Raw genomic sequence first — 60948 nt, 5'->3', positions numbered from 1 at the left:
ATGATATCATCAAGAAGATTGTAGCATGCAAGATAAGATCCCTTGATTTATTTTGTATTTAATATTTAAGGAAAAAAGACAAAAAAGAAAAGGAAAAGTGACAGTAAGGTTTAGGTTTGCAGCGGGTATTTGAGCGCATGACATAATAGAGATGGGGTTTATTGGAATTTGGAAATAATTGGGGGGCCCAGATGCAATTAAACTAAAAAGACGGGAAAACAGAAAATAAAAATAAAAAGGAAAAGAGGAACATACACGCTCGCAGAATCGTCGCTCAACGAAGAGGCATAATCACAGACCGGCCATGGCAAAGAAAGCCCCCAAAGCTCGGAAATCAGCTTCAGCTTCAACTTCCAGTTCTACTGAAAACCCTGATGGGTAGAGAAAAAGCACCTTTTCCTCTCACCTTATTTGACTAGTTCTTGGTTTTCCTGGAAATGATTGGTGGTGTTTTCCAGGAAAGAGGTGCTGAGGCTAAAATCGGCAGCGGAGATTCATCTCCGGAGACCTAACTCCGCAAAAAAGTCTAAGGCCACGCTGAAGAAGAAGCCGGGGAAAGTAGATGCCAAGAAGCCCAAGAAGCCCCCCACTGCTTTCTTCTACTTCTTGTATGTTTCTGTGTATTTTATTGTGATGTCAATATAGTTTTTGCCATTTCCTCAAAGTTTTTATGCTAAAAATCTGTTGCAATTTGTTGGTGTTTGTGAATTGTTGAATCGTACAGACGAGTTGCATTGCACGCGGTTGTCTCCTTTTTAACGTGACCTTCGGATGGGTTTTAACTTTTTGATGGAATTAAATGCACCTTCGGTTATTGTGAAGTGCAGTTGAAATTACACTATCAAGCAAAAAAAAAAAAAAAAAGAAGAAGAAGATAAAATTATACCAAACTGTTATTCAGCGTGTGTTTCAGCTGCTCCAACCACTTGTGAGAAAAGTATTGTTCAAAGCTTCAAAGTCGATTTTGTACTTGCGTGTTGTTCATCTCCCCTTGTTTTCGTACCGCTGGTTCTGTAGGTTGTTGAACCTTCAGTGCACCGATTATTGAATTTTACAAAGGATTTTCAGTGATTGTTTTGATATCGAAAGGATTTGTTTTTGTTTGATTATTTTCTTTTATAAAAATAAGGTGAGCTTTGGCAGCATTGTGATTGAAATGTTATGAGTTCAAGTTCTGGGACCTACCTCTTTGCAAAGCAAGGGTGTGGTTGCGTATAAAAATAATGTTCGTTAAGTGGGGAGCTTCAAGCACATATCATTTTTAAATTTTGTTTTATAAAAAAACTGGTATTCTTTTGGTACCTTCTTTCAATATGTTTTCTCATTGGAAGAAAAGATGCCAAATCTAAATGTAGGAAGATATGTATCCGTGCCTGCAAATGCTCACGAATGACTTGACAATACACTCATTTTTAGTCATTGAAGATCAGCCAGTTGACTGTACATATATATATTTTTTTTCATTTGTTGCTGTTCGTTTTCTTTTAAGTTAGAGCTATATCATCTGTAAGAAGCACGTGGCATGCATGTGAGGTGAACAGAGAAGGCTTGTTCCTCACTGAACCTAAGTGGATATGACAGGCATATATTGTTGAGTTGGTGATTTCTTTTTGGTATCATTGTTCTAAAATTCCTGCATGAAGGTAATTTTAGTTGCTTTCCAGATGCTGTCTCTTTTTATTTGCTATACCATTACCATGTAATTGGTGTAACAAGGTTTAAAACAAGTAATTTCATGCACAAACTGGATATGTGGTCCCTTTTCAAATTTCCAATTACCTTTGTGTAAGGTTAATTTCTAGAGATTTACCCGAACCTTATGTTCTTGTGTTTTGTCTTCTCTTATGCAGTTTGTATCCGCACCCATATGCAAAACTAAGTTATTCACAAGTTTCAGTTTCTTAATTAATTATTGGTTTGGATTTTCTAGGGAGGATTTCAGGAAAGGATTCCAAGAACAGAACCCAGATGTCAAGTCAATGCGGGATGTATGTATTTGGGCTAGTCCATGCCTGGTTCATTTTCATTATAAAGCTAATTTGTTTAACTCTCTGCGCCCCCCCCCCCCCCCCCCCCCCCCCTCTCACTTTCTGTTGTTCATGAATGTTTCTAAATTTGATGCTTTAGATTGGCAAAGCTTGTGGTGAAAAGTGGAAGACCATGACATATGAGGTTTGTGCTTCAACTAAAATTCAATGTAATATTCAATTTCACCTGGCATAGCTCATTTATGTAATTACTGTTTAATCAACTTAGTTTTGGATGGTTTTACTGGTTTCTGTTTTCCAAATTGTTGTGGATTGAACAGTGAAAATTTCTTCCATGTAGGTATCTATGTATTTGGGGTTAAATAATTGTGAGAAGGCATAACATGGTTTGGATTTTCTTTGCACTTGGCATTTTCTGTCAGCTATGAATCTGACCTGCTTTTATCAATCATCTGATGCTTTACGATTTATATCAATGGGATTATGCAGGGGAGAAAAAAAATGGAATGAGCTTCTTTTCCATAAGATAGTCCTTTTTTTTTAATGGGTGCTAAAGTTGGAGGTTTGGTGGATGTGGGTTTCAAGTAATTGGAGTTGCTAGTATAGTGGTAGCAGTGGTGTGGTGTGGTTTTAGGCGTAGTGGACAAGTGATAGTGATGAAAAGGTAGGGAAGTGAATTTTTCACGCTTCTCTCAACTGCTCTGTGCACATGCTTCTGTTTTTCATTTTTTTCTTAAAGGAATTTCATATATTGGGGCAACATATGTATGAAACGATATTTTTTTATTTTTTCCTTTCCTTTTAACATAAAGATGAATCATAAGGAAAGTACCAAGGGTTACCGTCTATTTACAAAAGGATAAAACCCAAGCCATCTATTCAACTACTGAAACTCCTTTCTATTAGTTTGTATCTGGATGGAGGCATTTAGGCCCATCATTTGGAATTAGGCATTTCAAATTCTAAATTATTTGTTTGGATATATTTTTTGTAATGTATTTATACTTGTGATCAAATCTAAAATGGATTTCTTCCCCCCCCCCCCCCCCTTTCCAAGAAAAAAAGAAGAAGAAGAAGCTTTTGAAATGATTTCTGAGAGGGTGTTATTTGAAATGACATACATTGGGGTGCTTATATAATTTATAATTAAAAAGAAGATAAAAGTAATAGGAAATCTTTATTGTATATAACAATACCAAATGTTAATCTAATCCAAATTGAAAATGAGTTGTTAAAAAATTGGGAACACTGGCAGCCTTTAAACTCACCCAAGAAACCAATCAAACACCACTCACAATCACTCACAATTCATCGGCCAACACAAACATATAATAAAGAACATAAATTAATCAAGAACAAAACAAGAAATGAAACATGCAAATCACATGAGGAGATATAATTTTATCCTGGTTCATGCCACGTGAATGGCATTACATCCAACCTTGAAACCACCACCGAGCAGTCTTCTTTAGTACGGGACTTTCCCTCTTTCTCTCTCCCACGATACAAGCTTTCCCAAGAACGTATAAGACTATTCTAACTCACAGCCTTCTCACTCTCTTGGCTCTCGTGAAAACAGAAAGAGAACATGCTATTCTTAGACCCTTAGCCCCCCTGCCCTATTTATAGAAAATAGGGTGATATTTCCTAGGGATGGTTATGACATTATCAGATTTGCCCTTCACTAATAACTAATATTACAAGAGTGTCACCCACCTATCAACGACCCCATAACCACATACAAAACATTGCACATTATCCTATCATTAACTCAAGACAATCTTCAACATGATTGACTTTGAATATATTTAATTTCCTATAATTTATACAAACAATTGACTTTAGATGTAAGAATTTCAAATGAAAGAATTGAAGTAACTATTTCAAGTTACAAATTTCAAATGACATCATTAATTTTCCTATCCAAAGGCAACCAACTTTCAAAAACTCTGGAAACCAATCTTGTATGTATCTTGGTTGCAATCACCCCTAGATAGTCTGAATCAAGGCATTAGACACTATTACACCTTCCTAACCCAAGACTGGGTTGAAGACCCATTGAGGGAACATCAATGCCCCTAACTGGTTGAGAATAATATAATACACCTTGTTATGGGACGGCAAGTAGATCAGTTAGATTCAGTCAAGGTGGCATTTAGTGGCAGAGTCTGACTCTATAAACAGTTTACTCATGGAAATAAGAAGGCTTAGGGCAGGACTAAGTGATATTATGTTTTAAAATATTTTGCTATGTTCTGTTTTCTTTTGTCAGTTTATTTTCTATTTTTCTGTCAGTTATATCAATTGTTAGTATTTGAATTTTTCTAGAACCTAGATCTGCTATTCTCTAGGAAGCAGTTCCTATTTCTGAGATGGCAGTTATTTCTTCTAAGATAGCAGTTATTCCTCTACTTTCCTGTAAGACTTATATGCAGTTACAGAGGGGAATAAACATTTTTATGTAGTATTTTTCAGAAAAGTTTTGAGTGCTTTCTTACTCAAGGAGATTGATGGGTTCTCTCTTGATGAGTCCAAATTTTCTAGTCAAGATAGGTCAGAAAGGGAGAAGATCGCAGAAGCATTCAGCAACTTCTTTTTCTGATTATTCTGTTTCAGGACCTATAACCAGATCCAGGGCTAGGGAACATACCACACCTCTAGAATGGCAACAGGATGACTGGAGAAATGACCAATTGATTCATTATCCACTTTGCACATATCATACTCTGTATGTATGGATCCTCCTGAAAAGATGTTACCCATAAAATTAAGGCAAGATCGTTAAAATGGTTAAAACAATGTTGATGCTTTACTTTTCAACATTTGGTGCTATACAACAAAGCTGGTAACTGTCGTATAAATTTTTTCTTTTAGCTCTAATGAAACCTAATTGTCAAAAATCTAACCCATTGGCTCTATTTTTGGCCAAATCCCATCCTATCAAGCTGTCTAGAAGAAACTCCTAGTTACCATTGGTCTCATATTTTCTCAATGCCTAATTTGCAAATCAAGCCAGGTTGCCTGCAATGCAATCTGGAATCAAAATTGTCAGTAGTCTACGAGGACCAACCTATGATATACCTGCATCCTGCAATGCTATTCTGAGAGAACTCCACTTTTTAGAATTTGTTCTTCCAAATGAAGTCAAGAACTTTTAGTTAATTGTTTTTAAACTCCATCAAATGAATAATAGGACTAAAATTTGAACACCCTTGTCCCTCTCTTATAGCAATCAAGGCTAGCATTCAAGCTCCTTTCAAATGAACCCATGTTAGAGTTTGTACCATGACATTTTCATCGATTGTAGGCTGACAGCCTGGCACTGCCAGAAGAACGCTAGGGCCATACCATCAGGATTCAAGACCAAGAGCTTTATCATCATTTAGGGACTGCGCATAGAGAGGATGCTCCATCCAAGATCACTCCTCAAAAGAGAGTTGACTGAACTCCAACCTGTGCCAAGCTGGAGAATCATAAAACAACTTCCTATACCAACCAGGGATCCTAATTCTGATCTCCTCCTTTTTTTTGGTATCAACACATGTCAAAATTGATTTTCCCAATCAGATTAGACCTCTGATACCTATTTGTCATCTTACGTAAGTACGTATTGTCCTAGCCCCCACACTTAGGCTGAAACTCCTTGGATTTTGTCTGTAAGTAATCTGTTATAATTTTGAAATTCTTCAGAAGTGGTCTCTCTTGGCCAACCTGCCTTGCCATTTCATCATCGAACAAACTTCTCAAGCTTCATATCTGTCACAACCCTAGGGGTAAAGAGGGGATTTTCTGGGATAAATAACCACCTGTAGTAGTTAGCTGGGGGAAATAACTAACTACTTCTATTTGTTAGCTGGAAGTTGTTTAGTGGCTAGGCAGTTGGTTGGTTAAGTGGTTAGGGGACTGTTCAACAGCCTACTTCCTTGGCTGTTATGTTGTTAGAGGTTCTATAAGAGACCTGTGGGTATGGAAGGAGAGGGTATCGAGAATAATAAGAAAGTTCTTCTCTTTCAATCCTCTCTCTCTCCCTTAGTCCCTTTCCTCATTCTATTTGTTTCCTCCTAAATTCATATCTTCTTTCTCAGAATTCCACTTGAATTCCCAAAATTGCCCAGCCCTCAATCCAAGGGCATGTCAATATCCTCATTTTTTGGATTGATTTTGATAGATGTAGGACTTTTTACATAGACTGTAAGTCAATGTCAATAGAGTTTTATATACTCTCTTTGATACAGAAACGTATAGTAATTAACATTTTAGATATACTAATTAACATGACAACATTTTTGATACAGAAACATATAGTATATTTCAATATTCATGCACATGATGCAACGAACTACAAGAATAAAAGAATTTACCTTTAAGGCAAACTGATTCAATTGTAGTGATAAGGGCCTTTGAAGAGCAGATGAGCAAAGTTAAACCTTTCATTAATAAGTTTGTCTAAGAACCAATATCTGAATGACTGATCAAAGATTTATAATAATCCAAATGAAGAACATGAAAATTAAAAAGAAATTCTTGTAGTTTTGGGTTGAAGGCTGACAGATAAGAGGCAAACCTACAAAATGTGTACCGGAGAGCTGTAGATTATGGATGATACAAGTGCTGGTGGCTTGGGGAATTTGGTTCCATGGAACAAAAAGAGTGGATTAAAAATATGCCTGATGCACAAAGGCTGTTATGCTTACTGATGTAATGGTTTATGGATTTCTTTAGATTTGACTGCTAAAAGTTGGCTGTCAGGTTAGGCAATGGTGAACACAGCTGAGTAGTGACATCGTGTAACCATTCTGGCAGTTTTTTTTTCCCTTGAAATTCTGGTCCATTTTCTAAATCATAAAAATGGTGATTTTTGGGGATGAATACCTCTTACTGTTACCTCTTTCTTAGTTGGGGATTTTTGGGGATGGTTCCTTACAGGAATCATCAAGAGTTGGCAGAGTGTTGGTGTTGTATAATTTTCTGTTTGTCACCTACCAAAATGACACTTGAAAGAATATTTTGGGAAATAATATTATAGGCATAAAAGTAGAAATTAATATTATTTTATTAGTTTCGTAATAAGGTAGGAGTAGTGCCAATCGAGAAAAAGATGAGAGAGACTAAACTAAGATAGTTTGGTCATGTAAGAAGAAGACCAAGAGACGCTCTTATGAGAAGAGTTGATGAATTGAACAATTAGTCAAAAAAAGATGTAGAGACAGACCTAAGAAGACTTTGGGAGAAACATTAAAGTTTGATATGAAGTGTATGGGCCTAAATGAAGATACGACAAAAGATAGAAATACATGGAAGTTAAGAATTTATGTAGTTGACCCCACATAGTGGGATAAAGGTTGCATATGTTGTTCTCGTGTTGTTGTAGTTTCTTTATTTTAATTTGTTTCCTAAGTTTCTTTTAATTTCTTTTATCTTCTAAAATCCTAATTAAATTGGGATTACCTTTATAATTTTAATTAGATTATATCAAGGAATCTTAGTTAGAATAGGTTTTTATATCCATTAGTTGTCTATAAATAATCCTTTAGTGAAGTATTGAATGAGAGACTTTGATGAATAATATTGAATATGGCTATTGGTTTCAAGTAATTGGGATTACTCTTGTTTTTTTGGTTTGGGTTTTGCATCAGATTATTGGTAGGATAGGATTAATTTCTCTGCGTGTTCACCAGCATTGCACAACAGCTAGGGGTTGGCAGTTGTTTCCTACCATGAAATAGGATCCACTCAGTTCATCATGGGATAGATTATAGAATTCTTAAAATTAGTCCACCAGTTGGAAAATTTTCCATGCAAGAGGGTATTGAGGATAGTAATAACAAAGTTATGCTAGTATAGTTCTATTATGATTTGAACATATGACGCTTCAAAAGTATTAGTTGCAAGAGACCTCCAATTCAGCTTGTATGTCAAGATGCATCAGGTTGTAGAGGATAGTGGTTCTGGAACTTGTTCCTTAGTCATTTTCACCCAATTATGACACCATCTTATTAGGTTGAAGATGTTGAGATGCTACTTTTGATGATAATTTAATCCCGAAATGCACCCTGACTCCTAACTGCCATTTTCGGGGATAATTCAATCCCCATACATGCCTTAATCTTGAATAAGTATCTGCTATTTTTTTTTAATGATAATAAAGAAAATTGGCAGTTCTGTCTTCTCCAGCTGTTTCCAATTTATTCCATGGTCCATGGAGGGGAGTGATGAATTGATGAGAATGTTACTTCCCTTTCAGCCAAACGTCTCAAATTCATGCATTAACATGATTGTTCTGCAATTAGATTTTTGGGAATGCAATTCATTTGTCTAATGAAGAAGTACTATCTATTTATCTATCTAGTATGCAAAATAAAGCACTTCACTGTATTTGATCACACCAGAAGGTATGTGCTGGCACATAATTATTAAATTGATTACTGAATGGCTATATGCTTGTACTGTGTTTGGTAAATGCAAGAATAGGGAAGGATAGAAACATAAAAATCTAAGTTTTGTTTGGACTTGGAATATGTAATTTGTTCAAAGTTTGATTGTTTCATTCAACAGATCCTGAGTTCTATTAGCAAACTGTGTTGTCCAGTACAAATATCCTTGATTGAGTGAAAGAGGGGTTGGAGTAGTTGTTCATTTGATTGGTTGTTGTATGAGGGAGAATAGGGTTTGATCAACTACAGTTAGTTTTGGCCAAATTTAGATTGCTTTGGAGGCAATAAAGATTCTGCTCTTTTCTTACTAGATTTGACTGCGCTTCATATGTGAGAAATTGAGAGACTAGTGACATGTTATTGGATGGATTTTTAAAATCATCTTTAGGTATTTAAACTCTGAATATATCTAGGTCATATAATCAAATTATCATAAACCATGGCTGCAAATTCTCTCCCCTAATCCTCTTCTTGAGTATTGGATATGAAGTGCCAATAAACTGCTTGAGTCCCAATAATGCAATGGTTTTCATCCCCATATATATCCCAGGTGTTCTACTGTCTACATTTAAATTTGCAATATTGTGTTAAATATGGCTGTACTGTTACGCTTCCTCTTATGTCCAAAATATGTCCGTATTCCATGCTTATTGGATTGTGTTAATGCTGATCTTAAGTATATTCAAATGCTGATCTTATATCATATATATATATATATCTATATATGATATTTCTCATGTTATATCTGAAGTTCATCTACAACCATGCATACTGACACCTCCAACTTTCCAAGGCTTCTTTGGTGGACATCCATGTTTTACGGTTTGTGTACAAAATTACTATAGTTCCACTATTCTTGATACTGAAGTTGCCTGGTCAATTGAACAGTGATCCCCTCACCAGAAACTAATCTTCAGTAGGAAGAAAAGATTTACTGACAAGACTAAAAAAAATAAAGTGATTCAGAACAAGTCTTTTTCTTTTTGTGTGATGAAAATTCTTCTGGTGAATTTGAATAGCTATTGCTATTATTTCTTTCTCACTTTTACCATATGACTGCAAAGGGCTTCCTTTTCTATGCAAGAGAAGACCATACGGTCATAACCTTTTAACTCATATTTCCACTTCGCGTTTTATGCAAGATGATTAATCTTATTCTTAATTCTTTGAGGAGAAAAAACCTCCTCTGTTCTCTCTTTTTTACTCCTGTTTTGTAAGATTTCTTGTTTGCTCGTGTTCTTCTTCCTTTATAGGTAAGAGGTTTATTTGATCCCCTCTTAAGGGAGGGTTAGAAATCACCTTTTTAGTTCTCTGTTCTCATTTCAGCTTTGTTTTTCGATAAGGGATTGTTCATCCCTTCTTAAGGAAGGCCCCTCCTTTTGCAAGGTTGGTATGGGAGGAAGGAAACTATCCTTTCTTATGCAGCTATGCTGCTCTGTATATCATTTTACCAAACAAGGATAAAATATTTTCTTCTTTGAATATTGACAATTCATCCTTTATATAGTGCACCATACAGGTTACAACGAACCTGTGCTGTTGTATTAGGATACCATAGTCCTGCCCGCATTTTGTAGCCCTCAATTTGTCGATTCTACTTTCTCGGTATTACATGCTTTATGCTGCCACGCTCACATTAACTCAATAACATTGAGTTGGTTTTAAATTCCCCAACCTCAAGCCCCCTCTAGAATAAGAAAAACTTTGGGTTGGTTTCATATGCCATTTTCTTTATCACTATAATGAATGTCTTCACCATTCTATTAATATTTTAGGAATTCTCTCACATAATTGGTTTCAACTATTCTCTGGCAAATCAAATGGCAGAAGAAAAAGTATTCTCTTTCCGAAAATGTTCCTAATGTAGACTCTAGTATAACTGAGGTCAGTTGGGAGCAACAGGGCAAATAGCAGTTCCGGATTTTGAGGTAGAAAAATGCTTCATACTCTATTTTTCTTCTCAATTACAGACACCCTAAAGTTGCTTTTAAATGGATTCGTGGTTTTTTGCTCATTCCTTTCTGTTGTTGCTGATGTTATCATTGAAAAAAAGCTGTTCACACTATTTCCCGTGCAGCAACAATTGGCAAGTGACCGACATTGCAATCTAACTTGTTGATCTGCACGTAACAGGAAAAAGTTCAATACTATGATATAGCCACAGAGAAGCGGGCAGAGTTCGATAGGGCCATGTCAGAATATAACAAAAGGAAGGTAATATTCGGTTGTGTTCATGTAGCTTCTTGTGTGGAAATTTATACGGAATTTTTCATATAAAATGAAGTATCCATTAATGACCATCCATTTAAAAGGAATACATTCACCATAACGGCTTCTAAATATCATTTTCTTTTCTCGCATCATGGATGAACAAAACATATTGCAGGAGAGCGGCGAGGATAAAGAAAGCGAGGACTCGGAGTTTGACGGGTAGGAACGTCAAGGATGATCTGTTCCTGGAAGGTTTTCCATTAGGGAAATCTTGTACATAGTTTCATGGATCAGGCATGGTGACTCAGCCATTTGAACCCCACATTTGTATCATCATGTACATGTTCTTTCTGGAAACTGCATTTGATGTGATCGGTAGTGTGGGACATTGGGTGCCTAATGCCTTATGTTTTTGCTGAAAAATAGTGGATTTTTTCTTATCTCAGTCGTCTCAGCTCCATTTCTTGGCGGTACCTTAATTCCCTTATGGACGCTGCTATTGCGTCCGAATTGAGGGGGCGAAAAGTCCATTCGTCCACTGCATTAACAAACTCAGGGTTGTATTTGTTTGAAAGGGGAAAGGAGAAATTGGTTATTCAAAGTGATCGTATTTCGTTTTTTTGTATGGATTTGATATGATCTCTTGGAAATTTGTTCTTGAAAAAGTAGAAGGAGAAGAAACTATTTTCAAGTATTCAAAATGATTATTTTTAGATGAAAATATGATGTACATACGCTTTCAATAGCAAGGTGTAAGATATCAAACTTTCAACAGATAAGGCTTCAGTTGGATCATGAGTCACATACAACTGAAATATCCCATTTTACCTAAAAAAAGAAACAATTGAAATATCACAGTCTTACTATTATTTTTACTTAGAATTTAAGAATTAAGTTCATAGATCTCCATGTTCTTCCCATTCAGAACGTGATTGACCATATTTTGAATGTTTAATATATAATAATGCCTTGATCCTTTCTATTTGACCAACGCATGCTAATGTTGCTGTCCCATCCCATGATGATTTCCTTGACCATGTCAAACTTTCTATTTGCATGAGCCCATTGATACTTTCTTCCAATTGCTTGGTTGTATTAATTAGTGTTGATTCCTTCCTACATCACATGGGAAAATCATAGTCTCGCATGATCTTTTCATGTTCTTGAACCTTTTTGAAGGTGTCAAAGGCCCATCTTTATGTTCCTAGTTCTTCCTAATCACTCTTGTTTCATGTCCCACCTAAAACTTCCTTAATTATCATGCACTTTAACGGAACATTGAACAATATCTTCAGAATCCTCTGTTTTACAGCCTGCGTCGTTCTGGGAAAATGAATGTGGAAGAAGATTCGAGAAGAAAGCCATAATTTTTTTTTTGGGTTAGTTTGTGAATAAAATGGCAGAAAATTTGAAGGAAAATCCAAGACAGGAGGAGATAAATTTGGAAAGAATTTTCTGTGATGAAAAAGATTTTCCTTCTTGTTTTTCTCTTTCTCTCGTTTCTCCAGTTGGAAATCAAATAAAAGCCGAATCAAAAATCCATAATCTTCTCCTCAGGCCAATCTACACAAAACAAAATATAATCACTTTGAATAACCAATTTCTGCATTGAAGTAGAGAGAGAACTTGAAGAAGTTCGAATTTAATACTGATAGTTAGGTTTTATACAAGAAAATCAGATGAAATAAAGAGCGAACACAGACCAAAAAAAAACCCAGAAAGACCAAACCCAAACCCAAACCCAAATGAATCTCAAATTAGCTTTGCCCCAACTTTCCAAAGTCAGTCACATTCCAGAGACAGAAACAGAGTTCTTCAAGAACAGAGAGAGAGAGAGAGAGAGAGAGAGAGAGAGAGAGAGAAACAAAGAAACTTCCAAACCCAAATTCCCGATTTACACTCCTCTTCGATCTGTTCCGTCTCGGAAAAAGAGTCAGTAGACGTTAAAGAGCGACCATGGGGTCGTCATCAGATGTGGCAGCCGCAGCAGAGGTAGAAGAAGCAGAGAGTGGCCACCAGAGCAATGGCTTCTAAGACGGAGACAATCTTGAAGAGGAAGCCGTCGACGAACCAAAGCTGGAAGCTGAGTTTCTTCCACCGGAGGCCGGAGCTTCTGAACCACCACCGCGACGAGCCCTTCTTCCCCAGCCGCTTGAAGAAGAACGATCCCGGCTTCTTCTCCATTCTTCTCTCTCTCTCTCTCTCAGTGCTTAGGCTCTGCCACTGCAATGGCGAGAAATGAAGAGGGAGATCTGTGGGGTGGTTGGCTACAAGGAATTCGGTTCCTTCATTGACACGTATTTTGTAGAGCCTGGGCGGGGATGTAATTATTGGGATTCGTCCAGGGTGTTTTTGGGGATTACGGGATAACCGACGCGCTTTCGTGGGTGGGACGTGGGCTGTTAAAAGTAGCGGCTATTTCCAGGACCCCTTTTGCTGTTACGACTTCTGTTGTTGCCTTGATGGCGTCTTCCGGTGAATGCGGTGTCGTAAGCGGTATTGGAAGGAGTGGAGACGGGCGTGGAGAGAGAGGATTTTCGTCCTCGAGAGAATTGGACCGTTGGCGGGTGCTTCGGCCGCCCCCCACTGCCAGCCTGGCGTTGTTTATTTTTGCAGAGGAATAGAATGCTTCGTCCAAAGTGTTTATTCTTCCGACCTTCTGGTCAAAACACCACACGAAGACAGCTTGAGTTTCTAACGTTAGCTTCTGGAAGCTGGTCCATAACGTCCATTGTTATTATCCTAGTGTTGGCTCATCTAATTATATCTTATTTTTCTTAATAACATTGCAATAATATCTTATTTTTCTTAATGATATGGGACCAATTTTTAGACCAGCTAACACTTGGGGTGCTATAACAAGGTCTTAATAATTTATTTGATAATTAACTATTAAAATATAACATTTTGTTAATTTAAATTTCGTTTACATCAATTGAGTTTAAAAGACGGAGAATTCCAATTATGATATTATTGAATTCTAATAAAACTTTATCATAAGTGATACGTAAAAGATCAACGAAAATTAATTTAGACTTTAAAGTATAAGATTTACCAAAATTTAAGACTCGTTTTTAAATATTGGGCATAGTTTATTTTTTTTTTATCTTTTTGACAAATCTTATAAAGAAGAAGTATAGTCTAAAAATAACATTATTTTTATTATATTATAATATTATGATAAAAAAACATTTTAATAAATTAAAAATCTAATAAAACTTCCTAACACCCAATTTGATATTTATTTATTTATATAGTGATGCTTTAATTTGGTGTATAGATGCACTTTCAACTTTATTCTTCATAGAGGGTGGACTTGTGTTGTAAAGAGGCTTTGGAAACCAGGGGGGGGAATTTCTTGGATTTTCCAAACCGACCTCAAAGTATTCCCCATTATTGAAGGGATCCCTTACAAGAAAGCTAAAAAAACATATAAATTCAATTAAAAATGATGGAATATTTACCTTTTAAACCGACCCATATATTGATTCTTGAATTCTTTTTGTTTTTCAAAGGAGAAAAATATTTATATTACTAGTAACAACTATAAACACACAGAGAAAAAAATAATTTAATAATTTTAATAGATTTTTTTAATATATAAATATTAATTAAGGAAGTGATTCGTGTTATATACACATAAAAAAATTAAATAAAAATTTATTTGGTGATGTTTTATTTTTTAAATAAAATAATATTAAAGTGACAGTAAAGTTGTTTCAAAAAATTAATTTCCATTTAAGGGTTAGGAGTTAAGGTGTAATTAATTTTATTTATAAATAAAAATATAAAAAATTGAGAAATATTGTATTGGAAAACAATGAAAAGTCAAAACTAACCCTATAACATATTGGAGAATGCATTGGAGATGATGGACAGCTGTTAATTGCCCAAATCACGCCATCATTCAACAGAACAACAGTTCTCACTCACTCTCTCTCTCTCTGCATATATATTAAAAAAAATAAAAAAAATATTTAATTAATTAATAAAATTATTTAAAAACTAATTCAATTTATAAAAATTGTAAGTTATTTACAAAATTATTAGGATTGTAAACTTAGGTTTATATTAATCTTAATAAATATAGATGGTAAAATATCTTAAAATTATTAGCAACTTGTACACAGGAAGACAAAAGTTTCAATCTAAAAGGGGAATGAATGATCACTGAAATTACTGAAAGGAAAGCTTCAAATTCAAGGAAGTTTGTAAGCAAATGTTTCAATTTACACAAATTGCCCCTTTTTTTAATTCAATTTCTTGGTTGCGCCCCTTTTTTTAATTCAATTTCTTGGTTATAAAGAAGATTTCTCGTATATTATTCTAAACATGTGGAAGGAGTAAATCACGGTATACGATAACTCCTTAGATGAGATACATAATGTATGATGCTCACAAAAAATCATTCTTATAAGAGAGTAGAACTCTCACACTGCGATTGTTACGAGTCGAATCAGGTCTTATAGAAATTTTTTTTCCAACAACCAACTCTTTATACAATTTGTATGTTTGTCGTTGGACATTAAGGATTCGTACCCTTAAAATCGTAGTCCAATGGTAATTGATAAGTACCCAAGAGTTCTTATGAGGTGAGATTGATCGAGAATAAATAAATGAGAGATATGAGAAGTTGATGAGAGAATTGAGTTTTTAATTAGATTTCTCTCTATTTATACATATGAATTACTGTGATCTATCAGATTTGTCGCGACATGCACTCTTGAGCAAAGTCGGTCTCATAAAGAAATGGGCCCGGTCCCAAGACCAAGCCCACAAAGCCAAATTATATTGATACATTGTGTTATAACAAGCAAAGCCCTCTTTTTAGTGAGATCACATGTGAAATTTATGGACATTTTATTATACAAAATTTATCTATTGTGTTTGTATGGGTCTATATTTATAATTAACGATAATTTGACAAAGGGAGGGCAAGGTAGACAAATTCCATCCTTGTCCTTGAACAAAATCATTAAGAATTTCGTAATTGTCTCAAATATTAATTGGTCGACAATCATTAACTCCACCCTAATTCATTAACAACATTAATCAAATTCATTTAACATGAAATTTTATTTGAACATGGCATTACTAATTAAGAGTTTCAATTACATAAAAAAATTGTTCATAAAAGTTTTAATTACCAAAAAGTTTAAGTTAATTCACGTCTACGATTAGCTTCTAAAGAGAAATTAAGACAACCATAAAGAAAGAGATTTGAGAATGAATGTTTTAAGTGAGGGATTTGAGAAGCTTTGACAAGAATGTGGATATGTACTCATAAATATTACTTTTAGATGAATTAAAGCAGGTTTTAAATTTGTTGTTAGAATCATCATTTAATTCAAAATTAATGGGTTTGGATTTAGATTTGTTGAGATTTGCTTTTCCATCTCTGCGAGCACACTCAATTATGTAATAAAAAAAACTCTAATGTCCATCTGAAAGGCAAAATTATTGTTGGAAGATAATATTTAATTGAAAAGTAACAACAAGTCTGAAAGCAAGTATTACATGAATTGTATCAAATATTCAGCTCTGAATGTGTATAGACTGTGTTTGCATTCGAATTTACTTGGGTGGTATATTAAGGGTAAAAGTCACTCACATCTAGAGATTAGCCAGACGAATTTTGGACACATCAGGTGAATAAAAAAAAAAAAACTCCAATCTACAATATATAAGATATATTTTATACGTATATTAGTATATATCAAAATATACTATGTGAATTTTTAAAATGTAAATATTATTTATGTATACCTTAATATTTTCTTACGAGTAACGCCCTCGATATATTATTACATGTTTAGTCTAAGCTTTTGAAAATCGATTACATAATCAAAACCTCAAATTGATAATTAACAGAATTTAAATTTAAAAATTAGTTTTAATTTATGAGAATGATAGAATATTATTGTTTTTCAATTGAACAATTTTATTGTAAATTAAATTTGAATTTCTAAACCCTTTGAAATTTCATTTTGAATGGTGAAAGAGAGGTTGCAACTTGCAAAAGCAGCAAAATGGATGACAACAATTTCAACGGTTGATTTTAATTTCCTTTTAATTGTTTAAAAATAATTTCAATGTCTTTTAATAAAATTTGAAATACTTGTTGAAATTAAGACTTAAAATTTCTTAAAAAATCACTTCATCATTTAACAGGACAACACATGTTGAGCGCTCTCTCTCTCTCTCTCTCTCTATATATATATATATACTAAAAATAAAAAAAAAATATTTTTCTCAAAATTTTTTATATAGTGGGAGGTAAATTTTAAATACAAAAATAAACAGTTAGTGTTACATAAATTTAACAGTATTTTTGTATAAAATCTCTGTAAATAAGAAAATACTGTTAAATTTATGGTTATAGAAAATATAAAATCTTTGTAAAAATGGTATGTAATTGTCATATATGGTCGCTTAAGAACAAGGCTTTGTTTGGCCAGTAATGCTACTTTGTCTGAAAGGGTTACCGAGAACCTTACTAATTAACATGTTAAAATGATGAAAATACCCTCATTTAATTATAAAATTGCTTTCTCTTCCCTTAGCCGCCTCTTCTCTCCCCTTCTCATGGTGTCTCTAGCAAGTGTCTCCCGCCACCTTCCTCTCACTGCACGACAAATTTGGCTTTGGATTTTTCGGTCTTTAATTTTCCTTTTTTCAAACAATTTAATCCCAAGTTAAAGCACTGCTCTGATAGGAGTCTTTAAATAAAATATATTTATTTATTTATAAATAATTTTATCAACTTAAGATAAACACATTATATTTTAAATTAATTAATAAATAAAATTATTTAAAAACTAAACCAATTTATAAAAATCTCAATAAGTTGTAAGTTATTCACAAAATTATAATGATTACGAACCTAGCTAGATTCATATTCAGCAATTTGTACACAGAAAGACAAAAGTTTCAATCTAAAAAGGGAATGAATGATCACTTAAAGGAAAGCTTCAAATTCAAGGAAGTTTGTATACAAATGTTTCTTCGTGCCCCTTCATATAATTCAATTTCTAGGCATTTACATAACCATGCAAAGCAGTGACCTTGCAGAGGGGGCACAGATTTTTTTCCAACAACCAACTCTTTATGCAATTTGTATGGTAATAATGTCCACAATGAAGAGCCCCGATACCGTCGCCGTTTTCATACTCAGCCTATATATATAAATTTCACAATATATGTTTTTTGTTAATAAATAATTAAAATACTAATAAGTGAAATGATAATTTATAAATGTTACAATAAGGGATTGATAATAAAACAAACAATACGCACCTGACATATAACACAGATTTCGGATTCTCGATTTGCAGATGAAACATGGATTCTTCTCTTTAAACGACGTAAAATTATTTCTTCAGACAATACGCTACTTGGGCTCGTGCGTCTAGGAGGATGTGGAAGATTAAGGAACCTCTGCAAGTGTATATATATGTGTTTTTGTTAATAACGTACGAGATATTTTAAGTGTATATATGTATATATAAATTATGGAACGTTTAAAGGAGGAACTCACCTCTTGAGGTGGGGACAGTTCCTCTATGTCGTTGATCAAGTGTGTGATATCATCGAATATGAACACATCCTGCGAAGATTAAAAGAAGGAGGTCACTTAATTCTGTGTCAAGTAATTGAACAAAACGATTAAAATTAACGAAATAGTAGTGGAAATTAAGCTTACATCGAGTAGCTGGAACGGAGCATCAGTAGGACGTAAATTCTCTTGTTGAAAGTTTCCATAGCCATAATCACCAATCACCAAAGAAGTTGAGGATGCTTGTCGTCGTTGAACATTAAGGATGACGGGCGTGGATAATGCTACTACTTGTGCATCATGGCTTCTATTTCTAATGCTAGACAAAAGAGTTTGCTGAGAGGCGCTGGAACCATGCAGAAATGATGGATGAAATGTCGGACTTGTTCTTGGATTTCTTCTGTTTCTTTGACGATGATAAGGTACGCGATTTCTACGTTAAAACACATAGCGAATTAAAATCGACACAAAACTTTCAATGAAATAAAAAACTGAACCAAAAGATTAAACAAAGTGACAGATCGAAAAGTAATAATTAATGTTGAACGCTAATAATATATTATTTAACTTATAAATATAAATAATGTTTAGTGATTGCATATGTGGATCGATACCTTTCCATGGCCGCTTGCTCTGAAAAACGTCGTTCCATCAACTTTGTTAAGAACCTGCAAATTAAAGAGGTGAAGATGATTATATATACCTTTCAATGGCCGCTTGTAATCACATTAATTTATAAATTGTAGTTTTACATCAATATATATATACATATACTGAAACGATTATATATACTTACGCCTGCTGCAAGTTAGATCAAATTCCAAAAATTTTCTATCAAATTTGCCAAAAATTTGCAGATTAAGGAGTTGAGATTTGAGAAGCTCTGAAGAGTATCAAATGGCTGAAGTGTGGATGAAAGTAAGTATGAAATTTTGGGTTGGCAACGGATATTGGATTTGGATATATATATAAATAATAATTCACTGATTTGTTCTAATCAAAGTGGGATTTGGATATATAATTGACTGATTTGTTCTATACAAAGTGGGATTTGGTCCTTTTCACGCGATCAGATTCAAATCACGTGCCAAGGCAGCTGCTTACAACGGTTAGATTTGCCGCTGCCGCGTATATTTTATGGAAGTAAGTATAAAAAATTTTGGGTTGGCAACGGTTAAATTCAACCCCCATCCCATGTAAGTATATTTTTAGTAAACAGAAAATAAAAGATTGGAATCAAATTTCTTTATTTAGCTCTCTCAATATTTTTGTTTAACTTATTTAATACTGTAATTGTGAGTTATTATAAATATTTAAAATTTATTTATTATAGACTTAAATGATAATAATTACGAATTTCTGATTATGAAAAAAAAAAAGCTGGCTAAACCCGCCAATTATATATTTAGGGAGTGTTTGTTAATTAAGATAAGATAGAGAAAATGTTAGATATGGGAAACATTCCGGGTGTTTGGTCTTTCCAACGTGTTTGTTAAGCTTATTTGACCATTTGCAAAAAAGTCATCACGTGACCTCTTATTTCCCCCTTTCAAGATAAATTTATCCGATCTCCCCCTTGGATAAATTTATCTGGCTCTTTCAAGATAAGGTTCAATTACTTATATGCCCCTTATAGGATAGTTAATGCCATTTAATGCATTTTAAAGATTTAAATTTATTAAAAAAAATTATTTATTTAACTCTTATAATTAATATTATTTAATATATTTTTAAATTGTTATATGTTTTGACAATTTTTAAATTTTAAATGACATTATTCATTTCATTGATTTTTAAAATTTAAATTTCTCTCTCTCTCTCTATATATTTTATTAACTAATATAATTCATTTCACCAACTTTTAAATTATTTTATTTAATTTTATATTTTATTACCTATTATGAAAATATGTTCTGGCCATTTTTAATAATTTAGGTGGAATTATTGTAATTCTAACAATAATTATTTCCACTTTTCAACTCTTTTTAAATTTATTTTTGAACATGAATTTAGAAAATAAAATATTATTTTTAATTTTAATTTTTTTGACAATTCATATTAATCATAAAATACTATTTTAATCATAAATTTGGTAATAAGGATATTTTCGTAAAAAAAACTCTTATCTTGGAGCTTATTATATGCATTAACAAACACATAAAAAGAAAAAAAATATAATTATCAGTGGATTTCAAAAAAATTAATAAACATTTTGATAAAAATCTTGAAATGCTTTCCAGCCTTATCTTGATCATTTTATATCTTGATTCGGAATGCATTCTAAACTTATCTTGATACCTCTTATCTTATTTATTTTAACAAACGCCCCTTTATTGGGAAGGAGAAAGGGGCTACGGTTGGTCCTTGGAGTCCACAAACCAAAAATATGCAAATGTTATTATTATATATATATATATATATTCCAATTGTGATTATCTTTTAAAATTCTCGTGCGTTTTCTTGTTCATCTTTTATAATGAGAACTTCCTAGTTCCTATGTTATCCTTTGTCCGTTTTTCCTTTTCATTGTTTTGTTTGTTTTAGGTAGATTGATTGGATTTTTTAAAATTAGTTTACGTCTCTCTATGTAACTAGAGTTGGTTTTAGATTTTCATTAAAGTAGCATTTGCATTTGGTGGCTCAAAGAATCATGCTACATGTACCAAGAATATATATAAATTTGATGATTGAATTGGACTTCATCCAATGATAAAGTCCGGACTTTATTGCCTGGGCTTCAACCTGAATGAACTCGATCGGGCTTGATTCATAAAGCCTAATATGGATTAATTCATAAAGGTTAATCGGGCTTCATCTAGAGGTAGCAACGACGAAATGACGAGATGGTGCAGCGGCGGTCGGCGCGAGGCACTACGACGAGGCGACGACATGATGCAGTGGTGATCGCATGAGGCGCTACAACGGGGCGACGACATGTTGCATTAATGGTCGGCGAGGGGCGTCACGAGACGACATGAAGGCGTCAATGAAGCGAGGCAAGGCGGAGCTTGCTGGAGGCGGCCATAACTGAGGAAAGAGGAGGCAGCCAAGGGCAGGGGTGATGAATCTGTAAATTGGGTGATGACATTTTTGTGATTTGGCGCCTTCAATTATTCTCTTGTTAATCCACTTATTTGTACAAATAACATTTTCCTTTCGATAAAGGTATTCCAAATGGTGGACGCCACTTGGAATCCCAAATTTGAAATTCTTATATTTTAAATTGTCATTTGAAATAATGATTTTTGAAATTTAAGTGTTTGGATAAATATTATACATGAGCATTTCAAATTCAATCATTCTAATAATTGTAAAAATAAAATGTGAAAAAATATAAATAAAACTAAACGGTATATGCTTAAATATTGTTCACACACGCACACAATATATATACATATATGCATGGAAATACATTTAATTTGTATGCAATCCATATACACACACAAATATATGTAATGCATTTATATGTACATACATTGGCGTAAATTTACATATACATACATGTATAAATGTAACTATGTACGTGTATTTACGTCCATATATGTTTTGGGCCATCCATTTAGAGGAAGGGACCATTCTCCTACAAGCCTGGCATTCTTACTTTCCATTTTAATTATTTCTGTATATTTTTATTATAAAATGAAAAGAAAACTAAAAAAAAAATCAATTTTTTGCTTGTCTGTTTTTTTTAAAAAAAAATATTTTTCGCATTTTTTTGAGTTAAAAAGATTGTCTTTTAGTCTTTTTATTAAACTAGTTGCAAATGTTTAGGGCCTCTTCTCTTTGAGTTTTGTATTTATTTTTAATTTTTTTTGATAGTTTGTTTCAAGAAATTAAAAGCACCTTCTATTTATAATTTTGAAAATAATTTTTTTATAACATTTTATTTAATAAATTTGATTATTTATTAAATAAGAACTATTTAATGTTAATAAATTATTAAAAAATATATACAAGTTAGTAAATCTTGTAATATTTTTCCCATTACAAGAATAAAATACAAATAAATAAATAAATTGACTTGACAATAAGATAGGAAGGATAAAAATAAAAATTAAAGACGGTAACTAATAATTATATAATGTGATTGTAAATAATAAAATTGCATCAAACAGCTTAATAATAAGTGAGATACGATTACAAGTTTCAATACAAATATCAAAAATAAACATATTTTAGAAATTAAAATAATAAAATAAAATTACAAACTTATGTATGAGTCATTCGGTACTCATTCCACATTTGTGTAGTAATTTGATCACTGACATGTCCCATTTGAGTTGTGTGATTAACATCAAAATGTATGGCTTCCTGATTTTGACTTGATTGTGGCATATCATCAAATACCATATTCACTGATGAATATTTAGTAAATAATTTATCTAAAAAACCCTCCTGACAAATAAAGTTATGTATTGTGTAACATGCAGTAAGAATTTATCTTTACTTACTAAATGGATAATTGACGATTAATTTCAAAATAAGAAATTTTGCCTTTAATACTCCAATGCAACGCTCAATTATGTTCCGACACGAAGAGTGTCTATAGTTGAATAACTCTTCCTTTTCACACGATCTTCCTCATCCAACATAATCACTCAGATGATATTTTTGACCTTGATAAGGGGTAAGAAATTTAGGCATATTCGAATAGCCATAATCAATAAGATAAAATTGATTTGCAAAAAAAAAAAAAAAAAAAACTATGAATTAAGACTGTAATACTATAAAAATATTTAATACATCATTTGAAGTATTATAATATATCTCCTTGTGACATTAGAAAGTTGTTCAAGATTCTTATAACTGTGTCAATGAATATTCGCGAATCATTAGCAATACTTTCACATCCAACATACACAATTATAAATTTCATATCAAAATCACTCGTCAATATCATAGTTTGTGTTACATTAGTTTTCCTTCCACAAAAAGATGTTTGGTGCAATGCAGATGCCCAATTGTAACATGCATTCTATCTATTGCACCTATACAATTCTTAAAGAAATGATATTTGCGCAAGAGAAGTTATGTGTCTATTCTTGCCATTGTAAGATTTATTCTTTGCAATGGCCATTGTGCTTGGCAATGGCAATGTATAGACATATAGTATAGGTTTCATACCCAATAAAATATTAGCTAAGAAGTTTCTTAACCACTCAACCTTATTACTAGCCAACTCTAAAGTTATAAACTCTGATTCTATGATGGATCTAACAATGATAGTTCGTTTGGCTAATTTCCAAGTATTAGCACCCTCGCCAAGAGTGAATATATAACCACTAGTAGATTTTGTCTCATCTGAATTAGATATCCAATTAGCATCACTATATCCTTCTAATACAACTAGAAATCAACTATATAAAATACCATAATTCATGGTGCCTCTCAAATATTTCATTAGTTTGACTAACGCAGTTTAATGATCACAATTGAGATTTTGAGTATATCTACTCAATTTGCACATAACATAATCTTTGTCAGGTCTCAAAAAATTCATCAAATGCATCAAATTCTCGTGCATACTCAGATTGTGATATTAGATCATCTCTATTTTTCTTTAATTGAGTATTAGCATCATAAGGAGTACTCTCATGTATCACATCAAAATTATCAAATTTCTTTAGAAATTTCTCAATGTAATGCTCTCGTGACAACATATTACCATTATCATTCCTTATGATTTTAACTTCTAAGATGACATTAGTTTCACCCATATCTTTCGTGTCAAATTTAGATTTAAGAAAATATTTTATTTTATGTACTATATCAAGAGTAGTACAAAAAATTAATAAGCATGTTATCCACATATAAGTAGATAATCACACAATCACCGTCAATTAATTTTGTATAGAGATATTTATCTACCTCAAGAGATGGAAATCCATCACACAACAAGATTGGTAAAATTTTTCATGTCACTGTTTAGGTGTTTGCTTTAAACCATATAAAGACTTAGGTAATTTTCAGATCTTACTTTCTTGACTAGAAACAACACCACCATCAAGTTGCAACATAAATTTCTTGTTCTAAATTATCCTTTAGAAAAACAATTTTAAAATCCATTTGAGGTACATATATAAAGTTTGTAAATTGAAGTTAAAGCAAGCAAAATACAAATGGAAGAGATTTTAGTCACAGGGGCATAGCTATTAAAATAGTTAATATTTTGTTTTTGAGTAAAACTTTTTGCAACAAGTTTAGTTTTAAATTTTTTAACCGAACTATTAGGATTATATTTTATTTTGAAAATTCATTTGTAACCAATCAGTTTTGCCCCGGGAGGCAAATCAACCAAATCCCAAGTATCATTTTGCAAAATAGAATCAATCTCATTTTTAATAGCTTTTTTCCAAAAAAAAAAATGACATTAGGAAAAGAATTAGTTTCTGTAAAAATTGAAGGGTTATTTTCAACAAGATAAATATAAAAATCATTTTTAAAAGAAGTTTTTTTTCTTTGCCTTTTACTTCTTCTCAAATCCTCATTTGAATTTTTAAAATCATTTTGAATAGTAGTTGAAGTACGTAGAATTTCTAGCAGGTGAAGAAAAAATTCTCTTAACTTTTAAAGAAAACATATTTTAAAAAAACTCTGCATTTTTTGTCTCAATAATAATATTGCAATCAAATACATTACTTTTTAACACAAGAAATTTATATGCAGTACTATGAACAACATAACCAAACCAACATGCAATTAGAAGTTTTTGACCCTATTTTCCTTTTCTTGGGATTAGGCAACATAACTTTAGCAAGACAATCCCAAACTGTTAAAATTTTCAAATTAGGTGGGTAACATTTCTAAAGTTCATAAGGTGCCTTACCAGTTTTCTTATGGGGAATTTTGTTTTGTAAGTGACATACACTTAAGATAACTTCCTCCCCTATAAATTATTAGGTGCAAAAGAACTAACACGCATAGCATTTATCATTTCTTTAAGTATTCTATATGTTCTCTCTGCTACACCATTAGATTCAGGTAAATAAGGTGGTTTAATTTCATGTATAATTTATTCTTTTTCACAAAAATCATTCAAAAGCACATATTCATCATCTCTATTTGATCTTATTCTTATTCATTTAATCTTTCTATTTAATTGATTTTTTATTTCAATTTTATATGTAAGAAACACATCAAAGTCTTATCTTTATTTTTAAATAAATATATTTTAATATATTTAGAAAAATCATCAATAAAAGTCACATAATATTTTCTACCACCTTTAGTCATAGTCTGTTTAAATCTCCCAAGTCCGTATGAATCAAACTCAACAATTCAATTTCTCTATAAATAGGTAAACATATTTTCTTAGTCAATTTAGTCTCACCACAAATTTCATATTTATCCATGCATGAATTATTTATACCACTAATCAAGTTAAGTGATTGCATTTTCTTGATGTAAGAAATACTAACATGTCCTAGTTTAATATGCCAAATATCATACGAGTCACTTAAGTAAGCAAAAGAAAAAACATCATTCTTATTCAAACATTTAGAACAAAGAGTCCCTTAGTACAATTATCAACTTTTCACTTGGCAATGACCTCACCTTTCCACTTGGCAATTGCTATATCACAATCATTAAATCTTCATTTTCGCATTCATCACTGTCTTTGTCTTTATCTTTGTCTTTATCAATTATCAAAACATTTTACGAAGGTCAAAGGAGATCATTCCTTTTTCTTTCTTTTTTTTGTGTGTGTTTTGAACAAGGTAAGCACCCAAAACAAAGAGAGATTATATATGTCTAGTTGTTGAGTTGTGCCATCTTGTGGTTATAATAGATTTTCTTGGTTTCTATTTTGACCAGTAGATGAGAATGCTCGACGTTTCTTTCACCATCGTTGGCTGTAAATTAATGAAAAAGATTATGAAGCGTGACTCCATGGAATGTTGTTTGTGATTGGATCATTTCCTCTCATTATTATTGGTTCGGGTTCTTACTCCAAGCAAAACCATGATTGATTATTCAGATGAAGAAAGTTATACAATTATCAAGCGAAGAAAGTAACACAACTTTTGAAATAGGATTTCGAAATATCTACAACTTTTGTCTCTTGAAATCCATGTAACTTTCTCTATTTTGAATAATATATCGTGACTGTGCTTGTAGTAAACAACCCGAACCATCAACAAAGAGACAAAACGATGTGAAACAACCCTCCTTGGAATCGCACTTTACATTCTTCTCCATTTATATATAGCTAATTAATGATGCTGAAAGAAACTTCCGCATTCCCAATATCCACTAGTCAAAATTGAAACCAAGAAAATCCACAAACAATTAAAATGGAACTTATTTTTACTAAACGTAATCTCTTTGCATCTTATTTTTACTTTCTTTGAATAAATTAAAATGGAAGATGAAGATGAATATGAATATGAAGAAAAAGATTTGAGGGATATGATAAGAGTAATTGTCAAATGGAGAGAGGTGAGTTCATTGCCTTACCATGCACCACTTACTGCAACAAATCAGTTATTTATTTGTCATTAGCTGTTGACTTCATAAAATAAATTATTCATCCTAAAATTAAAAAAAAAAAAAAAATTGTCTTTGCAACAACTATGTATGCTGGCCGGGTAGCGGATTTACTAAAAAGGAAATTTTATGCCATCTAAGGAGAAAAACCTTGATTTCATGTTCATGATATCAAGAACTTGAAATGTGTGCCTTATATGCAAGGCATGAAATATTGTGCCTTTTTATTTTGTATCTCAATAATTTTTTAAAACAAATGTTGTGAAATTTTGTAGATAAAGTATGGTAAGGATGATGAAATTAAAGCTCTTCGTTGTCAATAATCTTACAATGTGAATTCTATAAAAAGATGGTGGTCCACAGAGAAGAATGCATGCCCTAGCTATTTGCAAGGCTATTGCTTTGATCATAGAAATGATGGAGATAGCTAGTTATAACTTGAAAAATAATCTTATGAAAATAGCAATGTCCTTTTGGATAACTTTGATTCTAAGAAAATAGCAATGCCCTTTTGGATAACTTTGATTTTAAAAACCAAAGGTTATCATGGTATTTTTGTTTACTCAGTTGACAAATTTAATTGTTTACCTCGACAACTATATCACCATTCATATGATTTTGAGGAATTCACTTGACATAAACTTATATCTATTATGTCTTTATATACATATATAATGCCTCCATTTTGCACTGTCACCATCATTAACATTGCCCCAATTCGTTGCCAACATTATTCGAATTCATTTAACATAAAATTTTATTTTGACATGGCAATACTAATTAAGAGTTTAAATTACAAAAAAAAAAAAAAAAATGATCATAAAGTTTTAATTACACAAAGTTTGAGCTGACTAACTCTTAGGATTAGCTCCTAAAGAGAAATTAATACAACCATAAAGAAAGTGATTAGTTTTTCGGTTGGTTTTATTGGCCTCATTTCTTGCTAGTTAAAATTTTTAAAAGATTTTGTATCCTTTCATTGGTAACAAATTCATGATATTTTGAAATACTTTATCAATCAATAGAAATATATAAATAATAAAAAATATATATTAAATGCACTTAACGAGTGTAAGACCCATTTTTAAATATGATCCTTTACAATTTATAATCCCAATTATCTTCTCCTTATTTTAAATTTCTATATATATATATATTTATATCTTCAACACTGTGGACTTGCAGAGGGGGCACACATTCTTTTCCCGTAACCAACTCTTTATGCAATCTGTGTGGTAATGATGCCCGCATTGAAGGAGTCCAACGTCATCGTTATCTTCGTAGTCAGCCTACAATGTTTCACACCATTTGTTGTTAATAAATAATTAAGACAGCAAGTGAAAAGGTATTTATAAATGGCAATGACATTTCTTAATTATACCTGACATATAACACAGATTTCTGGTTCTTGCTCATCATTTGGAGGTGATGAAACATATGATTTTCTCTGTAAGTGACTGAAAATTATTTCATCTGACAATACGTGGGTTGGTTGTATTAAGGGCTGCACATACATATAAGATTAGTTAATTGTAAGATAATTTATAAACTAAAATTTTCTCGCGCCATGACAATAAACTTACCTCATCATTAGGTGTTTGTAGCTCATCGTCCCTATCATCTAACTGTCGAACTATTGCATTATCTCTTTGACGTAAATTTTGTTGATTCGTCGTTCGGTCAACGGGTAGAGGGCGCCAGAAGTATCTGTAACCGTCACCGACGATTACCGGAGAAAACGTAGTTGGAGTTCTGTGAGGCCATGATGATGCTTGCGGTTGGAAGCAGATGAAATCATCTGTTCGCCCCCTTGCTTGCCGACGATGATTCCCACTGTTCATCATTCCAAAATCATGGGTTTGAATTCTGGGCAATGGAATCTGGGGAGAATCACCGGAAGCATATGATTGGTATGATGAAGTTGAGGATGCTTGCCGTTGGACATTAAAGATGACAGGTGTCGATAATGCTAACACTTGTGCATCATAACTTCTAATGCTAGACAATTGAGTTCGTCGAGAGCCGCCAAAAGCACGCCGAAATGGTGGATGAAGCGTACGACTTGTTCTTGGATTCCTGTTTCTTCCACGATAATAAGGTATGCGATTCCTACGTTGAAACACATTACGAATAATTTGTCAGACAAGAACTAGAACCGACACAAAACTCTAAATGAAATAAAAACTGAACCAAAAGATCAAACAAGTGATAGAGAAGACCAATAATTAATGATGAATCTTAATAATTAATTAACTTATAAATACAAATAAAGTTTAGTGATTGTATATATGGATTGATACCTTTCCATGGCCGCTTGTCTCGATCGGGAAACGCCGTTCCATCAACTTTGTCAAGAACTTGCGGATTAAAGAAGTGAGATCGAACGAGAGCAAGTAAATGAGAGATTTGAAAAGCTGTGATGCGAGGAGAATTAGGTTCTTAATGGGCAACTTGAATGAGAAGAAAATAATCAATATTACAAAAGATAAAATATTAACTACACAGTTTCGATTGTTTAGAGGAAAAACAACAAACCAAGAAAAAAGAAAATCTAAGGGTGCGTTTGAATGGAAGGTGAAAAGTGAAATGTAATTTCAATTCTCACTTCATTTCCTAAGAATATCAATTCTTTGATTTCAATAAAAATCTCTACTTTTTGAGCTAAGATGAAATTCCATGAAAAAAAAAAGTTGTTTGATGAAATTTCTTGAAATTTGAATAGAAAATAAATTTTATCCTCATTTTTCATCCCTATCAAACACACCCTAAGATGGAAAGAAAAATATTTTCTTATCAAACTAAGGGTGTGTTTGATAGCATTTAGGTGGAAAGGAAAATATTTTTCAACTTACATGGAAAACAAAAACCATCTCCCTCTTGGATGGAATTTTCTACGAAAAAAAAGCAAAAACATACTTTGATGATTGTATCATGAAATTCAATTTCATAGAAAATATAGTATGTTAAACACCAAAGATAGAATTCAATTATTTGGATGTGACATTTTTCATGTATTTTTCATGCTATCAAACACACTCTAAGTTCAAAATTTTCTCGATAAAATACAATCAGAAAATTAAACACAACTGAAGATGAATTATTATGTTTATTTAATCAAATTAATTTCTAAATTATAGCTTTACATCAATATATATATATATTTAAATGATTATATATACCTATGCCTCCAAGATCGACAATTTCCAAAAAAATTCTATCAAATTTGCCAAGAATTTGAAGATAAAGGAGCTGAGATCGAAATCAAGAGAGGGAGGGAGAAAGAGAGAGTATAAAATTTTGGGTTGGGGATGGATATTGGATTTGGATATATATAATTCACTGAATTGTTCTAATCAAAGTGGGATTTGGATTTGCCTAGATTTCCTTATCACGCGATCAGATGCAAATCACGCGCCAAGGCAGCTGCTTCCAACGGTTAGATTTGCCGCTGCCGCGCGCCCGAGCCGAGCCGAAGCCCAAGCCCACAGTTCTTCATTGGGTTCAATTCAAACAGCACAGTTGATGCAGGGCAGGGGTGCTTAGTCTTCTCGCTCCGTCGACCCTGTATATAAACCCCGCTCCCCTCGAATTCGAAGAACCTCGTCTTCGACAGGAAGCTCCACTCCGCTGCCAGGTTTGCTCTTTTTCTCGGAAATTCATCCGATTGAGGCCGGAGCTTCAGATCTCATTTGGCTTCTCGCCTGATACTTCCGTTCCGTATTGTTTCTTTTGATCAATTTTCTAGGGCCGATCGCAGAGATTGGATTCTCGAACGCTTGGGTGAGTTCTCCTATTGAATCTTTTTCCTGTTCCCTTATTTTGATCGTCTTCTTCACTGAGGTTTCTCATCAATTTTTATTCAAACGAGAAGTTGCTGGCTAGGAGACCTCCTATTTGCTTTTCCTCGTGTTCTATTCGTGGAGGTTCTCAACCAATTGATCGTTAAAGCCGAGAGTCTAGTCTGAGCCGGATTAGGGTTTTACGCTGGTCTCCATGTGTTAAGTTCTCCCATGTGTTAAGTTTTTGTAGACAAAATGGAAAAGAAGTAGAAGACCATATAACTGGCTCAGTGATGATAGAGTAACTTCCATGCTGAAGGTCCAGCCAAATGGCCGAGGAAGATTAGTCATTTCAGGGCCCCAAATGGAATCAAAATTGGCCCTAGGGTCTAAACAGAGATCTTGAAATTGATGATCTGGCAGGTCAAGATTAAATGAATTTTGAACCTTAATTCTTAAATCACTTGGAAGGGTTTCGGAATGGGAAGTATAGGCCTCTAGCCGTGGAAGAAAGGTTAAATCACAGCTGGTCTTTGCATCGTCTTCCATTGCTGCTCTGCTGTTTAGTGGGTGTCATACTGTCAACTGTAAAAACTATATAAATTTATTATTTTTATGCTCTAACTGTTCCTTTTTAATAGAGTTACAATACCAATTATTGATTTCCTCACATCCCATAGAATTAATTCTTTCCGTTCACCCGAAAGTTGGGATCACCGAAAGTTGGTTTCTACATTCAACCACGTCAAGAATAACCAAAGACAAAATATTAACAACACAGTTTCTATTGTCTAGAGGGAAAATAACAGACCAAGAAAGAAGAAAATCAAGTTGGAAATTTTCTCAGTGAAATATGACAAGAAGAATTAAACAAGTGAACAGGAATTAATCATCATCTTCATTTAATCACATTAATTTCTAAATTATAGTTTTACATCGATATATATATATATATATTGAAATGATTATATATACTTATGCCTCCAAGGTCGACAAATTCCAAAAAAATTATATCAACTTTGCCAAGAATTTGCAGATTAAAGAGCTAAGATTTGAGAAGTCGTGAGGAGAAATGGCTATATATAAATAATTTCTAAATTATTAGCTTTACATCAATATATATGTCAATATTTAAATGATTATATATACCTATGCCTCCAACTCCACGGTCGACAATTTCCGAAAATTTTCTATCAAATTTGCCATGAATTTGCAGATGAAGGAGCTGAGATCGAAACCAAAATCAAGAGAGGGAGGGAGAAAGAGAGGATTGAGAAGCTGTGAAGAGAAAGGGCTAAACTGTGGATGATAGTAAGCATGAAATTTTGGGTTGGCAATGGATATTGGATTTGGATATATATATAATAATTCACTGATTTGTTCTAATCAAAGTGGGATTTGGATATATAATTGACTGATTTGTTCTATACAAAGTGGGATTTGGTCATTTTCACGCGATCAGATTCAAATCACGTGCCAAGGCAGCTGCTTACAACGGTTAGATTTGCCGCTGCCGCGTATATTTTATGGAAGTAAAATATACTGTAATTGTGAGTTATCATAACTATTTAAAATTTATTTATTATAGACTTAAAAGATAATAATTACGAATTTCTGATTATGAAAAAAAAAAGATGGCTAAACCCGCCAATTCTTTATTTATTGTTTTGGGTAGATTGTTTGGATTTTTTTTAATTAGATTAGCTCTCTCTCTCTCTCTCTCTCTGCAACTAGAATTGGTTTTTAGATTTTGACTGAAGTAGCATCTGGTGGCTTTCGAGCTTGGGTCAGTTGGTCAAATTGTCAAGTTTAGAAAGCATTAGTTTTCTAAGGCAAAGCAAACTGGCCAATCACACTAAAAAAAATGAGAAATTTTTAAACTCTCAAATAAATTCAGGTTGCGTTCTCTTTGCTGTTTTCAAGTCATTTTTAGTTTTCAATTTTCTAAAATAATGAAAACGCGTTTTCTTTACTGTTTTTAAAAATATATTTTTGAAAACAAAAAACATATTTATAAAGAAAACTCAAAATAACAAAAAGTTGTTTTGAGTGTTTTCATTTAAAATAAACTCAAAATTCAAAACACATTTATTTATTTATTTATTCATATTTTATTATTATAATGAAAAAAATATTACAAAATTCATTAACTTTAAAATGTAGAATTTTTTTAATAACTTATAAACATTAAATATTTTTAATTTATTAAATAATCAAATTTATTGAATAAAATATCATTAAAAAATTATTTTTAAAATTTCAAAGAGAACTCGTTTTCTAATTTTCTGTTTTGAGAAATAATTTTTTAAAATGACAAAGAGAACGCGTTTTTAATTTTCTAAAAATAGATTACCAAAACAGAAAACTGAAAATGAATTCAAAACTCAAAATTAAAAATTGAAAAGCAAAGAGAATGCACCCTTACATTCTCATATTTGATATATCTTTTTTAAAAAAGAGTTCTAAAAAAGTAAGGTTGCATTCTTTTTACTGTTTTCAAGTCATTTTTAGTTTTTAATTTTTTAAAATAATGAAAACGCGTTCTTTTTATTATTTTTAAAAATACATTTTTAAAAATAAAAAAAAATTATGAAGAAACCTCAAAACAAAAAAAAAATTGTTTTGAGTGTTTTCAATATTCAAAACAAACTCAAAACTCAAAATATATTTATTTATTTATTCATATTTTATTATTGTAATGGAAAAAAATATTATAAAATTTATTAACTTTAAAATGTATATATATTTTTAATAATATATTAACATTAAATATTTATAATTTACTTAATAATCAAATTTATTGAATAAAATATCATTAAAAAAATATTTTCAAAATTTCAAAGAAAACGCGTTTTCAATTTTCTAAAGACAGATTAACAAAACAGAAAACTGAAAATAAATTTAAAACTCAAAATTAAAAATTAAAAAGTAAAGAGAACGCACCCTAACTTTTTCAAAATTTATTTTCAATCAACTTTTTCACAAATTTTTTTTTATAGAGGGTTGAGAATCTTGGATTTTTATGGACTTAGAAAAAATTTTAACAAATAAAAAGTCTAAAACACCTCTTACTCTCTTAGAATCCCATAGTCTTTTCACGATTATTTTTGCCATATCTTTATTCTTACAAATATATACATTATGTATATATATACATAATATATTATAAAAACATATAAAATATGTATATATATACATATTTATATAAATATATATTATATATATACACATATATATACATAATACGTAAAAAATAACGTTTTTTGACTTATTAAAAGGTTGTGGGTCTCAATATTTCATATATTAGAAAGAATTTATCATTTTTAAATAAAAAATCAAATAAGAGTAATTTAAAAAAAAACATAAATCTTCAGGAATGTTACATTTTAACTATATCTTCTCTATATTTCTATTACAAAATGAAAAGAAAACCAAAAGAACATCATTTATTTGTTTGTCTTTTTTTAAAAAATATATATATTTTTTGTACTTTTTTGAATTAAAAAGTGTCTTTTAAGTATTTCTATTAATCTAGCTAACTCCAAATGTTTAATTTTTTTAGAGATATAATTTTTGTTTAAAATATATCTAAAAAGTTTTTTTATAAATATATTAATTTTCTTACTAAATATTAAAAATATAAAATCTTCATTAAAATTGCATATAAATGTCATTTCCTCCCTAGCTATATGGTCCCATTAAATCAAACAATGCTCCATTGGCCTGCCAAAATCTTAAAACATCATGTCATGCACGACAAATTTGTCTTTGTTTTTCTTTTTGTATAGTTTATCCCAAAAGTTGGATTGCATTGCTAGAAGTTATTTTCCTAGCTAGCATAATTTTCTAGCTACATTAAAACTGTATGTATCCATCTTCTATTTCTCTTAAATTTTTATAAGCAAAGCAATGGCCTAGAAGTTGTAATATAGAGCATGCATTTTTCTTTTTAACAATCACCGCCTTATGCAATTCATATGGTAAGAGTGTTCACAATGAACAGTTTCAATTTATTCAGTAGCATTTTTCTTTTTATATTGTCTACAAAATTTCACAAGATTTGTTTTAGTAAATGATTGATATACAAAATGAAAAGGCATATGTAAATGATATAATAGAGTGACTCGCATATTTATATCGGACACATAAAACGTATTTCAAGTTCTTGATAATTTGTAGATGAAATATGGGGCTTTCTCTTTAAATGGCTTAAAATTTCTTTTTTAGATAGTGCTTGTTAATTAATATATAGATCAGAAAAAATAAAATATGAAAAACATTCTAGATAAAAGTGTTTTTCATTGTATTTGTTAAATTTATCTGATAATAATTGAAAAAGAAATTGTGTGACTTTTTATTTAGATTTTTTTAGATAAATTTATTTCTCACCGCCTCTAGATAAATTTATTATGGTTTTTATAGATAAGAAAAAATGATGCATATGTCATCTAATACATTCCAAAACATTTAATATATAGTTTGACAAAAATCTTAAAACATTTCTCAACCTTATCTTCATTATTCTATATCTTAATTCGAAAAGTATTCTAACTTTATCTTGATAAAAGTTTATCTTACTCATTTTAACAAATGCTACCTTAATAAATTTGCTACCAAACAAAGGTTGTTGCAAATGCATTTTTTTACGGGGGAGTCTTGCACAAAAGACAATGAACTAATCTTTCCACTTGGCAGTTGCTCTATCACATTCGTTAAGTCTTTATTTTCATATTCATTTTCGTCTTTGTCTTTGTCTTTGTATTTGTCAATTATCAAAACATCTTACAAAGGTCCAAGGAGAACATCACTTTTTTTTTTTTTTTTTTTTCATTCAACAGGGTAAGGACACAAAATAAAGAGATTATGCCTAGTGATTGAGTTGTGCGATCTTAGGGAATGCTCGACGTTTCTTTCACCATTGTTGGCTATAAATGGAGAAGAATGTGAAGCATGATTAATTCCATGGCTTGTTTGTGATCCGATCATTTCCTCTCATTATTGATGGTTCAAGTAATTGCTTACTCCAAGCAAATCCATGATTATATATTTAGATGAAGAAAGTTACACAGTTTTCAACCAAAGAAAGTTACACAGATTTTGAAACACAATTTTGAAATATCTGTAACTTTCGTGGCCTGAAATCTGTGTAACTTTCTCCTATCTAAGTAAAGTAATCTTGACTTTGCTTGCAGTAAGCAACCCAAACCATCAACAAGGAGATGAAACCATGTGATGATAAACAAACCCTCATTTGAATCGCTCTTCACATTCTTCTCCATTTATGGCTAAAGATGCTAAAAGAAACTTGCAGCATTCCCAACCCACTGGTCAAAATAGAAACCAAGAAAATCTACAAACATGAGATAACACACCTAACTTTGTTTCAATAAATTAAAAAGATTTGAGGGATATGTGATAGAGAAACTGTCAAGTGGAGAGAGGTGAGTTCATTGCCTTTCCATGCACGACTTACTGCAAATCAACTACTTATTTATCTGTCATTAGATGTTGACTTCATAAAACAAATTAGTCATCCTAAAATTAACAAAAAATAATTTGTCTTTTGCAACAACTATATATGTTGGGTAGCGGATTTACTAAAAATTAAATTTTAAGCCATCTAAAGGGGATTTCATGTAGATGTTATCAAGAACTTGAAATGCTACATCACCATCCATATGAATTTGAGGAATCACTTCACATATTTATTGAGCTGAAACTTATTTCTATTATGTCTTTATATATATAATGCCTCCATTTTGCATTGTTTTTTTTTCCAAAACAATGACTTAAGTTGTATTATCAAAAGCATGGTAAAAGTATATTCTTGTTTAGAATATGTCTATAGAAATTTTGTAAAGATGATAATTTTTCTTAGTAAAATACAAAAGACTATTAAAAATATAATTTTTCACAAAAATTGCATATCAATGTCATTTCATCGATTCCATAAGATCAACAATGCCAAAATTTAATAATGTCATGTCATACACAACCAATTTGCCTTTTCTTTCACTAAATGATTTAGTAAATGATTTGTTTACAAAATAGACAAACATATATAAATGATATAAGAGTGATAAAAGCATCCATACTTGACATATAACACACATTTCTATTCTCGATTATTAATAGATGAAATATGAGTCCTGATCTTTAGATTATTTAAAATTTCTTCTAGATTGACTAAAACAAATAGGCAAGGCAACAAAGGATCCTCCTACCTTGGACCTCGATATCTAGGAAAAGTCATGCAATTACTCATTAATTTTAACAAAATAGCAAGAAGTCATAATGCACTTCTTTATATATCTAGCCACAGAACTATATAAGAATAAGAAGGGAAAAATCATTAAATGGATAACCATAAGAAGAAAATCTCACTCCACATAATCATAGATTTTTGCTAGGTTAACCTTTATAGCACATTAAGAGGGCCATTAATTATGAAGGTGGTACTAATAGACCACCTCCTAAGCCAATAAAATGTTATCCTCAATCACTCTGCCTGGCATAAAAGTAGTCTGAACTCATCCAATAACCTTGACAGTACCTTTCTAAACCTATTAGCTAATATCTTAGTAATGACTAGGGTTGGCAATAAGCCGAGCTGAGCCGAGCTAGGCCCAGCTCGAGCTCAGCTCGATTGAATTTAGTTTGGTTCATAGCTCGGCTCGAGCTTGATATAAGCTAATTTTCTTAGCTCGAGCTCGGCTCGATGATGACTACGAGCTAGCTCGACTCGGCTCGGCTTGAAATTAACTATTACCTTACTTTTATGTATATATATTTAAATAATATATGCGATATATATAATATATATATTTAAGTAATATATTTATAAAATTATTAAGTATATATTTATATTATTGAGTATTAAGTAATAAATATTTTTTTATTTAATAAATTTATAAAATTAATATACATATATAAGTATATCAAGTTGGCTCGTGAGCCAAATGAGTCGAACTAATGGTAGCTCAAGCTCGGCTCATTTACTAAATGAGCCAAATATTTGAGTTCAAACTTGACTCATTTGTATCATGAGTTAGCTTATTGAGCCAATTTTCAAGTCGAGTCTTAAGCCAGCTCACAAGTAGCTCGGCTCATTGCCAGCCCTAGTAATGACCTTATAGAGGGCATTATAATAAGAGATTAGTCTACACTAACTAAACATTTTCGAGTAGGGAACCTTCAGGATGAGGCTAATGATGACCTCCCTCAAAAGTTGGCCTATGACAAAGAAACTCCTAATAGTTTTTACCATATCAAAGCCTACCACGTCCCAAGCATGTCTAAAGAATTTGACGATAAACCTATTAGGACCAAACACTTTATCATCACCCATATCGAACAAAGACTACTTGACTTTCTTAGGAGTCACTACAGCAGTAAGCCCCATTAACTGGTCTTGCATCAACTGCTTTTCCACAAAGGGAGTAACTTTTGCAAGATGCAAACTTGTCAAGCAAGAACTCATTCCCAAGAGTTGTTGATAAAAGGATAAAATGATGTCCACTACCTCCTTCCTAGATTTTGCAATTGAGCCATTAGACTCCTAGAGGCTGAGGACAGATGGTTATTCTATCAAGCCATCATAGTTTAGAAGAAAAATTGGGAGCACCGATATCCCCTTCTGTTAAACACTTAACTGGCGCTTAAAGATAGAAAAATTTAGATTCATGAGCTAAGGAAACCATATAGTCCTAAATTAACTCCAACTCTAGTTGACAAAAGGCAAAATCTTGAGGGGTATCTAGAATACCTTGCTGCACAACAGTTAATTTACCTCGAAGATCCATAACTCTTTTAGAAACATAATTGCTGGTGCTACTAAGATGTTTTATGGCGTCTTTTACCACCTTAAGCTTTCACACCAACCAGAACATATATAGGGGACCCACTCACTAGTTGGACCCTACTATGAAACTTTAGGACCAAACGCTTACCACCGTGTCAAAAGCTTAAACTGTTAGCAAAGGCACAACTCTTTATCCCTATTCACATTGTGGGTGCAACCTTCTCCCTAACCCTCATAAACAGGCAATCCCACGAAGCAATTGTTGGGGTATAGGCTATGGACCAACAATCTCCTCCCCCTAAAATTGCGTCGGGCCATGAACTATGTATCACCAAAATCCCCCAAAACTGCCCCGGATGAGACTTGAACCTATAACCTGCTTTGATACCAGGAAACTTCAAGATCAAACGCTTACCACCGTGCCAAAAGTTTAAGTTGTTAGCATAGGTGCAACCCCTCAAGCCTTACAAACAGGCAATCCCATAAAACAGTTGTTGTGGCATGGGCTATGGACCAACATCACTAACATATTCCAACTTGTGGCCACAAATTTTGTAAAAGAAGATAATTTTTCTTACTAAAATACAAAAATCTATTAAAAATATAATTTTTCATAAAAATTACATATAACTGTCATTTACTCCCCCCATATGATCCCATAAAATCAAACAATGCTTTGTTTTCCTTGCCAAAATTTAATAATGTCATGTCATACACAAACAATGTCTTTTTTATTCATGGGTTATTTTTTCTTTTGCATAGTTTAGTCCCTAAATTGAATTGCTTTGCTAGAAGTCATTTCTAGGTGTAACTAGCTATCTCTATCTTCCATTTTTCTTAAATTACTATAACAAAGCAACAGCTTTACAGACAGGACATGAATTCTTCTCTTGCAACCATCTCTTTATGCAGTTCACATGATAAGAATGTCCGCAATGAAGAGTACCAATTTCTTCATCATTAACATACTCAGCCTGCAAAATTTTACAATATTTGTTTTAGTAAATGATTTGGATACAAAATAGAAAGACATATATAAATTATATAAAAGTGTGATAATAGCATCCATACCTGACATACAACACATATTTCTTGTTCTTGATGATTTGTAGATGAAATATGAGTCCTGATCTTTAGATTGTTTAAAATTTTATTTTCAATGTACTCACGACCTTGGCTTATTTGTCCACTCAAAAGTTGCTGTAAATACGTTTGTTGTTAATTGTATGATGACTAATTGATTTAATAAAATTAATATTTAACTTCGAATAAAAGAGTCATTGATATGCTGGAGTCATGTTTGGAAAAACGCACCTCTGCAATTGGTTGTTGCTCTATCACATCTATGAAATCTTCATTTTCATATGCATCATTGTCATCTTCTTCTTCATCTTCATCATCTTCTTCTTCTTCATAATCTTCATCATCATCATCTTCGTCTTCATCTTCATGATTTTCATCTTCATCTTCTTCGTTTTCCTCCTCGTCTTCGTCTTCATTTTCATTTTCATCTTCATCACCATCTTCATTCTCGTCAATTATCAACATATCCTACGTACGAGGGTTGATGGAGAACATTATTCTATTTTAAATCATGGCAACAATGTGAGAATGAAATACTAGAGAGCTTACATTTAATTGTTGAGGTGTGCGATCTCTTGGTTGTTGATTTTCTTGATTCGTACTTTGGTAAGTGGACAAGGAATGCTCGATGTTTCTTTCGGTATCGTTGGTTAGTGTTGGAGTAGAATGCGAAGTGTGATCTGATGGGGGGTTGTTAATAACCGGATCATTATCTCCCATTGTCTGTAGATGATTCAAGTTGTTTAATGTAAGGGAAGCTATATTGTATAACAAGGTGTAGAATGCTATCAAGCAAATCCAAAGAAAGGTAGGAGCATTCCAGCTTGGTGCTAGATTAATATTCTCTTGATGATAAAATGCGTAATCCTATGTCCAAACACAAAAATCAGTCAAAATAAAATTAATATAGAACATGAATAAGAAAATTAAACAACATTTTGTATGGTTTCTAATATAGAATAAAAGATTGAAATTTTCTCGTGAAAATATATGACAACCAACTAAAAAGAAATTGAAGAAGTGTCAAATGAATTATTGTTAATTAATCAATTATTGAGTATAACCATAGTTTCATAAAAATATAGCTTAAAGGTATCTTATTATTAGATTAAAACATGTTCATTTGACCTTAATTATTATTTGTCATTTAGAATTTGAAATGCCAAATCTATTATTTGGTTACGTAAATTTTTAAAAGCATTTAAATTTGGGTTCAAATCCAACTTGGATTTGGACTCAAAAACTAAGAAAATTTGAATGACACCTAAATGTAGCATTTTAAATGACACAATTAAAAGCCTTTTATCTAAAAACAACATATAAAAAAATTTGATACATTTGGGATTGAAGGGCTTTATGTCATTATTTGAAACTTGATGACCTTTATATCATTTTCAAAACTTAATGCTCCTTGAGTAATTTCTAGAAACTAGGGAGGGGATTTATGCCTAGGTTACAAAAAAGTTTATTATTTTTCTTTTGAAACTAGGTCCAATTGAACCCTTAATTTGATTTAGGTTATACAATTAGATTACTAGTCACGATAAGATTGAAAATACCCATTTTGATTTTGATTTAATCAAATCAAGTAGGATAAAACATGATAACCTAAGGACAAAAATCTTTTTTCTTGTCTCGTAACCCTTTGAAAAGTAAGACAATAATCAGATGACCATCGTTAAAGTCATTGCGATTAGTAGAAGAAATGCAAGACTTCTAAAGTTTTAATTGGTCAAAGATGAAAATAAACAAATGAGGAAAAATCTTACCTTGGTTCTATCGCTATTGAGCTCGAATGAATTTGTGGCCCTGATGGTGATGTAAACCTCTTCGATTCTGGATTACTCTTTTTCTCAAATTTCTTCTTAATCTTCTTAACCCTATCTCTTTTATATGTATATCAGATAGTTCTACCGTTACATAATCGCTATTTATAAGCTTTGGATAACTATACGAGTCAATTCATACCTTAAGAATCTTTCCATTTTTATCAACTCCTTTCACATTTGTACACAAAATGATAAATAAAAGAGCCCAAACCCTAAGAGGGTTATTGGGCCTTGTAGCCACATAAACAATACTCTTATTGGGTCTAGATTGACTTAGGGTTAGTCATCTCAAATTTATTTCTTTATTTTATTTCTATCTTTAAGTAGCAGCATTACCAAACATACACTAAAATTTTAAAATTGTCCCACACTTTTCAAGTTGCATTGGGCTAGATTGTCCAAAATTGGCAATTTTACCATTACATAAAACTATGAATATGAACATAAGTTTCCATTATAATCATATTATAGTTGATTGATCAAAAATCAATGTTTTTTTTTATGAGAAAAAATTTAAGTTAGTCCCTCATATTATATTTTTCCTTGACTCCTCAAATCTTTCATTAGATTTTTTATGCGACATTTAAAAATGATTTAAGATGAAAAAAATAACAATTATTATCTCTCCTAAATTATCTCCAAACCTAATTACTGTTCTAGAGATTAATAATATAAAATTAAAAGGTAACCAAGCCCACAGATCTTCATTGGGTCCAGCACAGTTAATGCAGGGCAGGGGTGTTATTGTTTCTTTTGATCAATTTTCTAGGGCCGATCGCAGGGATTGGATTCTCTAAAGCTTGGGGTGAGTTCTCCTATTGAATCTTTTTCCTGTTCTTTTATTTTGATCGTCTTCTTCATTGAGGTTTCCTATCAATTTTTATTCAAACGAGAAATTGCTGACCAGGAGACCTATTTGCTTTTCCTCGTGTTCTAGTTGTGGAGGTTATCAACCAATTGATCGTTAAAGCCGAGTCTAGTCTGAGCCGGATTTGGGTTTTAGGCTGGTCTCCCGTGTGTTTTTGTAGACAAAATGGAACAGAAGTGGAAGACTATAACTTGCTCAGTGATGATTGAATAAGTTCCATGCTGAAGGTCCAGCCAAATGGCGAAGGAAGATTAGTTATTTCAGGCACCCAAATGGAATCAAAATTGGCCCTAGGGTCTGAGGAGAGATCTGAAATTGATGATCTAGCAGGTCAAGATTACATGAGTTTTGAACTTTAATCACTTGAAGGGTTTCGGAATGGGAAGTATAGGCCTCTAACCGTGGAAGAAATGCTATCTTTCAAGTTTACCGGAGTTCCTAGAGCTATAAGATAAGTATATGGATGAACAAAGATAGGGAAACAAAAGCTGTAGAGGTCAGCATGATCAAATACTAACACCATCGTGTACAAGCATGGCAACCTTGGTTAAACCTTTGTTTTCTTTTTTTTCTTTTTTGGATTTTGATGATTTCAGTAATTTTACAGTTTTATATGAAAAATTTCTTTGTCTACATGAATTCATAATAACTTTACTTTATTGATTTCTAGCAGTTTCTACTTTAGGGATGAAGATAATTTCTATGTACTCTTTGCCTATTGTTATCTAAGAGAGAAAATGCGCAGTACTGCATTTAATCTATTTTTTGGAGATCAGTGTGCTTGAGACAAATATATAAGCAACTTGACCTGTTTCTTCATAGTTCTGTAGATTTGGTTGTATCCATGTATTTGTTTAAGCGGTGTGCAAATGGCATCCTTTCATTATATAGGCCAGTATCCCCAAACCACGTGAAACTATCATCCACGTGTGTTTTCATACTAAAACAACAGATAGCAGCTACAAGATCCTTTAAAATCTCTTGTTCCCAAATGAACAAAACGCTCTCTCCCCCAAAATCGTAATTTGCTAATGTTGCACCCTTTGTCTAGAGAGATTCCAAATGACCTTGGAATCTAGCATCGAGTACGCTGTTAGTAGCCCATACATCCTCCCTGGAATCTGATATAATTTCCTTCTACACAAAAGTTTAATCCATCTTCCACTATTTTCTTGATGTCTTGGCATCCCAATCGATTACCAATAATATTCTTCCAGATAGAGCTGAATTAAATTCTCCTATATAGTGAGTCTACGTGAACCTGTTTAATTCCGCATTTCATCCTTCAAAACCTACTCCACAGCTGGTCTTTGCATTGTCTTCCATTGCTCTGCTGTTTTGTGTGTGTCATACTGTTAACTGTAAAAACTATATAAATTTATTATGTTAGTGTTCTAACTGTTCTTTTTTAATAGTGTTACAATACCATTATTGAATTCCTCACATCCCATAGAATTAGTTCTTCCCTTTACCCAAAATTACTAAAGGAAAGATTTAGAACGTTGACACAAGAAGTTAAGGGCATCATATGTTGGTTTTTAAATTCCCAATGCTTTAAAGGGGATGTGTCATGCTCCTAGGGTTTACATTGGAAATTGAGAAGAGTATCGGGAGGAGAGGGCAAAAAATGGAGGGAGAGACTGAACAGAAACAGAGAGAATTGAGGGAGAATGAGACAGAAAGAGAGGAGAACAGCAAGAATAGAGAGAAAACAGAGAAATCAGAAGGGAACAAGAGAGAGATCAGAGTTGAAAGAGCAACAAGAATTCAATTATCATTTCACAATCACTAATTCTATAGGTTACAGCCTATTTATAGGCTTTCTAGGTAAAGGTACAAATCAGCAAAGTACAACAAAGGAAAATACATGTATTAGATAATTCCTAATATATCCTTCGGTTGTGACAGGATGATGCAAAGATCTGTTTCCAACTGCTGCTTTTACCCGTTAATAGAATGATCTTCCTGAATAAGAAAGCAAGAATCTTTCTTGCTGCTACACGGGTGCCTCTGGCTTTGACATGTCAAAGTGTGAGAACAATTCTATATTTTCTTTTGCCTGTGGATCACTTTTGGCTGTTGCTTTGATATCTTTAAAATTTTGTTCAAATTTCTGTTCATGTATGGAATACCAAATCGGCCCTTGCATTCAAGTGCATTACATAACATCTTTGGTAATTTTTGTTAAGGTATTAAAATGACAAGATGTAGATACCTAGCAAAAAAAAAAAAGATGAGATGTAGGGGATTGACCATTGCAAGAGTAAATAAAAACATAGATTTTGAAATGCAACAACTAAAACGTTCTATTCCTTCAGAACAACAGCATGTAGAGGCATCATCTCAACCATTATCAAATATGAATAATGAATTATTAATATTATATATTTGTCTGGAAATTTTGTACTTTCATATGATCCCCACCATTTACTTTCTTAACTGCGTTTATATTATCTCATTGTTACAGAAATTCATTGAAAAATGAAGAAAACCGTGCCAAACTTGATGAACCCTATTGTACAGAAGCACACTCATTTTCCAGATTGATTCAAGAGAAGATATGTGATTATCTTTTAAAATTCTTATGCATTTTCTTGTTTATCTTTTATAACGAGAACTTCCTAGTTCCTGTGCATTTTCATTGTTTTGCTTGTTTTAGGTAGATTGATTGGATTTTTTAAAATTCGATTAGCTCTCTCTATGCAACTAGAATTGGTCTTTAGATTTTGATTAAAGTAGCATTTGGTGGCTTTCGAGCCTGGGTCGGTTGGTCTAATTGGCAAGTTAAATATCAGTTTTGCAAGGCAAATCAAACTCGCCAATTACACTAGCGGGTTTGCCTTTTCCATGCCAGACACTTATGAGCATCTTTTGCCAAGTGTTGGAAAAAGAAGCTAGAGAGACGCCGGTCTAATTGGCAACTTGAGAAAGCATCACATTCTTCATAATTGACAGAGATGGTACTTTCATCTTTCAAATAATGAAATTTAACGATGGAAAAATTAAAAAATTAAATCATAGAAAGCGTACATCTAACTTTTGAACTATTGCGTTATCTATTCAACGTAAATTTTGTTGATTCGTCGTTTGGTCAACGGGTAGAGAGCGCTAGAAAGTATCTGTAAGCGTCACCGACGATTACCGGAGTTGGAGTTCTGTGAGGCCATGATGATGCTTGCGGTTGGAAACAGATGACTTACTTTGGCTAGACTTTTTTTAAGAGTGTTTAAGTTGGATAGTGTTTAAGTTGTGTAATTGCATTTAAGCTAGATAGTATTTAAGTTGATAACGTGTTTGGATAAATGTATTTTTAAGCTATTAGTGTAAAGTTATGTATTTAGTTTGTAAAAACTGATAAGTTGTTAGGCCCCGTTTGTTTGTTGCAGTTTAATTAAAAAAATTATAACTTCTAACTTCTTAGATTATAGTTTTTAAAACTTGGAATAAGTTGTGAACTTATTTGTTATAACTTTTCAGAAATTGTAGTTAAACAGTTATGGTGTTTGATACCATAAACTGTAAAATAACTTATTTTTGTATAATTATCCATAATACCCTTAATAGTTATAGAATGATAATTTAAAAATTAATTAGTGTATATATATAAGTTTCAAGTGTTATAAAAAAATTAATTAGTGTATAGAGAGAGGGAGATGGCGAGTGAGAAGAAGAGATTTGAAAATGAAGATGGCAGTGGAGAAGAGAGACCCTTGATTGTGTGGACATAAGAGTAATTCTTTGTTAAAAACAGGGGTAAAATTGTCAAAAAATGTAACTGTTTAATAAGAAATTGTAAAAGCTGGGGTACCCCAATTTTGAAAAAGCCAGCTTCTACCTCTTCTAAAAGCTAGTAGAAGCTATAAGCTAGAATTCTAAAAGCTAAAACAAATACTACATACCCACTTTTTTGAAGCTAGAAGTTAAAAGTTGTAGCTTTTAAGCTGCAACAAACATGCCCTTAGAACTTGACAAAAAGACTAAAATAAACATGTCATTAAATAATATAAATAAAATTCAAAAATATATATTTTTTAAAAAAAAATTGTAATTGATGTCCAATTGCTAAAATACTTACAATTACATGTTAATAAATTATAAAATAATTTTAAAAATATATTTTTTTTACTTTATGTATAAATTTAAATTTAATTCATAAAAATATTCGATATATATATTGAAATATTATATAAAATTATTTATTTTTTAATTTGATCAATACATAAAATTATTGAAAATTTGGAAGCAAGAGGAGGTAGCAACAGACGCGATAGAGGAGACCCCTGACGACACAATGATGAAAGCGGATCTGGAACCAAGAAGAGGCAATGGCGACTTGCAGGCGGTGATGGCAGCTTGCGGCGCTAAAGGCAATGGCAGCAATGGGCGGCAGTGAGATTTGGCAATGGAGGAGGTACGGATGCTGTGGGAGAAGAGAGCTTCGTTGAAGGAGAAAAGGAGAGTTGGGGGATAAGAAGTGTAAATATTAAAATTGAAAGATGGCAAAATAGTCATTTCTTTGGTCAACTTCAAAAGCTCTCACAAGCTTTTCAACAAAAGCTACTAGTCTAAAGCTTTCTTTAAACGCTAATACAAAAGCGTTTTAAGTTCTGGAGCTTTGAAATTCTTGATAAATCCAAATAGATTATTAAATAAATCTTACAACTTAAATACTGTATTAATAGCTTATAAGCGGTCAAACCGCATTGCCAAACTAAGCGAAAATCATCTGTTCACCCCTTGCCTGTTGGCAATGATTCCCATTGTTCATCATTCCAAAATCATGGGTTTGAATGTTGGGCAATGGAATCTGGGGAGAATCGCCGGAAGGCGGAAGCAAGCATATGATGGGTATGATGGAGGAATCGTTGGTTCCTATGTTCAAACACATTAAGAATATATAAAACCCATTATAATTTTGAAAATTTTCAAAAAAATTAAACAAGAATCATGTTTACCTTCAATAATTATATATGTACAACTATATATATATATATATACATACATATATATACACACCTTTCCATGCTGTCTTGTAGCTTGTAGTAGAGATGGCAAATGGACGGGCCAGGCCGGCCCTTCTCCTGCTTGGCCCACCCATTTGGTGGGTCGGGCTGAATTTGGCCCACGAGAGAGGTGGGCCGAGCCGAGGCAATAGAAACTGGGCCCTGCACGACCCTATGGCCCTTAATAAATGGGCTGGGTCAGGCTGGGGCTTGTCGAGCCAACCCGCGGGCCTATTGAGCTGGGTCGGCCCGTGGGCCATGCTATCTAGGTCGGCCCGCGGGCTATTTATATTTAATTTTTTATTTTTTTCTCAAATACAATAAATATTTTTTAAAATATGTTTATAATTTATATGTTTGAATTACTAAATTTTGTATTGTTTACAGTAAATATTATGTCTGTAAACATTGTTTACAGACATAATGTTATAATTTTATGTTTGTTGTAAAATTTAATGTAAAATGTAAACATAATTTTATAATTTAATGTAAAATGTAAACATTGTTTACTGTAAAATGTAAACATAACTTTATAATTTAATGTTTACTGTAAACAGTGATGTTTACAGTAAACATAATTATAATTTTTATTTTTGTAAAATTATAGTAAATTTTACAAACATAATTTTTAGTTATTATGTTTAAAATATGTTTATAATTACTAATTACAAACATTTTTTAATTTTTTGGTGAGTTGAGCTGGGCCATTTTAGCGGGACAATTGATGGGCCAGCCCACGGGCCATTTTGGTGGGCCGACCAAGCCGGGCCGTGAGCCATATATTGTTGGTCCGACACGACCCGCATTCTGCTAGGCAAGCTGGCCCGGCCCGGCCCATCGGGTACAGAATCGGGCCGGGTCAGGTTATGAAGCGGATCGACCCATTTGCCATCTCTAGCTGGAGTAGAGAATGAATAGTCAAATGAGAGATTTGAGAAGCTTTGACAAGAATGTTGATATTTACTCATAAATATTACTTTTAGATGAATTAGGGTGGGTTTTAGATTTGTTGTTGGAATCATCATTTAATCCAAAATGGGTTTGGATTTAGATTTGTTGAGATTTGTTTTTCAGCTTGATCGCACTCAATTATGCAATAAAAAAACTCTAGTCAGCAATATAGAAGATATATTTTATACACCTATAAGTATGATATATATATCAATATATATATTGTGTGAATTTTTAAATATTAGACATTATCTTAATATTTTCTCGCTCCATATATTATTGCATGTTTAGTCTAAGCTTTTGAAAATCGATTACATAATCAAAACCTCAAATTGATATTTAACAGAATTTGAATTTAAAAATTAGATTTAATTTATGAGAATGATAGAATATTATTGTTTTTCAATTGAATAATTTTATTGTAAATCAAATTTGAATTTCTAAAATATTTATTTTCAATTGAAAGATTGGTTGCAAAATCCGCAAAATGGATGACAACAGTTTCAACGGCTGATTTTAATTTCCTTCTAATTGTTTAAAAATAATTTCAATGTCTTTCAATAAAATTTGAAATACTTGGTGAAATTAGGACTTAAAATTTGAAAACTTAGTGAAATTAAGACTTAAAATTTGAATTAATTAGTGAAATTAAGACTCAAAATTTGAATTACTTAGTGCTGTTTTTAAATAGAATAATATTTAATGTGATAGTAAAGTTATTTGAAAAAAATTAATTTTCATTTAAGGTGGGTGACGAGTTGAAATTTGATTGGTGTAATTAATTTTATTTAAATAAAAATATATAAATATTTTAATAATAAATAAATGTTTACTTAAATGATGGTATGGATGGGTACTGCTGCTATTATACATTAAAAATACTCAGAATTATAAAAATATTACTATTATATATATAATATATGTATAAAATTGTGCCATAACAGTCCACAGTCACTTGTCTCAGATTTATTTTAATTATTTGATTCCAAGTTGTAATGTTTTGCTTAAAGCTTTCCTTCGTAATCTGTACAGACGAAAATGCACAAAAGTTTTCATCTAAATTAGTGGAAGAATGAATTACAAGTGAATTTGTGCACAAAATTAAGTCTCAATTACATATATATATATATATATATTTATATATTCAGAACAGTGGCCTTGCAGAGGGGGCACGAATCCTTTTTCAGCAACCACTTCTTTACGCAGTCGACATGATAGCCATGCCCACAGCGAAGAGTTCCAATGTCGTCGCCTTCTTCATACTCAGCCTGCAAAATTTCCCCATCATATATATTTGTGACTCAGATATTAAGTGAAAGACATTTAAGAATTGCATGAGATATATATATATTGATAATAATGTATATATATATATGACATGATACCTGGCATATGACACAAATTTCAGCTTCTTGATTTGGTGATGATGAAATATGGATTCTTCTTTTCAGATGGCTTATAATTGCGTCTTCGGATAATCTGTCGTCTTCCCTGACTTGCGTATGGTCTGAAAGACCAACAAAGGCCTGCGAAGACATATGTGTTCTTAATTTGCGAAGACATGTATGCATGGAATGGAAGGAATATTAATTAAGGTGGTAAAGTCACCTCGTAAAGTGACAGTTGTTCCTCTATCTCGTCCATCCGGTGCAAAATATCATATTCACCAATCGTCAACGTATACATATCCTACAGTACAGTACAGTACAGATGGAGGTTGAGGATAAACATTTTTTGTTTTGTTTTAAATAACGATCGAATTAACAAAATGAGAACAAAAGGTCGGTCATGCATGGAATGGAAGGCAGCAGTGAACTGAACTGAACTGAACTGAACTCACCTCATGATCAGGCGGAAATAGTTGTTCCTCTGTCTCGTTTGTATCATTTGAGATGTCTTCAGTTACGTATTCATCAATCAACATGCGCTGTATATATATATATAGGGATTGAAAGTGAATATTATTATTTTTGTATCATCAAATCAAATAATTAATAATAGCAGAAACCAAATCATCAAAATGTACATTTTATTAATTAGTTTGTCATTTGGTTGTAGAAAGCAAGCAGTAAACTTAATTACCTCAACAAGTGACAATTGTTGTTGAATCTCATCCACTGAAGGCAAGGTATCTTCATCTACATATTCATCATCAATCATAAGCGAAGGGATGGGTCCAAAGTCAGAATAATGGATTTGATGATTATCGGTCGTCGTCGTGGCTGATGTTAATCTTTGCAAATCTTGTTCTCCTGCATTGGTATCAGACGAAAGAATCTGATGAAAGTTGGGGACGTCTGAATTCATCTTTTCTTTTCTTGACGATCAAGTGTGCAGATTCTATATATGTTCAACCACATCATGAATAAGCAAATCGAAGAACGTTAATAGGAAACTTGAATGAGAGTAAAATAATAAATATTTTAAAATATATATATATATATTGAAATGATTATGTATACTTACGCCTCCAAGGTTGATAAGTTTCGAAAATTTTCTATCAAATATTTGTCAAGAATTTGCAGATAAAGGAGCTGAGATCGAAACCAAGATCAAGAGAGGGAGGGAGGGAGAAAGAGAGAGAGATTTGAGAAGCTGTGAAGAGGAGAAAGGGCTAAAGTGTGGATGAAAGTAAGTATGAAATTTTGGGTTGGCAATTTTGGATATATATAATAATTCACTGATTTGTTCTAATCAAAGTGGGATTTGTATTTACGTACGTAGGTAAAACACGTGCCAAGGCAGCTGCTTACAACTGTTAGATTTGCCCTTTGGATCAGATTGACAATGGGATTTGGGTTTATTTTTTAAAAAAATGTATGTTTGTAAACGCCTAGACGGGTTTGGACTGGGTCGAGATTTGGTGGTTTGGGTTTGGATCCTGGATTTAGTTACTGACCAAGTTAAGGCCGAAGAAACCACCCTTTTTAAAATTTGATTTAATCAAACCAAACAGTCTTGATGTCCAATTGTTCAAGATTAATGTCAAAAGTCAATGAGAGGTCAAACAAATGTCAAAAAAAAAAAATATTAGTTATACAAACAACTGGATTATCGAGAGAATGATCGAAAGTGTCAAAATATAAAAATACCATCACCTAATTTGTCATTGCGGCCTCTAAATAAAACCCGGTTGAGCTTCATTCAAGTCCGATTTATACAATTCGATTTAATTATCGGGCTTGTACATCTTGTCGGTACATATATGACGGTTTAAAAAAAAATTATTAATGTGATTTGTGACAATGACAGTAAATAAGTTTATTTGACTTCAAATTATTTAATTTCTTAAATATTATTTCTTAATAAAAATGTATCTTCAACTTATCGTACTAATAAAAATATATTCCGCATGTCATATTATGCAGTGGAGTTTATACAAATATTACATATTCTTTGTAATTGTCATAAGACTTTACTTATTATATAATCAAACTTTGTTTACTTATGTGTTCGGATGGCTTCATGAGGATTAATTGGATCAAAAGTTCAAATACGTAATAAAAAAAATTATTTCAAAAATGGCTGAAGTCTTGGAAAATCGGTTTGCTCTTACATAAAATAACAATAATAATAATAATAATTTGAATCCAAGAGTCACAACTTAAGTACTTCGTGGTGTACCCACAAAACAATTTGGGTCGGCCCACGTGGGCCTTGGTTGGTTGAATTTATTTTGTTAATAATATTTTTAATTTACAAAATTTAAAATAATATATTGAGATAATGTTAATTATTATTAAAAAATATCTCAAATTATTTTTATTGTCATTGAGTTTTTTAGAGAATTATTTTCTCAAAGTGTTAACAAATAAAAAGTTATAAAATAGGTACAAAATTACAATAATGCAAATTATAATGTACAAAATTACAAATAATCTACTAAAATAATGTTATACTAAATAATACAACAACATTTTTTTTATTATTTAAAATTATTGATAAATTAAGAGCCAAACTCTATAATATAAATTTTGAAACTTTATTTATTTATCAGACTTTTGGGTCAGGCCAAGCCATACCTATCTAGCCCAAATGCTAAGACCCTTGGCCCAACACAAATTGAGGTAAATAGGCAACACAATCAAATTTACATGTCTACATAAACCTATAGTTATCATCAACCAGTAGTTATGGGTAAGGTTACAAATGATGTTAGAGTCAATAGATCATTAAGGAAAATGTTTGAAATTAACTAAGTGTTAATGTAGGGGTAAAATGTACTTTTTTTCTCCTTCTCTCCCGCCAATTCGGTCCAATATATAGGGCCTAACAGTAAAGTCTTTTTAGACAAATTTGATTTCAAAAACCAAAGTATGTACCAATTTCAATAATTTTGTAGCCCTTTTTCTTTGTCCAATAAAATGACACTTAATCATTTTTTTTTTAAAATATAAGACTCACAAGTTGGCCCAAGTTTAGAACCCAAATTATTTATTAATCCACTTTGAACTAACTTTGTTATTCTATTCTATATGGCATAATCTTACGTGTCACAAGTACAGAGGATTAATGTAATTATCTTTAAAACACTTCTCTTTTATTGTAGTATTAGCAATAATTTACTGAATTTGCTCACAATCACATGTTTCCAAAAAATAAAAACCATTTACCATGATAGTTTTGTCTATACACTCATTACAATAATAATGAATATAACAACAATTATTAGCAAAAGTGAATTTATAATTCTATTGTATAAACTTAAGAATGAACACTACATTTCTTATTAAGAATATGTAAATAGTCATATAGTTTTAACATATATCTAGAAGACAACCGTAGAAAAATAGTTCTTATGACTAATGCAATAACTATTGCTCAATTTTCAACCTTCAGAGCCACATCACACTTTTCAAACGTTGTAATTCAATTGAGATCATGCATAGACAAACAAATATGAAAAGTCACACCAAAATCAACAATCCAATAAACATGGTACTGATCAATTGTGAAATCAATCTTAATCACAAATAAAGAAGAATAAATACTTTAATCTTTTTGATGCTTAACCTTCAAACTTATGAGATAATTAGGGTAATTTCTTTTTCAGTGATCTTCTTATAGCAAAAGTAACATTTACTTTTACCTACCACTTCCTTACCCTTCAACTCAGTCTTACCTATGTCCTTTTGTGCTCTTAGAACTTTTTTTTCTTTTTCTTTAATTTATTTTTATTTTGAGAAGAATACTAAACAATAACAAGAACTCATTTCTTGCATTTTTCCCATATTTATGATTGTACTGTTGTTACTTGTTAGCATGTTTAACAAGTCTGAAAAAGAGTATTCAATTTTATTCATATAAAAATAAGTGATAAAAGAATAGATAATCTGTTAATGATTGTAAACTAAAATCAATCCTTAGATGAGGATTCATAGGGAAATTTAATATATCAAGCTGACCAATCCAATTGGTCATATTGGTGACATGTTCTCACACATTGAACCCTTATACTATTTGAGTTTGAAATAGTTTTCTTGATATCTCATATCGAGCTATTCGACTATGTTCACCATAGAGGTCTCTAAGATTATGAATCATGCTTGCAGCATCTGGTAAATTTCCATGCTGGTGCTGCAAGTCATTGGACATCAAGGCGATAATATAATTACGAGCTCGTAAGTCATGATCATTTGAATTGTCCCAAGTGACACTTTTCTTATCAGTCACATCCTTATGTAAAGATTTAGAAGGATTAAGGTATAAAACATTTTCAATTTTTTTCATATTGATCATTATTTTTAAATTTCGAAAGCAGTTATAAAAGTTTGGCCCAATAATCCTATTAATATCCAAAATATGTGTCGGCAGATTCATATTGCCTGTTATTACTATTGCATAAAATAAATAGATATATTAGTAGATGTATTTTTGAAAAAATACCATTGATTCAAGATTTTTAAGTAAATGGTTATTTCCACTAAACTTTTCAAATTCTGTACTTCCCAAGCAGAAAACGTGATCCGTAAAGATCTTATAGTAGGTGATTGAATTCTCTTTCATGTGAATAAATCTCATATTTTAATTTTTAAATATTCACATGATTGAGTAGGAAACAACTTGCCATCACATCATATATGGAGCTCGATTTTCGGCCTCTGACCCATCATAAACATCACATTTTAGATTTTGATCTAATGAACTAGTTAGATCCCACCCACTACCTCGGCTAAGTGCAATGGTTTGAACATCACTCTCCCTCACATTTTAGTTTTTCTTTAGATGAGAATCGTTGAACACTGCCCTATCATATGGTTTAAAATAAGAGAAATCAAACCATCTTTCATGAAAATACACCCTCCCATTTTAGTTATTGGATACATCCAATCAAATTGATGAATCCCTAAGATAGTGGAAGGTCATGATGAATTAGATTTACCGTTTAAATCTAATATTAATTTGTAGAAAGATTTTTGGAGTTTCTAAAAAATGGTTTCATCAAAACACCTATTCATTCCATCACACATCATATGCAAGATAAAATGAACGAATAAATAAATGAAATAGGATGATCATGGGTTTGAGCACAAATTAAACCCGAGCCTCAAGTTTTAATCCACGTTATCATGCCACATCTTATGCGACTTGGATTCCTCTTGACTTTTCTAGCTTCTCAACTAGAGAATTCATCAACTCTTGATGTGTTCCCTGTTAACTCCTTGATGTCGGTCTCCATTTTCAACATTTGTAAAGCAAAGACTAAAAAAGCTATTGAGACTTAAGTCTTATTTACATACCAACTAAAAGAATAATTATACATTAATCAACTTAACATTCATTAATTCATTCATAACCAAACCCATGTTCATCCTGTTTGGTCAAATCAAACCACGTCACTATACAAATTTTGAAAACATCCATGCTTATGTCAAGAACTAACCACCAGGCACCCGACATCTCATGCCTATCATGCACATGTCATTGTCCAATGTAATTGCTACATAACCAATAACACTTGGCATGTATTAGCATGCTATTATGCAATATAGTAAAAAACAGTCGATCGATTACAACAAGCCCGATGTTAGGTGAATGTAGAAACTGTTCATATACTGAGACCATATCATCCTCAAGTTATGGAGAGCATAGTCTATCCACATCTATAGGCCTTTTGGTATCAACTTGTAGTCCTTGTCTTGTGTTAGCTATAAGACGCTAAGTCACTTGCACTCGTGAGATTCTCTTAGACTATTTAATCTCTTATGACTCAATAATTGAGCCATATGCAGCAAGCAGAGAATGAGTAGAAGTAGAGAAAAAGAACATAATGAGCAAGAGGAATAAGACAAAGTTTTGCCAATTCAAATTCTCTTCCATTCTCTCTCTCAAATTAGGTCATCAAGTTTTCCCTACATATCTCCAAATGATAGCCATAAGAATGACACGTGTAAGCCACTAAACCAAGTAAAGGCGGCAAAAACAGTCGGCTGTTTCACTTGAGCTATCGTCATTTTTCCAACTATTTGGAAAAACGGTTGACCATCTCTTTAAACTGTCGATTGTTTCTCCCACAATAGGGAAAACCAGTCGATCATTTATAGAAATAGTCGACAGTTTCGACCTGCATGTTGCACGGTCCCATATATAGCTGCAACCGATTCATTAACGTTTAACGAATCACATCATTAACTCTTAATGACATATTTAAACCCATCATTAACTATTGATGATGTCAATAACATAACATGTGCATAGTTCTGATACCGGATGCTGCACTTTATGGTGTATAACTTTCTAGATTCACTGCCTAATAGCAATTAGATAACGTCAAACATTTTTAACGCCAGTTGAACACTTCGATTTGTCTCGAGAATCTATCCATCTCATCGAGATGTTTTGAAGGTCGTGGGTAGTGCCTAGCAATGGTCTAGAACAAAATAAAAGGTAATAAAGTTTAACTTCAAATGAGTCTATTACAACTGACGATTACTATGTAATACAATCATTCCATCACTTAACATTCTAATCGAGTGAGAGTCATGGAATGATAAACTCAAAAACTCAGTAATTATTTATCCGATCTTATCAATATGACATATGACACCTCATAAAAGTCATTTCTAATTAATCATACTATCTTGGCTGAGAAATTTTCCATTACACTAACGGTAGATCACATAGGACATTTGACTTAACTTAATGTGGGTGACAAATTCTATCCATGAACACTCGTCTTCATGCATAAACAAATATGAGATCATATAAATGATTTTTTTTTCTATAAGTAAGAATATTATAAAATAAAAAGACTAGCGCTGAAGCGACTACAAACGAAGGCCAAGGCATGCCCCATACCACTAAAAATCAGGGGGAAAACACCAACAATCACCTTCTGGACCACAGAAAAACAGAACTATAGTCAAAGGCAATAAATAAATCACTAAGTGTTCCTACCTCGCAATTTGATAGTTTGATGTATCAATAAATCTTACACACTAATACATAAGATAATTGTGTCGTTCAAGTCAAATGATTAGTTACACAAGCGTAATTTGATGACAATATCATTATCCACTATGTTATGTGATCAGTCATCGGTATCACATTGAGTGCATTGTTCTCCAACAACTACCCATGAGTTTATTATAAGAATTACACGTTATGCAGTATATGACTCACCACTCTTAATCATTAGTCTCTTATACTAATTAAGGTAGTAAACTACATAACAATCCATAATTGATTAATCAAAATCTTCATTTGGATAGTTTAAGGACCAAGAACATTTAAAAAATTTTATTTTTAGATAATCTTGCCACATATTCTTAATACTTTAAGAATAAGAATCTCAAATAAAAAATCTAGATAACCATTCATACAACAAACTTGAGAGTAATAAATGATAATTTTTTTTTACCTTTATTAATATATATATATAAAGATATATCAAATATATTTACACGTTGTTAGATGACATTTAAATATAGAATTAGGACACATTACTAACAATAAGACGATAAATAAAAAGTCCAAACCCCACATAGTTTATTGGCTCTATACCCACCTAAAGAACATTCTTATTGGGTCTAAATTGAGCTAGACTTAATTATCTCAAATTTATTTATTTATTTTATTGTTATTATTAATTCACAATAATATCAAATAGACATTAAAATTTTAAACTTGCCCCACACTTGCCAAGATTCCTTGGGCTAGATTGGCTATTGCATCAATTATAGTCGATTCATTAATATTATCCAATATCTTGCACTTCAATTAGACATTACTATTAGTAATGTATTAATTAAATTTTCTCTATTTGTAATTCAAAACATATGTCTAACTTATCACTATTACACATCCGAAATTAATAATTTTACCATTACATAATACTGTGAATTAAAAGTTTCCATTATGATCAAATAGTTAATTGATAAAAATTCAAGTTTTCTTTTGCGATGAGGAGAAAGATTTAAGTTAGCCCCTCATATTAATTTTAAGAAAATTTAAGATGAAATAAATAATAATTATTATTTAAGAAAATTAATTATTTCCTTAGATTTTTGACACAATATTTAAGAAATTTTAAGATGAAAGAAATAATAATTAATATCTCTCCTAAATTATCTTCCAACCTAATTACTGTATTAGAGATTAATCATATAAAATAAAAATCCAAAAATTTTAGAAGGTAACCAATAACCACCAATACATATTTTTTTCGTTCCCACCAAGTCCTCTGGTTAGTACTGTTGTCGGAGATGGAAGTGGCGTAGCCTCCTATAATATTAAGGAAAATTCTATTTGCAATAACTCTTTTTGCTTTCCACAATTATCTTTTAATATATCTGAAATACCCTCATTTGAAAATTTATTTTTACTCTTCCTATTGCAGTCACTTTCTCCCTCAATAAACTGCCCGCTAGCTGCCATACGTGGCCGCCCATTCATGCCAGAGACGATGCATCCAAACACATACACAAACACACATATATAGATACACAATCATATATACACACATCCAGACACACACACACACACACACACACATATATATATATATACGCACACATATTTGGCAGCTACCGTACGCCAGTGACGACCGTCCTCCATGGCCCCCCAAACCCCAGGGTTTGGGGACACCTTCTTGGGCCCGAACCCTAGGGTTCAGGGCTGGTTCGAGGACTCCCCAAACCCTAGGATTCGGGGCCCAGGAAGGCGTCCCCGAACCCTAAGGTTTGGGAGGGCCATGGAGGGCGATCGCCGCAAGCAAGTATAGTCGCTGCTAAGTATGTGTGCGTATATACATGTGTGTGTATGTGTTTTGATGTGTGTCTTCGTGATTGTTTATCCATATATGTGTGTTTTCTTGACTTGTGTATGTATAATATCCCCATGTATTAGCTTATGTAATAAGGAATTGATACCATTTATGGCATTTAAGACCTACATTTAAAGGCAGCCAACCAGTCTTCATTGATTTTTTACTCTAATATTGGTCTAGTTAGAATCAAGACGGTGGAGTTTTGAGTCCCTAACTTTTAATCCTGAGCATCAGGGTCTACATTTAGCACCTAGAGGATTCTATATTTCTTTTTAAAATTTTGTGTTTTAGGATGACTGCGTGAACATGATTGTGGCTGTGTGTGGTAGTAATAGAAGAGGGTATTTTTGAAAAATATTAATTACAAAAGGTTATTAATATGACTGCAAAGAGTAAAAGAGGAAAAATGGGTTTCTACTGGTTGCAAAGAACAAAAAACCTGGTTGCAAATAGAATTTCTCTATTAAAAAAGGCGGGACCTTTTAGTAATAGTAGGCATGTTTTTTAGGCCATTTCCAACGTTAGCTTCATTTCCTTGTTAAGTCAAATTTCGAGGAGAAAATTGCTAAAAACCTCTTCAACGGACCTTCCCATCTAGCGATTTCCTTTTTAAGTTTTTATGGAGCTTCAAAAGTCTCCCTACAATTGAGGAGTGATTTTTTGCTCCTTACATTTCTCCAATGGCTCTTTGTTGCATATGAGATTTGAAGATGACTCTAACGACTCTCTGTTGTATTTGAAAGTTGAAGAAGACGCAAGCGAGGAGCAAAAGCAGTTGCGATTGCGACGAGGAGCAGTGGAGAAGGAGCACCGACGACTAGATTCGGCTACCAATGACAGAGAAAAACCAAATCTGGCATCGGATAAGAACCATATCAGTCTACTAGTAGCGACGATAACGATTCTAATAGTGGCAAAACGACGGCGACTTCTTCTTCCAGCATCCAGCGACTCCCTTTTCAAATTGCGTTTGTGATTTATATGATGTATTTTTGTATATATTGAAATATTGGGTTTTAATTATATTTTAATTATTTTGTGTATTTGATTATTTATTTATTTGTATGGAATATAGTTGTTATAATATGATCATTGTTGAAATTTTAATTTTAACATATTAAAATATTAAATTTTGAATTAGGAGAATATTTCAAATAATTTTGTTAAATAATCATTTATAAAAAATATTAGTAAATTTATTTACAAATATATTAAATATTATAAAAATCTAATATTGTCATATTATTAAATTATCAAATAAATAATAAAATTTTATAGAAATAAAAATTATAAATTAGGTAAAATAAATAGAATTAAAATTTATTAATAAATAAGTGAGATAGGAAGTGAAATAGAGAGAAGATTGAGAAATGTGGTTGAAACATGTATATTTTTTTAAATAAATTAAAATAAAAAATAAATTATTTATAATATAATAAAAAGTAAGATAAGAGATGGTTGAAAATAGACTTGCGTCAAAATTCTAAAAATACCACAAACGCAGACAAAATCACCCTCCTCAACGCTTGAAAGGCACCCGCGTGTACAAAATACCACAAACAAAATCACTCACCTCTTTCTCTCTCTCTCTCTCTCTCCAATCACGTTCTCTCTCTAAAACTATACCCTTTCTTTCCCTTTATAAGCTCTCTCTCTCTCTCTCTCTTAAAATCCCTATCGAATCCGCCAGCAGATTCCTGCAGAAGACAATCGCAATATTTTCTGAACCATACGCCTTGTCACTGAACTTTCTGTCTCGTTTTCCCGAGAAAGGGACAGAAAATTTGCGTCTACAGCGTCCCGGATTTGTACGTACGTCCGTACATATTCATTCGTACGTTCTTGGATGCGTTACTGACTGAGATTAGGGAGAGATAGAGGTCGGGATTGGCGAGGGCTCATGCGCTTGGCGAGGAGGCAGTCACAATGTTCGAATTGAGAGACGGGAGTTGCTATCCCAAGGCCGTGGTCGGCGTCAGTGCTGCCCTTGCTTGCATTGACGGTGCAATTTCTGTTCTTGCATTTTATCAGGTTTGTTCCGCTCTGGCATTTTCTTTTTCTTCGTGATATCCACGCGCATTTGTGCGTCTAGGTCTGTGGGTCTGTGTTCGAAATGCGAAGCTTCAATTGCGGGTTGTAGGGTTTTATTGGGTTAGTTTCCGTCTCTATGGAGGTCCACGGTGTAATGTTGCACCAGAGTGATGGTTGATTTATGTTTGTGTTATTTGGGTGTGGTGGAGATTAATGAAAGATTATGGTCCCAATCCCTCTTTTTTTATTACTGTTCCTGGGCTTTGGTTGGTGGAAGCGCCGTTCACGGCTAATCTGAAAGTAAATTTTGGCAATTAATCCATTAAATTGGTGATGGCTTTACATAGAGAGTAGTTGCAGAGCACTCGTGAAGTATTTGCGGAGGTAGAGTGGAAGCCTAGTGATTCTAACAGTGGGTTTATGGCGCGGGTAGGATTGATGCCACCCACCTTTGGAGGTGGGTGATTAATAGAGAAATCATGCATAATGTACTACTTTGCTGAATCTGATTCGAAGATGGTGTTATCATGAACTGCCAATTCAGGTATTTGCCCTTCAGGATAAGGAATGTGACTTAATTGGTAACAACATCATTTTGAAAGATCATTTTTTGTCCAAAAGTTGGCAAAAACGGGGAGACACCAAATTTATTTCTCCTTCT

General features: G+C 32.3%; 3 protein-coding genes and 1 long non-coding RNA gene across 4 annotated transcripts in view; 3 read left to right on the top strand and 1 right to left on the bottom strand.

Annotated features, from left to right (window-relative positions):
- The first annotated feature begins 252 nt into the window (after positions 1 to 252).
- Positions 253 to 11078, top strand: LOC127792888 (high mobility group B protein 14). Its single transcript, XM_052323531.1, has 6 exons — positions 253 to 378; positions 459 to 608; positions 1931 to 1988; positions 2128 to 2172; positions 10556 to 10636; positions 10809 to 11078. The coding sequence occupies exons 1-6, from the start codon at positions 305 to 307 to the stop codon at positions 10854 to 10856; spliced, it is 456 nt and encodes a 151-aa protein (XP_052179491.1). The 5' UTR covers positions 253 to 304; the 3' UTR covers positions 10857 to 11078.
- A 30775-nt stretch (positions 11079 to 41853) lies between these two features.
- Positions 41854 to 42668, top strand: LOC127793062 (uncharacterized). The gene is made up of 2 exons (XR_008021260.1): positions 41854 to 41972; positions 42105 to 42668. It is a non-coding gene; the product is annotated as an uncharacterized LOC127793062 (long non-coding RNA).
- Positions 42669 to 49125: 6457 nt separating this feature from the next.
- Positions 49126 to 50296, bottom strand: LOC127793154 (E3 ubiquitin-protein ligase MBR2-like). Its single transcript, XM_052323937.1, has 5 exons — positions 50072 to 50296; positions 49830 to 49916; positions 49598 to 49678; positions 49375 to 49515; positions 49126 to 49257 (listed from the first exon to the last, which is right to left on the bottom strand). Exons 1-5 carry the CDS (start codon positions 50294 to 50296, stop codon positions 49126 to 49128), a joined length of 666 nt encoding a protein of 221 aa, XP_052179897.1.
- A 9534-nt stretch (positions 50297 to 59830) lies between these two features.
- The window catches only part of LOC127792885 (tobamovirus multiplication protein 1), a 43170-nt gene continuing 42052 nt past the window's right edge, over positions 59831 to 60948 (top strand). Inside the window, exon 1 of the mRNA XM_052323523.1 lies at positions 59831 to 60287. Within this exon, the coding sequence (XP_052179483.1) occupies positions 60183 to 60287 (105 nt within the window). The 5' untranslated portion in view covers positions 59831 to 60182. The remainder of the gene's footprint in view (positions 60288 to 60948) is intronic.

This window comes from Diospyros lotus, unplaced genomic scaffold, assembly GCF_014633365.1.
Source record: "Diospyros lotus cultivar Yz01 unplaced genomic scaffold, ASM1463336v1 superscaf1, whole genome shotgun sequence".
Lineage (NCBI taxonomy): Eukaryota > Viridiplantae > Streptophyta > Magnoliopsida > Ericales > Ebenaceae > Diospyros > Diospyros lotus.
Note: the sequence above shows the minus strand (reverse complement) of the source record. Positions and strands in the feature narration are given on the sequence as shown.

Coding starts and splice junctions, on each gene's coding strand:
- LOC127792888 (XM_052323531.1), top strand. CDS start 305: ATGGCAAAGAAAGCCCCCAAAGCTCGGAAATCAGCTTCAGCTTCAACT. Junction 609..1,930: donor ACTGCTTTCTTCTACTTCTT/GTATGTTTCTGT, acceptor TGGATTTTCTAG/GGAGGATTTCAGGAAAGGAT. Junction 1,989..2,127: donor ATGTCAAGTCAATGCGGGAT/GTATGTATTTGG, acceptor TTGATGCTTTAG/ATTGGCAAAGCTTGTGGTGA.
- LOC127793154 (XM_052323937.1), bottom strand. CDS start 50,296: ATGAATTCAGACGTCCCCAACTTTCATCAGATTCTTTCGTCTGATACC. Junction 49,679..49,829: donor TATTTCCGCCTGATCATGAG/GTGAGTTCAGTT, acceptor ACTGTACTGTAG/GATATGTATACGTTGACGAT. Junction 49,516..49,597: donor AACAACTGTCACTTTACGAG/GTGACTTTACCA, acceptor ATGTCTTCGCAG/GCCTTTGTTGGTCTTTCAGA.